Source organism: Micromys minutus (genome assembly GCF_963924665.1).
Source record: "Micromys minutus genome assembly, chromosome: 8".
Lineage (NCBI taxonomy): Eukaryota > Metazoa > Chordata > Mammalia > Rodentia > Muridae > Micromys > Micromys minutus.
Genome location: NC_137977.1, coordinates 8,133,376 through 8,205,464, shown reverse-complemented (window position 1 = coordinate 8,205,464; position 72,089 = coordinate 8,133,376). Strand labels below are relative to the sequence as shown.

General features: G+C 39.1%; 1 protein-coding gene across 2 annotated transcripts; it reads left to right on the top strand.

The window, feature by feature from the left end:
• Positions 1-22,705: 22,705 nt before the first annotated feature.
• On the top strand, positions 22,706-60,853 carry DSC3 (desmocollin 3; the record flags this gene model as incomplete). Of its 2 annotated transcripts, none has more annotated exons than XM_080920496.1 (16): positions 22,706-22,774; positions 33,593-33,677; positions 35,470-35,669; positions 36,571-36,690; positions 37,908-38,063; positions 39,239-39,383; positions 41,456-41,622; positions 44,765-44,899; positions 45,304-45,489; positions 50,025-50,284; positions 50,398-50,540; positions 52,763-52,987; positions 55,961-56,185; positions 57,943-58,064; positions 58,385-58,639; positions 60,656-60,853. In XM_080920496.1, 16 exons carry the CDS (start codon positions 22,706-22,708, stop codon positions 60,851-60,853), a joined length of 2,691 nt encoding a protein of 896 aa, XP_080776622.1. The 2 variants fall into 2 exon arrangements, with proteins under 2 accessions (XP_080776622.1, XP_080776623.1); XM_080920497.1 differs by lacking the exon at positions 60,656-60,853 and adding an exon at positions 60,534-60,560.
• Between the last annotated feature and the right edge of the window lie 11,236 nt (positions 60,854-72,089).

Here is a 72,089-nt window from a genome sequence, read left to right as displayed (position 1 = left end):
CGGATAACACACTCTCCTGTACTGTGTTGCTGAATTATTTGTTACTAAATCCCATTCTTCTTTCTTTCCCTTTTATTTTAAAGACTTATAAATTTATCTTATGTATGTGAGAACACAGTCACTGTCTTCGGACACATCAGAAGAGGACATCGGATCCCCCATTACAGATGGCTGTGAGCCACTAAGTGGTGCTGGGTTTGAACTCTGGACTTCTGGAAGAACCGTCAACGCTCTTAACTGCCATCTTCCTCAGACCCAGGCCTGTGGTCCTCTAGGACCACAATCTTTGACTCTTACAGTTTGGCCGTCTTTCTGTCCTTCAAGTCTCAGATAATCTTTCTGCTTCCCTGAGATGGCGGTTCTAAATCCTTCCTGTTTCCTGGGTTCTCTTGCGATGGAAATGTAAAGCTCTGCTCTGTCTTCCTGCTCAGCCATTGTCAACCAGCAACTTTTTTTTTTTTTTTTTTAAACCAATTCGAGTCAACTGGGGGCAGGAACCCGTGGCATCTTACATGCAGGAGTGTGAATTCCTGTGTAACTTGGGAAACCGATTAGCATAACATAAGCCATAAACCAAATCCACAACAGTTTCCTTTAATTGTTCTAATGTATGACTGTATCCAACACTTAGAAGGGCTTGGTGTGGAAAAACTTTTTTTTTCTATGTACTCAAACTCAAATAAACGTGTAACTCATTAAAACCTCTGTGCTCATGGGACTTCCCGTAGAAACCAGGAAACAGAGGTGGCATTTCTCATTTGGGAAGATAGAGACAGGAAAGAGCCCAGCACTCCAGGTAAATATATTAGCTAAACCAGATGATTCAGAGAAAGCAAAACATGACTCAATAAGCTACTAAGAACTTTCTAGAATACCCAGGTAGTTTGGGAGGCACTGCAGTCTTCTTTCACATGACAGGTAGCACTCAGTTCATTTCATTCAGTGACAGTCATAGAAGAATTAACATGAATGGGCACCTGGGCAGGGTTCTTTTGGGTCTTTTCTCTTGGGCATCACTATTCTGTTCACCACAGCAGGGATCCCAAAGGGCATGGAACTGGCTGGTCGTTTTCCAAGCTATTATTTTCCCTTTCTGCAAAAGGCATCTCCAGAGTGTAGTTAGTGATTTCAGGGTTGCTGATATAACTTTAATGAGACACCAAGTCCTTTAGTGGAACCCAAGCCAGCTCAAGGGCCAACCTAAATTTGGTGACAATCTGGAAAAAAAAACAAAAACAAAAACAAAAAACCAAAACAACAACAACAAAAACAAAAAACAAACAAAAAAAACTTATAAATCTAAATTCATGATGTTTTTCTTTAATTGATGACCTGGAATCACCTGAAACAGGGTCTTGGTAAGGCATTATCTACATTGTGTTTTCTTATTGAGAGAAGCCTGAATTAATTTAATTGATGTGGGAAGAACCCAGTGTGGACAGCACCAGTCCCTAGGCAGGGCATCCTGAAGTTTGTAAGAACAGAGAAACTAAGTTAAGTGCAAGAAAACAAGTGGTTATCTGTATATTTTCTTTCTGCTCCTTTCTTTCATGTTGTGACTGGCAGTTTAAAGTGTGTCTTGACTTTCTCACAGTGACGCACTGTGTATTATGAGCTGAAACAAACCTCTTTCTCTCCTAAGTTGCTTTTGTCAGAGTATTTTGATCACACTAACAGAAATTAAAGTAGAAAAAAAAACCACAAAAGTCCTGTGAACATGATGTAGCCATTGGATTTCAGACATCTCTAGCGGTGCATTGAGAGTATGAAGATTTCACTGCAAAGCCTCCTGGTGATGAATCTGCACCCTAGCAACAGAAGGAAATCCTGCTTTTGCAGGTAGAGAGTGGATTAGAGCCACACCCAGAGTCCAAAGGGTTGGTAGGTACTCAAACCACAAATGGTAAATGTTATTTTATAAGGAAGATAATGCTGGTTATTTCTTACTATAACCACATTTCTCATTTTTCTGCCTACACTCTTCTTTTCCTAGTAAAAGAGTATGAACTATGACATTATTTCTGAGAAAGTCTCATTGTATGGCCAAGGCCGGCCTTGAAATGATCTTCACACTCTAGGTGCCTGGATGCAGGGATGACAGGCTTGTACCATCATGCTTGTTTGGCTGAGCAATCATTTCTAACTCTATTGATATCTTATCTTTAAGCTCCTTGTTGCATAACACACTGTACACAAACTTTGTGGGGCCAGAGATCACAATTCTGATGCATCTGTGTAATACAAATATTGCTAAACTCTTTGTGTGGCTCAGTGATTTCTCATAAGCCTCCAAAATAACAGATTATAAGGACAATAAAAAAAGCTGGATAATTTCCTAAAGACAAGAGCCAGATTTGACTTGCAAGTATTGCTTCATTTTATACTATTATAATTTGGTATCCTGTTTCTCCCAAGAATGACATTAGTAATTTAAACTTTGCCAAGACCTTTCTAAAGTACAAATGAAGCAAACAATATTTTCACTTTAGTTTTGGTTGAAGGATTAATTTATGTTTTAGGAATCCTTTAAGAGACTAGAATAAAAATAATATTGTACATTTTATTATTATTGTAAATTTTAAATTGCTATAAATTTTAATAGAATATTTACTCATTTTTCTTAGAAAGATTAAGAGAAACTAAGAGAAATGAAGATAAAATAAGCTTTCCTAAAGAGGAGCAGTTCCATATTAAAACTCATAGTATTGACATGGGACAAGAGCCAGACATTTAGGCATCTGAATATAAAGATATTCAGTATTACAAAGTAATGTTTCAACAGTCCTATAGAGGTTTTGAAGATTTGAAACACACATTCATCCTGGAACTCTATTGGTCTACACATGCTAGGATTATATTTGACAGTGTAGATAAATGTGCATGCTCAAATTTCTCAAACAAGGAGACATACACAATTCTAAAACTAAAAGTAAGTTCTTTTATCCAAATATCTAGGAACAGTTACCATTAATCAATTTTTCTGTTTTCCTGGTTGATTGCTATATCAGTTTTTATGATCTCATTTAGCATGCCTTTTAATTGTTTATCTATACGTCTCTATTGTGTCAATATCAACAGATGAAAAGCAACATCTGGAATTGTAACACATGTCTATGAAATTCTATTTTACATAAAACAGATCAATACTCAGATAATTTGCATTCAGGGTAGGACATTCATGCAAAGGTGCCACTGAGCAAAAGACAGGGGAGAGGAAGAGGTTTTGAGGGGGACACACTGATATTTTCCTAAACTTGAGAATTATTTGTGTGCAGTTTATGGGAAGAACAGAAGGTCTACACTTCACACTTCATGTGTCTCTCAGAGGATTTGTTAGTTACTTTCCTCATTACTATGACCCAGTACTTGAGAAAAAGCAATTTAAGGAAGTCAAGGTGAACTTTGACTCACAATTTGGGAGTCCAGTTTATCAGGGTAACAACGGGGTAAATCTGATGGTCTAATTTAGGCAGATGAGACAGATAAAGGGGACTCTGGACACCAGACCTAGAGAAGACTTACTTTAAAAAATAATTTTTTAAAGATTGCAGCAATTCAAAACGTAATAAAGGTAATAATTTAGAAATGTGATAATTTAAAGCTAGACCTCAGAGATAGTCATTTATGGATTAGAGACAGGGTATGAAAGAGAAGTCACAAGGATGCTCACAATGGGCTTTGGACTAAGCAAGAGTTTGGGAAGAATGCAGAAATGGTCAAGTCAGGGAAAGAAAGTGGTTTCAATCAAAATATTAAGAACATCTAAAAGACTATGAAATTTGGGGTGTCTATCATATGTACAAGAAAAGCTGTGTCATTTAAAACTTTGAGAGCAAAAGAGAATCCTCCCAGATTCAGGAGCAGCAATGGCTTGTTCTAGACTAAGACCTAAGTGAAACCACCTATGAATGTGTGGTCCATAAGTTAGGGAAGCTAGATTGTGAAGCAGAAGGAAGCAATTAACTATTAGAATGGCGTTGGAGAAGTCAAGTAAGATTACGGATCAAAAAATCAAGTGTGATTTGGACATAAGTAGTAATTGGTGATGAGAAAGTCAGATTCATTGGGGCTGGTAATGGTAAAAACATAACAGTAGTGTATCAAAGACAGACCCAAAGAGGAAACAAGGGAATAGAGACAGATATTTTTTTTCTCAGGTCACTGCTTCCCATTAGTTCTTCAGAAAGATGAAGCAGAAACACGGATGTGAGTGAAACTGGTCTGAAGAGCCTTAGGCAGAGGAAGAGAAAGAGAAAATGTAAATGTTAACAGAGGGTGTGTTCCTGAGGTGATCAGTGCAGTGGGATTAACCTCAGCGGCTATGGTTGCTCCTCAAAGGTTAGTTTTGGTGGCCAACTTCATTGTAAGAAAGAACATCTAATGAGGGATAATTGATGAAGCATGCCATTGGGTGTGTCTCTAAGTGCATTTCTAGAGAGGATTAGTTGAAGCAAGAGGCACACTCCGAAGGTGTTTGCCTTCTCTAGGGCTGGATTTGGAGTAGGCTCCAGGGAGTCTACAAGCATGACTCCGGCTGAGACTATCAGTAGGGGATATAGAGCCAGAAGTGGCCTCCTTCTACAGCCAGACAGAACTCCCAGTGGAGGGAGAAGGACACCAACCCACCCACAAAACCCTCTACCTAAATTTGTCCTGACTACAAGAAATGCAGGGCCAAAGATGTCACAGGGCCTGAGGGAATGTCCAACCCATGACTGGCCCAATTTAAGAGCCATTCCATGGGCAATGATACTCTGTTATGCTTGCAAATAGGATCCTAGCATAACTGTCCTCTGAGAGGCTTCACCAAGCAGCTGACTGAAACAGATGTAAAGACACACAACCAAACATTACACATAGCTCAGTAAGTCTTGGGGAAGAAATAGGGGAAGAATTGAGGGACCTGGAAAGGACAAGTACTTCAGAAGACCAACATAACCAACTAACCTGGACCCCTGCGGGCTCCCAGAGAGTGGGCCAACAACCAAAGAGTACACGAGGGCTGGACCTAGACCTCCTGCACATACGTAGCTGATGTACAGCTTGGTCTTCACGGGGATTCCCCAACAACGGGATCAGGGGTTTATTCAGACTTTGTTGCCTGCCTGTGATTCTGCTCCCCTAACTGGGTTGTCTTGTCTGGCCTCAGTGTAAGAGGATGTATCTAGTCCTACAATGACTTGAGGTGCCAGGGTGGTTTTGTACCTAGGAGGATCTCTCTCTTCTTAGAGGAGAAGGAGAGGGGAATGGAGGGAGGAAACTTATGAGGGCTAGAAGAAAATGGGGAGGCTTCAATCAGCATGTAAAGTGAATAAATAAATTAATTAATGAAAAAATCTAAATCTAATCATGTCTCATATATTACAGTAAGAGTCTTCAGTAGGTTTTTGTGGGTGGAATTAAAGCCTACCCCCTTTGACATGTGCTGTGAGACTCTTGGTAAGTCTTTTTTTTTTTTTTTTTAAATCTCCAAGTCTTTCACCTCTTGTTACTACTATATCTCCATGCTCTGAGCAAATATAGCTTGTCCTGACTCAGGACTTCAACATCCACAGCTCTCTCAAGCTGAAATGCTTTCCTTCCCAATCACTAGTCACTTCTTGAATCTGAGTATTGAGCTAAAGTTCACATGTCAGTCCTTTATGGGAGACCTCTCTAAAATGCCACCCTTTTGTTCTATTTAAACCAGTGCTAAAAGATATAGCAGGAAAGTTGTGGTTTCCAGAGTCATGCAGTCATTACTGTCAGACGTCTGTCACCTAGAGCTCTTACCATTTCAGTTGAAAGTTGAAGAGTGAGATGAAAGGTAGAAAAAAGAAAGATAAATGGAGAGATTACAACAAAACTCATGCTTCCCAAGTGGAGATGAAAGAGTTCTTTCAAAAAGAAGCAGGATTTGCTTTTAGAACTGTCCTAAGCCCTTGATTAGTAAAGTACTGTACTTCAGTAGTTAGTATGAGACAGTGGAACCATATGTCTTTGTCCCGTATTTACTTATCTCCAGATGCTAAAAGCATTATTGAGGCTCTAGCTAGCCAAAAAGGAATAGAACGCTGGTATAATGTGGGAACTCTTTTCAGCAGCTTCAGACATCAAAGAGAACTGTAAGCATCATGTGTATTGTTAGTAGAAGGAATATTAAAAGGAATCATACAATACAGTGAGCACTGAGAATTAGAACAGATATTTTCCCCCTGGGTATAGAAAATAGAACCCCTGGTGGGCATTTCTCTGAGAATAAAAAACATCTGGATTCGAATGATGATGAGAGAGAAATCCTTCCTTAATACATATGTGTACTGGAGTTTGCCCAAATCAAAGAGGAGATCTTGAAAGTAAGAGAGGACAGGTAAAAGAAGGGCAGAAATAATAGCATGCTCAGTCCCATTCACCGGGAAAGGACCTGGTACTTCACAAAACATATTTAGATTTTTAAAATAAAAACACATATTAGATGAATAATAAAGGTTCTGTGAAGAGTGCCAAGGCTTGAATAATGGTGACACTACTTTAAATTCAAAGTAAAACTCATTTTACAAAAAAAGCTGTTTAAGAACCAATTTATACAATTCCATATAGTTCATCGGGGAAGTAAAATCAGTAAACCCTTCCAAACATGGCCAATCACTTTCTGAATTTGGTATCTCTATCTCCCTGTTTCTAGGTAAGCAAGGAGGTATCAGCTTTCTATGGATATTACTGAGTAAGGAGCCATAGTTTGAGGACTGTGTATCTAAAAGAAGAATCACATCCTCCAGCTGCACAGTAGAACATTCTTGGGAATCTTGACAAATAACAAAAAACAATACAAAATTCAATTGTTTCTCCAAGATGTTCATGTAATTGGACTGAGGTAGGGTTCTAGGTGGAGCTGGGTGCTGGTGTTTATTACAATCCCCCAAGAGATATGTAAACAGTCTGTACTCAGAACTACATTTCTTGGTGATGTTCCCTAAACTTATAGCTTTATTTGTGGGAGAAGCAGACTTTTGCGTTGGCTCAGCTGCAGCCCAAATTCCCACATGTTCTAGTCATATTCCGACCTAAATCCCTTTGTGATAATACATTTTATCTAGGTGGATAAAAAGTTTTAAAATTTTTATTTGCCTGGCTGGAATTTTTATTTGCAGGGCTGGAGAGATGGCTCAGTGGTTAAGAGCACTGACCGCTCTTACAGAGGTCCTGAGTTCAATTCTCAGCAATTACATGATGGCTCACAACCATCTATAACGGGATCTGATGCCCTCTTCTGGTGTGTCTGAAGACACCTACAGTGTACTTATATAAATAAAATAAATAAATCTTAAACATTTTTATTTTCATTTTTTGCTGAGTTATTCTGAAGCATACATGTTTTTATCATCCTGGGATCATCTCCTTCTGTCCAGCCTCCTCTTCTGGCAGGACTTTAATGCCTCCTCCAAACTATCTCCATATGTCATCAGCAACTAGCATATGCGTTAGTCTAACCGTTTTCTTATAAGTCCTGTGACATGTTTTGCATTTTTGCTTCACATTGTTCAATGGCCAGAGGATGTTCTACAAGTCCTTTAAGTTCATCACAAATCACTGCATTTCAAGCAAACATAACAGAAACTCAACTCGGGATTCTTTTTTTTTTTTCTCTTATCAACTCTGGTCTTCATGCTTTCACAGCAAGCCAAGTGGGATATAACCCCAACCTCCATCTAAAAAGAAACATTAAGATGATCCTTTAGTCCAAAGGTGTTTTTGTGTCTGTCTTCCTACCATAAACTTAACTATACAACAACAACAACAACAACAACAACAACAACAACAACAACAACAACAACAACAAAAGCAGTTCCTATGGAAAGAAAGAACTGGGTTAGGTTTACAACAAATAAACAAGAAGTCTAGTTAAAGATGTACACAATTTTAAATTTGTAACTAAACACTAACATATTTGGTGTCATTATTGTTGGGATTCTGTAAACCCCACCTCTCAGTTACCTAGCAACAGCCAGGTATACCCCACCCCTCAATTACCCAGCAGTAGCCAGTTATGCTCTGCCCCAGTGACCTGACACTATAAAAGGAGCTGCTTTACCCCTCCTCTTTCTCTTGCTCTTGTGCTCTTGCAGCCTTGCTCTCCCACTCCTACCCCTCCTCTTCCCTTTCCCTTCCCCCCACTCTCCCATGTGCTCATGGCCGGCCTCTACTTCTCTACTTCCCCCACTCCTCTCTCCCTCTCTCCCTCTCTCCTCTCTCTCTCTCTCTCTCTCTCTCTCTCTCTCTCTCTCTCTCTGCCTCTACTGCCCTCTTAACTCTTCCATGACCTGAATAAACTCTATTCTGTACTATACTGTTGTGTGGCTGGTCCCTCAGGGGGAAGGGATTCCCAACATGGACCCCTCAGAGGCATCTCCCTTGCCCCTAGGCCTTGCCGCACCTCCATGGGCCATATGCCCCCCACTCTCTTCATCCTTCCCATAACAATTATTATGTTGTTCATAATTTCATGTCATGTAACATTTGCCAAATAGAAACTTTATAAAACATTACCATACTGAAATGCAAGTCTATTGAACTTACAACTGATAAAGAAGCACATGAAATATTGCTCAACACTGCTAGTCATTATAGCAGTGGGTCTCAAACACATGTCTGAACAAGAGAAGACATGATCACCTGTGCCATGTGGCGGGAGGCTGGCCTCTACAATGGTGTTGGGTGGTTCTTGCCTCTTGGCATTTACAGGCTTGTGTAACTGTGGTGCTTACATGCTTTACTGGATGAAGAATTGCCTAATTATTACTAGTTAGTAAAAGTCATAGAAATGACAATCACTTCTGATACTAACACATTTCATATGTTGTTACTCTTCCCGGATTCCCCTCTAGAAACCTCCCATCCCATCCTCCCTTCCTCTGCTTCCAGGAGGGTGCTCCCCGACCCTCCCAGCCACTTACACACACACACACACACACACACACACACACACACACACACACACATCCGGCTGGCATGCCCCTACACTGGGGCATTGAGCATTCACAGGAACAAGGGCCTCTCTGCCCATTGATGTCCAGCAAGACCTTCCACTGCTACCCATGCAACTAGAGACATGGGTCTCTCCAAATACTCTTTGGTTGGTGTTTTAGTTCCTGGGATCTCCAAGGGGATCTGATTCATTGACATTGCTGTTGCTCCCATAGGTTATGAACCCTGTCAGTACCCTTTTCAATTTCTCTACTGGGGACCCCTGAACTCAGTCCAATGGTTGTCTGCAAGCATCTACCTCTGTATTTGTTAGGTTCTGGCAGAGCCTCTCAAGAGACAGCTATTTCAGGCTCTGTCAGCATGTACTTCTTGGCATCTACAATAGTGTCTGGATTTGGTGTCTCCACATGGGATGGATTCCCAGGTGGGGCAGTGTCTGAATAGCCTTTTGTTTAGTCTCTGTTCTACACTTTGTCTCTGTATTTTCTCTCTTGAGTATTTTGTACACTCTTTTAAGAAAAACTGAAGCATCCTCACTTTGGTTTTTCTTCCTTGGGGCCACATGGCTGAAGAAAAGAATAACTCATCATGTTGTTTTTCAGTGATGTTCAATGATGTTCTTATACACGTGTTCATGCATAAAACATATTTGTTCAATGTAATATTAAGAAAAGTAATACTGTTTGAAATGTGTGCATAACATAAACATAATATATAAAGAAATTATTAAAATATAATGTAATTATTAGTAGTAGATGTAAAATTTAAGATTTGTGGTTTGATGTAATTATATTTAGAGTTGAACATTAAGAAGATACATGCCACAAATCAGCATATATCTTGGTGCTTTTGGCAAAGAATTGCCCATCTATCTCCTAATATTTATTTCTGAGTCTAACCGTATGGAGTAGATATGTGCCTCACTACGACACCATAATTTACCAACCTCCTAAACTAAATGTCATATTGTCCTAAGTTCTGACCAATGAGAAGTGAAAAGACCATGCTTGAGACTTCTGGGTAAGAGTCTAAAGAGAACTGATGCAAATAAAAAAAACATTTTTCTTCCTTTCTTATTCTATTTGATATGTGACAAGATGACTGGCACCCAAACAACCATTTGTGAACATCAGATAAGAGGCTGTGCCATGAGAGTAGCAGAACTAAGGACTGAGAAAGATAAAAGCAAGAATGAGTGTGCATGCCTTTGATTCCAGCAGTCCGGAGGCAGAAGGGGTATTAGTTAGAGACAAGTCTGGGCTGCAAAAAGAGATGCTTTTTCTAAACAAACAAACAAACAAACATTAAGAGGAGTAGAAACAGATGGACAGGTGGATAAATGTAGATATACAAATAGATATATGGATGACATATAATATATATATATATACACACATATATAGACAGAGAGACAGAAAGACAGACAGACAGAAAGACAGACAGACACACAGAAAATAAAAGCTCCCTTGGTAGCTTTGTGGAGCTTCACACATGCTATTAAGTAAGTTAGTAGACTTCTGCCAATAACAGACATAAACTTCTAGGATTTTTTTTGTTATTATGTAGCTGATTCTAAGCTGCTACAAATAATAAAGATTGGTTCTAAATTTTTTTTTTTGCCTAAACTAGAACCAACATATTAAATTTTCTAGCTTCATTCTCTCTTTCCCCCTTCCCTCTCTTCCTTTCCCTCTCCTCCATCTCCTTCTTGTCTTTTTTCCTGGGTCTCATGTAGCCCAGGCTGTCTCGGAATTTGCTGTGTAACCCCAGATGACCTTGACTTCCCTTAACTTCCTTGTTGGTAAGATCAGAGGATTGAGGCCCATGTCTGCCAATAACTCATTTTAATTCAGAGTTTAAAACAATGAGAGCTGATAATATTTTAGGGTTCTTTTGACCAACCTGAAAGCTAAGTGTGGGGAGAGTTCCTCATTTACTGTAATAGGACCAGGGCAACAACAATATACAGCTAGAAGCTGCTCTCTTGCTGCCCCACTAAATCCAGAAGCCTGACTTTAGAGGACTTAGGGGACCTGGAGCTTTCTGGTGAGATTCTGTGTGGCTACTTTCAGGTCACTGGACCTCATTCATTTGACCTTTCAAGTTTTAAGAATAATTTTGTGGTTGATAAATCAACCACATTATCATGCTCTTGCATTCAAGGGACCATTGTGTTTGCTGCACTTTGGTCCTTTGCAACCAGGCCTAACAGGTTCACTTCTGTTCTCACTTTCTGTTCTGCTGAGGATGATATTGAATCTTTAATTGTTGCATGAAGTCAAAACTCCAAATGGGATGGAGACAACCTTTGTCAGTGTGCACTGGATAAAATGCAGTGTGTTGTTTTTGATGTGCTTTGTTCTCTGCTGTGAACATTTCCCTTGAATGACATGATACTGCTCTGATTGTCTTCTATCTGCCAGACTCAATACTGACTTGAAGTTTTATAGCCTGAGGCATGATTTTACTTTTCAGTTCACCAAAATTCTGTCTCCTGTGTACATTTCATTTTTTCTATATTAATATTTTTTAAACATTTTATAAGTTATCTTTTATTTGTATTTCAAATGTTATCTGTTTCCCCCTCCATATTCCTATCTCCTCTCCCTCTCCCTACTTCTATGAGGGTGTTCACCCTTCAACCCACACCCTCCTTCCTCCCCACCCTGACATTCCCCTACACAAGACATCCAGCCTTGGAAGGACCAAGGGTTTCTCCTCCCATTGATGCCCAACAAGGCAATTTTCTGCTACATATGCAGCTGGGGCCATGGGTCGGTCCATGTGTACTCTTTAAATAGTGGTTTAGTTTCTGGGAGCTCTGGTTGGTTGGTATTGTTGTTCTTATGGGGTTGCAAATCCCTTCAGCTACTTCAATTCTTTCTTTAACTCCTTCATTGGGGTCCCCATTCTCAGTTCAATGGTTTTCTGTGAGCATCAGCCTCTGTATTTGTCATGCGCTGGCAGAGCTTCTCAGGATACAGCTAGGTCTGGCTCCTGTCAGCATGCAAGTTTTGGCATCAACAATATTGTCTGGGATTTGTGGCTGTAAAGGGGTTGGGTTCTCAGGTGGGGCAGTCTATTGAAAGTTTTTCCTTCAGTCTCTGCTCCAAACTTTGTCTCTGTATTTTCTCCTGAGAATATTTCCGTTCCCCCTTCTAAGAAGGACTGAAGCAATTACTCTTTGGTCATCCTTCTTCAGCTTCATGTGGTCTATGAATTGTATCTCTGGTATTCTGAGCTTTTGGGCTAATATCTACTTACCAGTGAATGCATACAACGGGTGTTTTTTGCAATTAACACCTTATTCTGGATGGTATTTTCTAGATCCATTCATTTGCCTAAGAATTTTATGAAGTCATTGTTTTCAATAGCTGAGTAGTATTCCATTGTGTATATGTACCACATTTACTGTATCCATTCCTCTCTTGAAAGACATCTGGGTTCTTTACAGCTTCTGGATATTATAAACCAGGCTGCTATGAAAATAGTGGAGCATGTGTCTTTGTTGTATGTTAGAGCATTTTTTGGGTATATGCCCAGGAATGGTATAGCTGGGTCCTCAGTTATTACTAAGTCCAATTTTCTGAGGAACCATGAGACTGATTTCCAGAGCGGTTGTTCCAGCTTACAATTCCACCAACAACGGAGGAGTGTTCCTCTGTCTCCACATCCTTGCCAGCATCTGCTGTTACCTGAGTTTTTGGTCTTAGCCAAAGTTTGAGTATGTTGTGCCTTTATTTTCATTAAATCCTAAAATGCCTCTAATTTCTTTTTTCTTCGTTGACCAAGTTATCATTGACTAGAGTATTGTTCAGCTTTCATGTGTATGTGGGATGTTTTTTTTTTTTGTTTGTTTGTTTTGTTTTATTGAAGACCAGCCTTATTTTGTGGTGATTTGATAGAATGCATGGGAAAATTTCGATGTTCTTTTATCTTTGAGGCCTGTTTTGTGACTATCTGGTCAGTTTTGGAGAAGGTGCCACAAGGTGTTGAGAAGGTTTATTCTCAAGAAGGTTTTAGAATAAAATGTTCTGTAGAGTTATGTTAAATTCCATTTGATTCATAACTTCTGTTAGTTTCACTGTGTCACTGTTCAGTTTCTGTTTCTCTGATGAGAGTGGTGTGCTGTATATTCTCCCACTATTATTGTTTGAGGTGCAATGTGTGCTTTGATCTTTAATACAGTTTCTTTTATAAAAATGGGTTCCCTTTCATTTGGAGCATAGATGTTCAGAATTGAGAGTTTATGTTGGTAGATTTTTTTTCTTTGATGAGTGCGAAGTTTTCTTCCTCATATTATTTTGTAACTTCTAGTTGAAAGTTGATTGTATTAGATACTAGAATGGCTACTCCAGCTTGTTTCTTGAGACTATTTAATTGGAAAATATTTTTTCCAGCCTATTACTCTGAGATAGTGTCTGTCTTTGTCACTCATGTACATTTCCTGTATGCAGAAAAATGCTGTTTTTTTTTTTTTTTTATGTTTCCAGTCATTTAATCTATATCTTTTAATTGGAGGATCGAGTCCATTGATGTTAAAAGATATTACAAAAAGTGATTGTTGATTCCTGATACTTTTATTGTTAGAGGTAGAATTATGTTTGTGTGGGTATCTTATTTTGGGTTTGTTGAAAGAAGATTGATTACATTTGTGCTTTTTCCAGGGTATAGTTTCCTTCCATGTGTTGGAGTTTTCTATCTATTATCCTTTGTAGGGTTGGATTTGTGAAAAGATACTGTGTAAATTTGGTTTTTCCCTGGAATATCTTTGTTTCTCTATCTATGTTAATTGAGATTTCTGACTGGCATTTGTGTTCTTTTAGGATCTGTATGACATCTGCCCAAGACCTTCTGTTGCTTTTAGAGTATCTGGTTAGAAGTCTGGTGTAATTCTGGTAGGTCTGCCTTTATAGGTTACTTGACTGTTTTCCCTTATAGCTTTTACTATTCTTTCTTTGTTTTTTGCATTTGGTGTTTTGATTATTATATGAAGGGAGGAATTTCTTTTTTGGTCCAGTCTATTTGGAGTTCTGTAGGCTTCTTGTATGTTCATGGGCATCTCTTTCTTTAAGTTAGAAAGGTTTTTTTCTATAATTTTTATGAAGATATTTACTGGCCCTTTAAGTTGGGAATCTTCACTGTTTTCTATACCTATTATTATCTTGAGGTTTAATATTTTCTTTGTGTCCTGGATTTCCTTGATGTTTTGGGATAGGAGCTTTTTGCCTTTTGCAATTTCTTTGACTGTTGTATCAATGATTTTATGTATCTTCTGCCCCTGAGATTTTCTTTTCTATCTCTTGTATTCTGTTGGTGATGCTTGTCTGTATGACTTCTTATCACTTTCCTAGGTTTCCTATCTCTAGAGTTGTCTCCCTTGTGCATTTCTTCATTACTTCTATTTCCATTTTTAGATCCTAAATAGCTCTGTTAAATTTCTTCACCTGTTTGTTTGTGTTTTTCTGTAATTCTTTAAGAGATTCTTGTGTTTCCTTCTTGTGTTCTCTTGTACTTCTTGAGGGTGGTTATTTATGTTTTCCTTAAAGTCCTCTATCATCATCAGAAAATGTGATTTTTAAATCTGGATCTGGTTTTCTGATGTGTTGGGATATCCAGGACTTGGTGTAGTGGGAGAGCTGGGTTCTGATGATGCCAAGTAGCCTTGGTTTCTGTTGCTTATATTCTTGCAGTTTCTTCTTGCCAACTGGTTATCTATGGTGTTAGTTGGTTTTGCTGTTTCTGACTGGAGCCTGTTCCTTCTGTGAACCTGTGAGTCTGTGATCCTATATGTGTCAGCACTCCTGGGAGACCAGTGCTCTCCAGGTAGAATTTGGGTCATGAGAGCTATGCCATAGGGTTAACTCTGGGGTGCAGATAGAGAACAGAAGGATCCTGTTGTGTGTCTTTTCTTCCTTGCTTTTTCAGAATGAAGCCTTGTAGATGTTCTGATTACTGCCTCAGAAAGGCTCTCCATGAGCCATTCATGCTGATGACGCCTCTAATCCCAGAACTCAGGAGGCAGAATTAGGAAAATGAATTTTACACCAGCTTCATCTACTTATGAAGACTTTGTCTCAAACAAAGAAACACACACTAAGTCCACTAAATCTGCAACTGGTGATCATTAGGAACCCGAGGCCTACAAGTTTTACACTATTTAGTTTCAAGCCAGGATTACATTGAACCTTGAAATAATAGTGGCTCTAGCTAAACACTGACTAAATCCTTGGTGGTGGTCCCTATGCAGAGACAGATTCTTAAGCCATGCACTGGTTTCCTAGGATTTATGGGATGAGAAGCCCTTGTTAAAGGCACTAACCAATTTAGAAGTGATTTCCAACAAATAAAAACAGAAGCATTAATAGATCACAGCTGTGGAGTAGGGTTCCCTTTATGACAAACTCTAGGGAATGCATAATGGCTTTAGGTGAAGAAAGAAGATCGTTACCTCAGGATAGAGTTGGTGTTGGTAAGAAGAAAGAAACTATCACATTTATCATGTGAGTGGTGACCCAAGGTCATAGATTTGTCAAAATTGACTGAATCCTATATTTAGTGTCTGAATTTTGTTATATTCATTATAACTCATAAAAAAAATCAATGACCAGGAGAAAGATCAACTGATTGAGATAACTTTGAAACTAATTTGGATGTATTGATGACAATAATTGCATCAAATAGCAAAGAAAAAAATCTTTTCCAGAATTCCTTGTTCTTATAAAATGAAGCAGCTAGGGAATTGAACAAAAATAAATAAATAAATAAATAAATAAATAAATAAATAAATAAATAAAGTCTAGCTTAAGGCAACTGTGCCAAATGAGTCAACTGATGATTTAAAACGTCATTAAAGTAGATAAGCAGATAGGGCTTGGAAAGCCTCACAGTCCAGATACCTAAGATGCATGGTACTGGAGAAGCATTTCATTTTTAGTACTCTGTGACTGCTAAAACAGCACCTTTAGTTCTGTTCCAACAATGATTAAATACACAAAGGTACTGAGAACTTTAGAATGTTGTCCCCATTTTCTCAAAATTAGAAGTCATCTAGGGGAGGAATAGGCCAGAGGATCCTGGTGCCCATCTGGCTAACTGCCTTAACACAATTCTTCCTCTTGTGATAGAAGTGTTTGAGAAGCTGCTAGTGGGTCAGTTGCTGTCATAGGATGACAGTCCAGGAATTTGTTTACATTATAAGAAGGGAATGTGGAGGGGGAAAAGTACATTTAGCTTGCCACGATGTCTTAGCCCTTTCAAAAATCCTTCAGGAAAGAGAGAAAGCCCAAGTAAGAAAAGACGAGGTAGCAGGAGCTGAGACTGCATGGCACTGGTGTCTGTTATCCTCAGATGTAGTAGAAAGGTAGGTCATCACAAAGGATAAAAGAGGGATGGCCGTAGCCAGAGCACTCAGTTCATGTGAAGGTGGCTCGCACAGGTGACTGAAGCCATGAGAATAAGAGAGCACTTTCACACTGAGCTTCGGTCCCCGCATTGTCCACCATTCTAGCACTGAGGAGTAGGGTAGATGCAGGCAGAGCACAGCACGGAAGTGAGGCATCCATCCCCAGAGGACTGAGACTCTGTCCAGACACCATCTAATAAGAGCAGAGCTCTGTCCAGAGCTGACAGAAAGGCAGCTCTGAGTGATATCAGCTTCTGAGTTTGGGATCATTTATTGAGAGAATAGTAAATTACTATTGGAACAATGGAGAGCATAAATTAGTAAACTAATACTACTTCCTGATTAGAGACTCTTAATTTAAAAGTGAAACATAATTGAGTATGAGTCTTTTTTTTCTGATTAGCATCCACAGAGAAGTTGAAAATAGTGAGAAACATTCAATTCTGCTGAATATATCAAGGGCACTGAATTCTTACTGGAAAGGATGAATAAATATCTTTTCTGATTAATTCCTACACAACTACTATAAAAGATTTTTGGCTCATTTCCCGTATTTTGAAAACCATTATTTATGTGGTTCCTTTATGTATATGAGGGGTTGTCATGGTCACCAAGTTTGTACTTGATACCCACAGAAGCCAGAAGAGAGAGTTGAATCTTCATCTTAAGTTATAGTCATTTGTGGATGCTGAGAACCAAATCCCTATCCTCTTCAAGAAGAGTAAATAAATTTAACCACCGAGCCATCTCTGCAGTGCCTCCCCTCTTTAAATGTTCATATAGGACCACTGAGTTGGAATTGATGAGTGACTGGGACTCTGTGTATTATCACACATATGAGGTTGGGAGCAGAGCGTAGGGAGGGTTTCTGGAGAATCGGAGAGGAAGAGTGGGATGCAGACCTAAACACACATCTATGAAATTGTCAGACTACCCTAAAGTATTTTAAATCTCAACCAGTCTTGGTGGTATACGCCTGAAATTCTCGTATTTGGAAGGCTAAGGGAAGAGAATCTGTATGAGTTCAGTCATGAGACACACAATGAGTCCCAGGTCAGCCTGGGCTGCCTAGTAAGACTCTGCCTCTGAAGAAAACAAAGGTTAAAAAACCCAGAACAAATAGCGCAGCAGAAATAAGAACAAACAGAAAGGATTTAAAAGTAATGTATTTTAAAAATAAACCAACACACATTTTAAAAATAAAGTTATGCACAATTTATTTTTAGATAAATCTTATTCAAATTATTACTAAAGCAAAAAAAAAAAAAAAAATGAAGAGATGGATGTTAAACAAAAGCATAGACTTCACATAGGGAACTTTTGGGAAGCTTCTTTTTTACTCCAGACCTAGGTGACAAGCCTCTGAGCTGGGGACTGTGCTGCTGGCCTAGGTATGTTGAGGGATGGTTCTCAGGTTCTGGGAAACTTCAAGGCTGATGGGGCAATGATTCAAGCATGACGCCAGGATAATGACACATGAGACCTGGAAGTCAGCCTACTCACACCTTAATGTTCATGCTTGGGCAATACCCTATGTACAGGCTGTGAGCTCTGAAGGACACTGGAAGAACCAGAAAAAAACAAAACTGGAGTGTTAGCCAGTAACGGGATTCTTCCCCCTGAAAGAAATATAGCTGGAGACTTATATGGCAATTCAAATGAGATTTTTATATTCATTACATGAGCTGGAAAGATGTTTCAGCAAGCAAAAACACTTGCTGTGAAAACATGGGGACGTGAGTTCAATTCTCCATACTTATATAAAAATCCTTTTCATGCCTCTCTCTCTCTCTCTCTCTCTCTCTCTCTCTCTCTCTCTCTCTCTCTCTCTCTCTCTCTCTCTCTCTCTCTGTGTGTGTGTGTGTGTGTGTGTGTGTGTGTGTGTTTGGGATGATGGTGGGGTGGTCCAACTTCAGGTCCAGGTTTGGTGAGAGATTCTGTCTGTAGGGAATAAGGAAGAGAATTTGATAGAGTAGGACATCCAACATCTATCTCCTCTTCATCTTCGTCATTCACAGCAGTAAATACATGTATATACACCACACACTACAACACACACACACACACACACACATACACACACACACACACACACACACACACACACACGAACCATAGTCAGTTCCTCTGAATACAAGCTTTTGCTCAAGGCTGTAAGACATCATCGTTGACACAATGGGCTTTTGTTTTCTTAGTGGAAATTATTCTTCCTATCAGACTAGTGGGAAGTCACTAGGGCCACTGGTCTGACTCCTTAAAAGGATTGTTTGCTGAAGAGACTAATTGTGGAGAGTCTATAGACTCCAGAGGAAGGAAAGAAAGCCCTTGTACGAGTTCTTGACTCACATGTTAGTAAAGGGAGGCTGACAGAGTTCCAAGCTTGGCACACCCTACATGAATTCATGAATTGGACTTACTGTCATTATTCCTGAGACTGCCAGACTTCTGTGTGATGGTTGCTAACCCTACAGTGGACGGCCAGTACCCTTCACAGATGAGTTTTCTGTGGACAGCAGTGGATGATACTAATAACCACTCGGGGAAGAAAGGAATCCTAGGATAAAAAGTGTCACTTGAAGGTATCCATAGCAGATCTGAGAAAAGGAGAATCACCTCTATTCATAGGAAATATGGCCATTTGGGTCTAGATCTGAGGTTCCCTGGGCTGACTGGAACCCTTCTGTGGGACAGAATAAAATCTGGAAAATTAGGAAAGGCAGCAGAAATGGATCTGTGGATGGCTCTTACACTGGACAGACATTCTTGAATAGAGTTCCGTTTGGTACCAGCTTCTAACAGCCTTTTGATGGACCCCCCTCCCCCAAGTCAAGCTTGTTATTTGTATGTTATCCTGGAGATTTGCAGATGTCCTCTAGTGATGTTGCAGCTTGCTATCCCAAAAAGTGGCTGTAAGGTAAAATCCCACAGCAGAATTAATTTACTTTGTATCACTGGAATGATCATTCAAGGCCATCATCCGCCTACTCTTCACCAAAAACAGTGTTTCCATTTCTTGTTGGCAGGTTTCTTTCAGACATAATACTGCTCTGGTACAATATCACAGAAGTGTTTGAGGTGACCCACATTTGCTACATCCCTGACCACAGACACAGAGATTGAGTGGGTGTGCTAGACTGGCTGGATAAGTAGATGGGGTCAGCCTCTTCCTCCTAAGATTAGTTATCACCTGCCATTGCCAGAGATTCTTTCAAGGCCCAGGCATGTTACCAACTCTTTCTCATTCTTCACCCTCTTCCTCTCTCTGCTTTTAGCTTGAGATGCTAGGCTTTTGCTAAGTAGTCTGTTTGGAGCAGGAACTTACCACACAACCCATGGAAGTCTCAACGCCACAATCAGTATTCCTGTTACCATGCCTACGTGCTGAGAATCTGGGTGTAAATCACAGCGTTCAGTTTAGAGATTTCTCAGATTCTTCAGGTTTGCTTTCTGTGGACTGTACTCTAATCCATCTGGACTACTATAACTTTACATGCTCAACACTAACCTTTTCCCATTATTGATTTTTTTTGTTATTTTCCTTATATTTAAAACTCATACCAGAATGGGGGGGTAGTAATTCATTTTTCAGCTTGCTCATTATGCATTTAGTAGTAATTTCTAAGTGACTTCCTATTGTGCAGGTCAGAATACTAAGAGACACATTAGAACAGTGCTTCCTGCTTCCTCATGCCTCATGATAATTTAAAGTTGATTTTTATTACAGATAATACCCAATTCTAACTACATTCAAGCCAAAACTTATATTTTAAGCAGACATTCCAATTGTTTTAAAATAAAATTTATGTAAAAATATACACAGTTGAATGTATCTCCAGAGTGCTCTATGTTGCCATTATAAGTGATGGAAGGATGTTTCCCTAAATTACAGATGCACATTGCCTTTGGGTAGGAAGTAAGAGTAATGTATGCACAGAATGAGGATTGCCAAGTCAACTACTCCCGCTATGTTCTACCATCAGAATGTACTTAATAAGGTGCACATAAACTTTTATAACGCAGGTTGAATATATTGCTCACACACTTTCTTAACATTTATGAAATAGACTTGAACCAGTGCTATTTTTTAAGGAAAAAACTAAAAGCATTTGTCCTATCAGTAGGCTCATTAGACAACCCAACAGCCAACGGTACAACCTTGCTGAAGTTTTAGCCATTTGGGAGCTAGCCATAGCAGGAAAGACTCGAGTTAATCTAAGATCTAGTTGGGGTCATTAAAAATATAGGAACATTTACAATAGAGTGCATAAAAATACCTACCTATGTGTTTTTTATGCATATCCCATATGATTAAGGGAGAATCATATAAAGGAATAGTTTCGTGGATAATGGACCCAAAAGCTCTTTATAAGCCCTTTAGTAGTCCCTTTCCTATTTGCTGAAATTGAGTGAATTGTCATTTCTCGAGGACACACCTCCAAATGGCTTGTCATGAGACAGTTATCCTAGCCAGATTCTCAGCCACAGGCTTTCCCACCCAGCTGTCCGGAGCCAATAGCCCCATCCTGCCTCCATACGGAAGAACCTAGCTAAGTCTCTGACTGGAACACTCCTAACCCTCCACCTTTCTCTGTTCTTATCTCAAGCATCTTTGCTTCCTCATAGAACGGAGAGCCCGGCTCTAAACTTTCTTAACTAGTCATCCCTTCAGCCAGATGAAAAATCCTGAATGGGACACCCTGAGCTGGGCTGTCTTTGCCCCTCCTTGTACAGAAGAAAAGACAGTTCCATTCTGGATCCCCAAGTGATTGAGTTTGGGGAAAACAGCAAAGCTTTCCCTGAGGTTTTCCCAACTAAAGGAGATTTGAGAACAGGAGCTGTAAATCTCCAGAACGGAGAGACTGAAAGTGCTGTTTCTGAGATCAGAAGAATCTTCCACACAGACTTGAGCTCCTGGTGTCTTACACAGGTCAGAAAGGAGATCAAGGAGTTAAATTTAGGTATGTCTGAGTCTTGAGAGCTCAGGGAAGCCTCACACTTTGGTGGGGCATGTGGCTTAGACAAGGATGCTCTCAGATCTAATCAGGGGAGGGTGAATAAAAACAGTCACGTGCTTTCCACATTACTGTGCACCGACCCAGGGTTCTGACCAAGGATTTTGAATGGGTTTTGAAGATCAGGAACACATCTGACATTAATTCCTTCCTGAATTCTGCTAGCAGAGCTCCAAGAGTCCTTATTGTGACAAGCCAGTAGCCAAGGGTCTTCCCACCTAAACTTCGAATCACTTTGGGAAAAAAATTGGGTCTGTGTGAATCCTTTCTCTAGCCCTTAGTACTGATTACTTTGGACCTCATAAATGTCAGTTGAATGACAGTGAAACTGCAAACCCCATTTTTATAGCACACTTTGGGAGATTTTTCTGTGACCATACTTGAGAATTTTTATCTTAGTACAATCACATTGAAAAGAAAAAAAAGGAAAAAGAAAAAAAGAAAAAGAAAAATCCAATTGACCAATAAGTGAACATGAAAAAAAAAACAAGTTTCTCCCCACCCCCCTCTCTCTTCCCTCTTTTCCCTCTTTCCCTCTGTCCCTCCCTCCCTCTGTCCCTCCCTCCCTCACTTCCTCCCTCCCTCTCCTCTTCTCTTTCTCTCTCTCAAGGCCACAAATACTATTAGTAATTAAAGCACAAAAGTTTTTGCTTTGTGTGTGGTTTGGGTGTGGATAAATGTTCAGCTAAGCACTTCTTTTCTCTGATTTTAATATCTGGCACAGATAATTCATGGCATCCAGGACAATTTTCCTTCAGTGGTTTATTTTACAATGTTAATGAGGTTTGGAGCGACTACCTGGGTTTTGTTTCGACGTGTGCAGAGGTTGCCCAGATTTTGCACAGCAGTGGAACGGATGGGAGGATCCTATGATCAGATCAGGTGTGTGTTTCTGGCACCCAGAGGATAGTCAGAGCAGGCGGCTCTGGGTTTGGTAGTGGAGATGTTCAGCACAGTGTCAGCGAAAGGGACGCGGGTAGGGCTGGGCGGTAACCCCGCGGGGTTGAAAAGGGGTGTGGGAGAGCTGGCAAAGGGTGGACCCGGACCGCTTTCCCGGGGAGTGAGCTCCCTGGCGGCCGTGGGGAGCTCAGGGCAGGCTCAGGCAGCTCCAAGGCGGCCCCGGAGGTGATAAAACTTGAGAAATAACTAGGAGGGGCCACTCAGCGTCTCCTTAGTCCAATCCAGTTTCAGGCGAGAACACGCTCCTGGGCAAAGAAGCTTGAGAGAGGCCAGAACAACTTCTAGACAAGCTGCTGCGGAAAACCTCCTGCGCCCTGGCTCTTACTTGGTGCCCATTTGAGTCCTCCTGAGGCTGCACCGGGTGATGGCGGTCCCTGAGCTCTGGAGCCCGCAGTGCAGGGCACTATGCAGGAAGCTCCTACTGACCCTCTGGGTGAGCCTGGGACCGAAATGGGGAAAGGAAAAAGATGGATCTTCCCTGGTCTCTGTGGGGTGGGGGTGCTCAATAGGCGACGAGCAATGGATTGAGTGTCTCTTTTCATTTCTTACGTGGTTCAAGTTCGATATAGAGTAAGGATGGGCGAAAAGTTATTTGAGGCGATTTCTGAATTAGGAGTCGTCCTTTAGGTTCTGTGAGTTAAAAGCAAAGTAGCCCCCCCCCCCCTCTCTCTCTCTGTGTGTGTGTGTGTGTGTGTGTGTTTTGGGGGGAGTGTATTTAGGATTCTCAACTTAGAACAGGGTAGACGTGATGAAACGCCAGTGATTCTTTTCGCTGGATGTGTATTGAGCCCGGCGACCTTTGCGCAGGCACAAAGCTGTCCCTGGATGTTGTCCAGGGTTGTCTCTGAGAAAAGGTGTTCTCAGCTATGCCTCCCTTAGAAGATTACTCAAAGGGCTGGCCACGCTGCTATCCCCATGCCTGCTTGCTCACCTGTGCCCTGTGGGCCAGGGATCTTGGTGTGGGAAGGTACTGAAGGGTTGAAAAACTGGACGTCTGTGGGGAGACAATGGGCCTAGACTCTCAGAACTGATAGGCTGAGGGCGAGATGTGATTGGTGTTTTTAGTCGGGCCCGGTGGAGGCACTGCTCCTGTATAGAACATATCATAGGAAGACTAGATGTGGAAAATCAGGAATTCTGACCACATGGTAACCTGTAAAAGTTCAAACCTGTTCAAGTTAGCACGAATGACACACACAAAGTGACTGAGGACGTTACAACTCCAGTGCTCCAGAGACAGAAGAGGTTCAAGGAGCCAGAGGACCGCATCTGACTAGGGAGTTGGTCCTCTGCACCATTCAGAACTTTGTTTGAGAGTAGGTTAGACTGACTTTGAAGTAACTATGTAGCTAAGAATAGCTTTGACCTCCTGATCCTCTGGCCTTTACCTTCTTTGTGCTGACTTTACAGACAGGGACCAACTTAACTGGCTCTTGGCTAATTCTGGTAGATGATCTCAAGTTTCTTCCCTCCTTAAATCAGAAAGTTACAGACATCAGATTGATATTTATGATCTGGAAGACATTTGTGAGGCAGAGATATTATAAACATGCCATTAATCTGCCCCCAGAGCACTAAGAATTAGGGTTTTGAGTGACTGTAAATATGACCCCCTTAAATGCTGTATTCTTCTGGAATAGATGTGTTCAAATGAATTTCCAACATTTTCGTCTAAAAAAAAATGACATTGATATTTTACATTGTCATTGAGTAAGGAGTTAGGAACCGAGAAGAGACTGTGTGTTTTGTTCTCGGGAATTAGGTTATTAGATGGGAGGTCAAAGAAGGCAAGGCACTATAAGCCAGGGAACTGTGGATCAGGGTCGGCTGTATACAGGTTGGAAGGTGCTTGCAAGTCTAAACAAGCGAATAAACTCCTCTCCATGGCGTGTTCTCTCGGGTTTATTAAAACGGAATCTCAGGGGGCAAGGGGGTGTCACAGACACTGCCTGCTTTGGGAACTCCTGTCTTCTTACTGGGGTGCCTCCTTCAGCCTTGATTTGAGTCATATGTCTAGTCTTACTGTAACTCGTGCTGTGTTTGGTTGCGGACTGTAGGAGCCTGCTCTTTTCTGAAAAGAAACAGGAGTGAATTTAAGAAAGAAGTGAGGTGGGGCACCGGGACTGAGAGGAGAAGAGGAAGGGGAAACTGTGTTCACGTTGTAATATAGGAAAGGAAAGAAACAAAGAAACAAACTAACAAAGGAATTGCCCAGAGTTTCAACTCCAACTCTGAAATCAGAACCTGTACACAGATTGGTCGTTCGTCTCAACAGTACCTTCCAGCTTACACAACTGTTAAGTTTCATGACTGCACCTTTATTCTGTTCTGTTTTGTTTTGTTTGATTACTTTTGACTCAGAGGCCTTTGAGCACAATGTTACCAGAAGAATTTTAGAAACATCTTTAATTCTGTAAAGGGTAATCATGGAAACTTAATAACAGTGTGCCCTGCAAGGAGGAGACTTTTGAAATCAAATCTAGCACAAGTCAAAGACTCTGCACATCAACAGTCTGTCCCCCTGGCTGCTGGCAATCGGGGGGATCCTTCCAACTGGCAGGCTTATGTGTCCTCTCTTTCCCACCCTGATTCTGAATCACCACCTAGCACAGCCGGGGGAGGAGCAGGCAAATTAGGGAAACAAAATTAAGAGAAAACAAACATGTCATTATTAATAAAGGTTCTTCAGCATTACTTTTAGAGTCTCTTCCCTTTCTAATGTGACAGCAGCTCATCAGGAAACAACATCAGATGAACCAATCTCTACATGTCTCAGGTAATGGGAACATTAACATTCACACTTAGTGCTGTTCTCCACTTTGAGTCTGTGCTTGAAGCCTCATTAGCTTTTGTAATTGATATGGGTATGCGTGTGAACATAGTCCACCATTTTCCTAAAAAGTTTCCTTTTTTAACACTCCCCTCCGATTCTCTACTTTCCCTCCCTGGTGTGTAGAAATTTACTTGCAATGGATGTTGATAAACATGCATACCATCTTTTTTAGATTGTAATATTGACTTATGAATGAAAGATGATCGAAGCACATAAAATAAGTAAAGAAAAGCAGATTTCTTTTAAAGCCTCATTATACGAAAGCCAGAGGTATGCTAGACATGGTAGCATGTGCCTTTAATGACAGCACCCTCTAGGCAGACTTGAGAAGATTGATAAGTCTACTTAGCCTGGTCTACACAGCAAACTTTAGGCCAGTCAGCCTACATAGTCGGATTCATAGTCAGATAGATACAAGGCTATGTACATTTCCTGACCCTGTCAATGTCCTCATGCCCAGTGTCTTCCATTTAAGGCATCTCTGGAGACCTGTGGGAGTCACACTTCCCACTGAAGCTGAATTCCCTTCCTAAGATGAGTTTGGTTAGAAGAAACTGTCTCAGAATCGTTGAGCTACTGTGAGTGTAGGGTGGTGGACCCCAGTGTTGAGGCAGTAAGAACTGAATGCTAATGTCTCTATTCTGTAGGGATCATGTCCACAGGAGAAAGGAAAGGTTTACATTTTTGTGTCAATCACTTTGTGTCAATCAGGCAAGGCCCCTTTCCTTCTGTGTCTCTGGCTGGTGAGCCAAGGGCTCTGCCTGTGCTGGAACATAAGTTCTACAGCTGAGCCACACCCTCCCATTTAGTAGCTGGCTTTGCCTTTGGTGGACAAAGGTGTATTGAGGAAGTAAGTCTATTTCCTGTGTTGAACTCACAAAACTGAAACAATTACAGATATCTTCTTTAATTTCTCGCTCTCCATTTGACATTACATCTTTAAATCAGAATGTAATGGTATTCCTGAAAGCTGAGCAATCACATCACTAGTAAAATTTATATAGCATTGTTTAAAAGAAAACAAATTTGTTTTGTTTTAAGGCTATTTAAACTTTGTTCCTCCAAATCACATATTTGAAGTTACTCTTGAGAGTTCTTCTTTTAAAGGTTTTTCTTTAAATTCAAGTTGTCAATCGATCATTGATTTTGTAAAAATAGCTTTTTTTGGTATATTGATTTTTAAAATGTATTATCTTTCTTCTTTTCCTCCCTTTCTTCCTTCCTTTTTCCCTTTCCTTCCCTTCTCTTTCCTTCATTCTTTCCTTTCTTCCTTTCTTTTTTGCTTCCTTCCTTTTTTCCTTTCTTCCTTCCTTCCTTTTTCCTTCCTTCCTTCCTTTCTTCCCTTTCCTTCCCTTTTCTTTCCTTTATTCCTTCCTTTCTTTCTTTTTTGCTTCCTTCCTTATTTCCCTCCTTCCTTCCTTCCTTCCTTTTTTCCTTCCTTCCTTCCTTCCTTTTTTCCTTCCTTCCTTCCTTCCTTCCTTCCTTCCCTCCCTCCCTCCCTCCATCCCTCCCTCCTCCCCCCTTTCTCTGACACTGTGCATATTATGGTCGATGTGGAGAGGGTAGAGCACGTGTTGTAGGCATGTTCTCTCTTTCCACCAGGGTTAGAACCTAGATCTGTATGTAGAGATCTGGAGTGCCCTTCCACCGCACGTGCTCTGGAGTCTGAATTCAAGTAGTCCAGCTTGGAGGGAAGCCTAAACATTCTGTTCTCTGTTACTTTTAGCAGACTAATGAGGATCGAGTTCTCTCATAATTATACAGAATAGACGCAGAACAGAATTGTGAGGACAGAAATAAATGGACTCTTAACACTGCTAACGGGGACCCTGTGAAGTGAGAACATAGTCTGATATCATCATGGACATCATGTATGGGGAATGATGAAATACAGAGCAACCAGCAAAACCCACAGTGTATCTTAAAGCTATGTCTTAAGAAGGGTTGCCTCACCCTAGAAGGCATCCTTAAGTTATTTGAGATCTTTCTGACTGTTTTTAATATAGGTACTTACAGCTATTGATTTCTTTCCTATTATTGCTTTTATTGTATACAAAAGATATAGCAAGTTGTATTTTTATTTTCGTTTCATCTTAGAGATTTGAAATTTTCCTTCCTAATTCCTAAGATAGATAATTCATTGGTCAGTAGTATGTGGTCCAGTCTCCATAAATCTGTGTATGTTTCATGGATGTTCCATGTATGTTCTGCTAAGAAGAATGGGCATTCTGAAGTGCTTGGATAGGATGTTCTATGGATGTCTGTTAGGTTCGTTTAAGGTTATGCCATTTAACTCAGACATCTGTGGTTTTTTTTTTCCCAAGAGATGACCGTTCTGTGGTTATACAAGTATAAGATGCATGCTCATTTAGAAGAAGTCTTCTCTTCATAAACTTTATTTTTCTTAAAAAAAAAAAAAAGGGAATTGCCTCAGGAAAGGGAAAATCGATCATTGCTCTTTAACCAGGGTAATGATATGTTGTTAGCAGAATAAAACTGCAGTCCTTTCAAAATAAGCAGCCAATGCAAACTTATTGTTTAAAGGAATTCTTAACAATTTCATTACATGAGAATTGGCTTTTGTAATGAAATTATACTTAAGAAAAATGAACTGGTGTAGGAGAGCTAGCTCAGTGGTTAAGAGCATACACTGCTGTTGCAGAGAATCCTTCCAAATGTGGCTTCTAGTGACCATTTTTGCTGGTTTACAGTTACTGTCTAATTCTAGAAGATCTGATGACCTCTTCTGGACTCTATAGGAATGTCCACTCATACACACGTGCACTAACAAACACACACACACACACACACACACACACACACACACACACACACACTTATATAATCAATTTCTAAAAATTTCAAAAAAAATAACGAATGACTAACAGTAGTGAATAAAAGTAAAAAGTCATATTAATTACAGTAAAATGATGAACATTCTCTCTAGGCTCAGAAACAAAGATATTTGATTAATGGAGTTGTTTCTTTTGCATGTTTTACTGGAAACCCAAATATACATTAGACATATACAAATTGTAGAAAGGGGATGGGAAGGAAAAGGGAATAATTCCAAGGGACATTGTCACAGATACTGTGACCAGCTTTGTGGAAGATCAGGCAACCACACTACTATAACTAAACTAAAGTCAGCAAGTTCCTTTCATATAAGGTCAGCTTAAAATAATTTAAAAATTATTCCTTTAGGCTGTCAACAGACAGATAATGCAGACGAAGAAGAATCTTATTTTTGGTGGTAGTATCATTGATGTATTTAAAATTATCTGAGTTAGCTAAGGTGGTGGTACCCACCTGCAGTCCCAGGACACAGAGTATAGAGAGGGAAGATTATTCTTGGCTATAAAGTGGATTCAAGGCTAACTGGAGCAACAAGAAACTACATTTCAAAGGGCAAAAGGCAGTAAGTAAAAAAAGACTACAAATCCTGAAAACTCAAATCAGCAAACTCAGAATGTTTCTTCAAATGATGTAGTATAACTCACAGACTCGTGAGAACATTGTTCACTGTGGTTAGGAGTTTTACCATGGAAAAGTTTTTTAAAAATAAAAGTGAAGTTTCATTTAGAGTTTACGTAACATGGTCTGCTGATCCTAAAGATTCCTTGATAGATTTGGAGGCTAATAATTCTTTCTTTAAAGCAAGGTGATATAGGTACCGGGGCTATCCTCATAGACACCAAGGCTTGGTATGAAGCTGTATTGAGTAAAATGGTAGGGCATTGGAGGAGAGATGGTTGTATGTGAATACAACCCTGCAGAATGCCTAGAAGGGTCTACATGTGGGTTAGTTCATAGTTGGCTTATTGTCCTGTAAGACTATGAGCTAAGATGGAGAGAATTATTGTAGAAGCACCATCTGCACTGGTCTTTGCAGCAGGAGATAAAAACATACTCCACATAGACAGAGGCTCATAAGTTAGAAGTGGTGTTTACAATATTAGAGGAAAATATGGTATATAGGCTTATGACAGATTAGGAGCTATTAGGTCATATTAAACCTAAACCAGAAGGAATTATTAATGCAATTGTTTACACATGCAAAAGAAATAGCAACATTGTTTACTTTAAAACTGTAATCATTTATATAAAAAATGCCACAAATTGTGTAAAATAGTACCCTTGCAACTGAGAAACCCCACAATTAAAAAATACTAAACCAAGCTGAGTGTATTATCACATGACTTTAGTGCCAGCATTATGGAAGCAGAGGTAGGTCCATCTCTGCGAGTGTGAAGAGAACCTCATCACCATAGTGACTTCCAGGGCTACAGAGTAAATGCAGTGAGCACTGTTGAGGAGGAGGACTGAGTGCTACAATAGAAGGCAAATGGCACCCTAGGTGAAAACTATGCTGTCTAAAGTAAAGTGCAAATGAGACAGTCGTCGGATTAATACGTTATAAAGGAACCAAAACGATTGTAAGAGAGTCTGAGAGGTATAAGTCAGTGTTCCAGCTGCACAGACACTAAGACCTGGAAAGAATTTAGCAGTGGCCAGTAAGATGTAAGAGTGTTCTAAGAGCATATCCCTTTGTATGGCAGGTTCATGTTACATGTTTTAATCCCTCACTCCTTTAATGGATGCTCAATTTCTTATCTTAGAATGGAATTAAAACACTATAAAGACCCATGAATACAGAGGAATGATAAAACTATATAAAATTGTCAATGTTAGAATAAGGCTCTTGATCTTTATGTTTGCATACACTGTTACATTACCACGAGTTAACTGTTAAAATCTGTGTACATGACACACGAGAGTAGATCAGGGCTGAAATCCTTCTTCATGGTTATTACAGTATTTTCTTGAGATTATATATATGAGTTTGTAGATCTGAAAGAGGTAGAGATGGATGTGTAGAAAGATGTTAGGAATCATGTTCTTGTTCAGGATATACCTTATTTTATTTCTAGCAGACTTGCCATGGTGGTCTTGTCTAAAACAAAATTATGTTCTCTGAAGCTCACAATTTGGTGAGTTTCTGGAAATTTAGAGTTTACAGTGATGACCAGGCTCTAACTTTGGATCATTTCCACAGCTTTGCCAAGAAGCCTCGATCTCATTGCTAGTCACTTCCTCGCTCTTCCCTCAGTGTAGGCAATCAGCACCCTCTTCTGTCTCTACACTGTTTCCTGTAGGGAATACTGGTGAGAATGAAATCATATATAAACAGTTTCTACTGTATCTGAAGGGTTTATCTGTGTTTTAAGTCAGATCTAGTCTGTGTTTAAATAGCAGAGGTGAAGAATCTCTGTGATCAGCACAGCATGTTACACAAACTTTCAGTGAAACCTCACTTACTGCAAGTCTTTATGACATTTTGTTGATCTGTTCGCAAGCATGTGGATGTGTAAAAACTTCTTTGTCCTTATCAGGACTGTATTACGACTATACCCGAAAACGGTGCTGTGGAAACAGCTTTGAGAACAGCACAGAACGTGTTCGATACACAGTTCTCTTAGAAACTGCAACTATATCTATGTGACAGTAAAACCTTTTCCCACGGACAACACCAAAGGGTTCTAGTTTGCTGGCATTCTCAACAGCAGCTTCTCATTTTCTGTTCTGTTTATTTTAGCTCTTGTTGCTGGCATGTCATGGATCAGATGCACATTTCTCTGGTGCGCCATACTGTTGGGCATTGTTTCATCTTCTTAACCATCATTGCTGCATCTTTGAATACCCTCTATGGAAATGCTTTACTGATTTTTTTTATTACTTACCATCCTGTTATGAAGCTAAATTTTGTATTATTTAATATTTTGTGCAGCTAAAATGTATATTATTATGGATAAGCCACTAATTGTTCTCTCATTTGAAAGTAACATCTCCCATCCTGTGCCTCTCGCTTTTCTTCCTCTATTATGGCGGTTGAAGCACAGAGGTTTTAAATATCAAACTGGTCCTGCCCATCCCTGTTCCTTATTGCTCGCGATTAGATTGTGTAGCTAAGAATCATTGTCCAACATGATTGAGACATTTTCTTTTCAATAGATCTCATCCTTATCCTTAGGGCTGGAGTCTGCTCTGAGGTAGTTTCTGCGTGTGGCGTTACTTAGGATTCATTTCCACTTTTGTGCAGAAGCAAATTTTAGACATCTCAGCACCATTTAGTAAGGAAATTTCTGTCCCTTAAACTCTTCAGAGGAGATCCAGAAGTGAACCTTATTTCTAGGCTGTGATTTCTATTCTGTTGTTGGGACATTTTTCTTTCATTAGGGTAGCCTTGAGCAACCCTATTCAAAACTGGGTAATGTCAGACTTACAATATCTTTCTTTTGGTGGTGTTCATGTGGGGTGGTTGGGAGGGGGAAGGGGATGGCTCTTACAATTCCTTAAGGATTAGTGCCTCTTTTTCTTTTCTTCTTTTATTTTCTTGTTTGTTTGTTGTTTGAGACAGGGTTTCTTTGTGTACTCCTGGCTGTCCTGGAAATCACTATGTAGCCCTGGCTGTCCTTGAACAAGAGATTAGTTTAACTCTTCCTCCATAGTGTTGGGATTTAAGGTATGCATTGTCACATCTGGCCAAATTTCTTTAAAAAAAAAATCTGAGATTCTAGAAATTGAGTTTGTAGACTTTGTCCTTAGATCCAAGGAGAGAGGGAAATTTGGAATGACTTGGGTCTTTTAAAACCTCTCTCACACTGTTTTATTGTTTTCAGAGCATGACCTTGTACCTTTTTTTTTTTTTTTTCCTGCAAAGAGTTTAATAGTAGGAACCTGGGGACCTTGTTGATCAAATCCTCTTTTAACATTACCAAGGCACCATAAAAATTAACAGTAGTAGATATGATGGTTGTTGCAGTAAATACTAAAAACAGAATAGCTTATCTCTTTATCAGCCTTGCGGTCTTACTCCATTTGCAGGACTCCATTCCCTGGTGGTTTACTCTGCCTGCCTCACTGCCTCCCGGGGTGCTTCTTTACCCCAAATCCCAATACAAACACAACTCTAAGACCCAATTAGCTTTTCATACAGGTTTATATATGAAATTGTCAGTCCACAAACCCTCTACACAAGATTATATCAAATAGACAAGGATACAAACTGCCCTTCTATATGAGATATTAAACCTATAAAATCCTTAAATGTTCATAGCTACCTAACACCAATTAAGCCCACCTAGATCAAATTCACCATTCTTGACCTCCATCTTGGAGCTTCTCTGCAGGTCCTTCCCTGTCCTCTGACCTCTGACCCTTCCTCCACCTCCCTTACCCTGCCCTTACCAATCACCCACTCTCGCCTTTATTCTACTAATTAAAATGGGAAGGTATGTGACTAGGCAGTCCTTCTTGGAGAAGTAAAATTAACATCAAAATACAAGCTACAGGATAATCTACACTGGCAAATGAGCTTGGCTAGATTCCTTCCAACCAGACCTGTGGTCATCAACCTTCCCAATGCTGTGACTTTTTAATACAGTTCTTCATGTTGTGGTGACACCAGCCATAAAATCATTATTCTTGTTACTTCATAACAGTAATTTTGTTACTGCTACTAATTGTAATGTAAATATCTGTGTTTTCTTATGGTTTTATGTGACCTCTGTGAAAGGGTCATTCAACCCTCCAAAGGAGTCTGATCTTGTACTTCTTTGAAAAATGTATTCCAACGTGTTTTAGGATCTTCCTTCCTTCCTTCCTTCCTTCCTTCCTTCCTTCCTTCCTTCCTTCATTTCTTTCTTTCTTTCTTTCTTATTGTTAGTTTATAGGAACGCAACCTATTTACAATATTTATTTGGTGTGTGTGTGTGTGTGTGTGTGTGTGTGTACCATGGTATGTTTGTGAAGGTTAAAGGAACTATTGATGGGTGTCAGTTCTCGAATCTCCCCAAGTTGTTGTGGATATTGAATTTAGGCCATCAGCCTTGGTGGCATGCATGCTAGTGGCTCATGGACCCACTGAGCTGTCTTGGTGGCCCAAACAACCCACTTTTGCATGTACATTTTATTTTCTACATTCTTTCTAAACTCTTTTATTTGTTTTGTTGGTAATGCAAAAAATGTGGAATCCTTGCTTTTGTGTAGTATCTCTGGATACAGTTTGTTTCTTCTTTACAATCAATTTGTATATCTACATCCATGAATTTTCTTGTGTAAGTGCCCAGGTTGGAAGCTGTAATATAATGTCTCACATAGTGGCAGGGGCAGGTATGATTGTTTCACTTCCAATAACGGAAAAGGACATTCAGTCTTTCTCATTTAAGATGAACTTAGTTGTCAGATGAACACAGACACTCTTTGTTAAGCACATGCTAATCTGTCCCCAAACTGTTGAGGCCGTTTTTATAAACTGCAGATAAAGCTTGTCAATTGCATGTTTTTCATTTACTGAAATGGTTATGTAATTTCTTTCTTATTCTGAAATGAATTAATTGGACGTTTAAAATTTTTTAGGTCTTCAGTTTTGTCGGTGAAGCCTGTAAAAAGGTAACATTTCATGTGCCTGCAACGCTAGAGGCAGACAAGATCATTGGAAGAGGTGAGAGCTTTCTGAACAGCCTCTTTGAAACAGACTTATAATGTTTTTGGTCTGCCTGGAGTGTGTGGTGTCTGTGCATTCTGGAGCTGGTCTATATTGACCTAGAAATAGAGACAATTCAGTATTATTTCAAATATGCATTTTTGCTTTGTAGCTGTTGAAATAGGTGGTTAATTCTACTGTGCATTTTAAAACTATCATTTTGACTATCATTTTAAACTATCATTAATCTTTCAGTGGCTTAAAATATCATATCTTTAATACTCTGGAGTTTGGGTATTGCAAAAGTATAGATGTGTATTAAAGAAATACACATTAATGTTCTTATATTTTATACCTAGATTGAGTTTGTGTTTGTGTGTTTGCACACATGTGCTGTGGTGTGTGTGAGTTTGTGTGTGTGTGCATGCATGTAAATTAGAAGACAACATGTAGGATTTTGTTATTTCATTTTACTCAGTGAGCACCAGGGATCAAATTCATGATGTCAGGCTTGGCTGAAAGCATCTTCATTTACTAAGCCATCTTGACTGCCCTGAGAAAGTATTCCACCATTATTGAGAAGCAAAGCAATGCCTTCTTAGAACTTGATATAGTCAGCCATTTTAAAATGGAAACCTGAGGACATGACTCAATTTTACTTTCTTCCAGCAGCTGGATAGCTTTTTCCTGTGTGTGTGTGTGTGTGTGTGTGTGTGTGTGTGTGTGTGTGTGTGTATGTGTGTGTGTGTGTGTTTGTGTGTATGTGTGTGTGTGTTTGTGTGTATGTGTGTGTGTGTGTGTGTTGTAGAGAAATTGTAGAAAACTACAATAACTTTTTTTAAAAAAGAGAAATACTTGTCCAAAATATATAAAATTGCCTTTTCAATAATATGTGAAATTTCTGACAAAACTGTCTTAGCTGATTTCATCAAATTAATTTCACCTTTCCTACTGTGGGAAATAAGAAAATAAAGAGATAAGGAAAGATATGGTGTTCCTGGAAAGATAAGCCAGAAGGAATTAGCTAAAAATTTAGCTAAAAATATAAAAAGGAGAGAAATACATTGTTAGAGTTCTTAAAATGTTCACTGCCATTTGGTAAAACCTTAATCATTTTGTTAAGTCCACCTATAACAGATTTGGGCTAAAGCAAAGGTATGCTGAAAGCAAAGGAGCCCTTAGGTGAGGTCATTGTTTGGTCAGCATCAGTTTGGTTTCCATAGAAACAAATGGCGACTGGGATGAGAAACAGTTGAGTTTTGATACTTAAATAGCATTTCCTTTTATTAAAAGGCATAATTCCCAGATAGGGAAGATGCCCTATGATGCTCCTGTAGAGGGCTACAGAAGTTGTGTTTGTGGGGATGGAATGTTAAAAAAGTTCTATGGGAAAAATTTGGAGGCAGGTTTTTCTTACTTGACTCTCATCTTGTGTGCTCCTTTGTGTATCTTCTGACTGAAGGCAGGTGCATCTTGAGACATTCTCAGTGTATTGTTGAGGGAAATTTCACTGTGTTTGTTCAGGTGCATGTGAGGGCGTGTGTCTCACCTTTGTCCTGAGAGTCACGAGTCCACCTCTTTAGTAGAAGGTCAATTATATAAGCCTACAATAAGCAAGCTAATTCTTAAAACAACTTGTTCAATAGAAATATACAGTCAAGAACAATTTTAATTAAAATAAAATTACTATTTTTTTAAGAATAAAAGCAGACTATTAAGACATTCCACAAGTACTTGGTTTTTAAATAATACATCTGTATTTCTTTATTCATATATCTCCACCTTGCAACTGGGAAATTTCTGCTGGCAGTTAGTTTGAAAGAGTGTCTCAGCTCGGCTGATCACATCATGCCAAGTGATCCTGATTTCAGAGTTCTAGATGACGGGTCAGTTTACCCCACCAGAGCTGTTGTGTTGTCTGATAAGAAAAGATCGTTTACTATTCAGCTTTCTGATTCAAAGATGCAGACACAGAAAGAGATCACTGTAATCCTGGAGCACCATAAGAAGGTATGTAAAGCACCCTGGATATGCTCAAGCATGGGGAGTCTTTCCAGTAAAATTGTTTTCTAAAGAATAGCAAAGTGGAACAATACTGAAGTAGGATCTCTTCCCTCTCTCTCCTCCCCTCCCCTCAGTCCCCTTGCCTCACCTCCCCTCCTTTCCTTTTCTTCTCTCTTGTCTTGTCTTGTTCCTTTTATTTTCCTCTCCTTCTCCCTCAATTTTCTTGCTTCATTTTGTCTTTTCATTTCTCAATCTTCTCAATAGCACTCAGAAGCTAACTTTGGTTTCTCTGGTGTTAAATGTGAATGATCGCCCCTGTCTGTGGAACTTTTGTCTGCTCTGGTTTGTAGGGAATGACAGTTGCGTTCCTGTATGGAACCTATTTATTACAGCCTTTAGAATGTCTTATTGGTGTAAACACATACTCATGAGAAACAGCACTGTGAATGTCGTCACAAAATGGTGGGAGATTTCAATTGGCCTACACCTAATCTATGCAAATGACTTCTTGGCACTTTATTTAATATTTAATAAAATAATTATTCATTAATAATGGCCATGAAAATAAGTGTTTCTGTTTGCTACAACATGAAGTAAAATAATCACTTCTAGAACATCTGGTGGAACTTTGTGCAGTAATAGAAATGTTCTAGAATGTTCTGTAATCTCTGGTACACAAATGCAATATTAATGGCTACTGATGTTTAGCACATAATGAGTGCAATATAAGGATAGATGTTTCTATTTAAATTAATTTTAGTTAACATAAAAGATCATATGCCTGGTGGCAGGCAGTGGCTACTGTATAGGACAGAGCATGAACTTGGAACAGCGAGGGATGTGCATTTTCTTCTGTGGTTCACATGACTGCATTGTTTCTGATATTTATTTTCTCCTTTAAATTCAGGTACTTAAGAAAAGAAACACTAAGGAAACTGTTCTCAGGAGAGCCAAGAGAAGATGGGCACCCATTCCATGTTCAATGCAAGAAAATTCCTTGGGACCCTTCCCATTGTTTCTTCAACAGGTAAGTTTTTTTTCCCATGTGATTGTGGTTCTTCTGAGTGGAGAGTCTGTTTTATTCAGGTTTAGTAAATATTTAAGCATTAAAAAAATAAAAATGACTAAGGTTATTCATGAAATATAAGCAAATAAAATAGAAAGACAATGACTGAGTGCTAATGGTGTAAGACAACTCCTGGCTTTACATCCATCCATCATTTATCTGGGAGATGGTCACTGGATATCTATGTCATCTACACATGGTGAGGTACACAGTGCCATATGCAGATAGAAGAAATCCAGTCCTGTTTCGAGGTACGGCTACAATTTACTGAAATTCTAGAAAGTACCAGCTTTAGCAAGGGAGATGCTGAGTCTTGGTCTATAAAAGCATACTCTAGAAAAGCAGGTCTAGTGTGGGAAGACAGCACCAAGAGCTCAAGGGTTATGAGGTCTCAATATGTAGCCCAGGCTGGCCTCAATCACATGATCCTCCTCCCTGAGTTTGACATATGTTTGCACTACTGGCTTAGCTTGACCACCTTTGTATAGTGATAATGGCGTATTTCTATGTTCAAAGTGTGAATGTGTGCTTCAGCTTCTAGAGCACAGTCTACATCTTCATGGATATTGATTATTTTGTTTACATAATGTATTACAACATAATTATTTATGCTATTACTATACTAGTATATTTGATTATTATATTATTTTGATTACATATTATATATATTTGATTATTATATTATAATATATTGTTCATATTATTTTTGTGTATATCCCATTGACTGGACCTTATGTAGCCATACCTAGCTGCAAGTAAGACACATCTGCACCCTTCTTCCCAGCATTTGTGAGCTCAGCCATAAAAAAAAAAAATGGCAGGATAGGGTCTGTAAGATGGATCAGTGGTAAAGGTGCTAAGCACAAACAAAGCCTGATGCTTGAGTCCTATCCCGGGACTCACATTGTAAAAGGAATAAAACAACTTCTGTATGTTATAACCTAGCTTCCATATGTGTTCCATGGCCTTACTCTTACCAACTTTAAGTTAAATTTTTCATTTCTACTGAAATATTGTTAAGATGAAACATATGTAAAATACATACAAACATACATGCATCCATCCATCCATGCACACACGTACGTACATGATACATACATACATACATATACATATGTATGTATGTATGTATGTATATATATAACATTAAATGTATACCTCTGTGTGTTTTTCTTCAGGTTCAGTCTGATGCAGCTCAGAACTACACTATCTTCTACTCAATAAGTGGGCGTGGAGTTGACCAAGAACCACTAAATTTGTTTTTCATTGAGAGAGACACTGGAAATCTTTATTGTACTCGGCCTGTGGATCGTGAAGAATATGATGTTTTTGATGTAGGCGTTTTGTTGATAAATATGGCTCTATGTTCATGAGATGTCTGTCTTCTGCCTCCCGTTTTCTTCCTGCATTCTGTTCTTAGTGGGCATCTTAAAGTCTAAGGAGAATAGCATGCACTGTGTGTTGGAATGCTTGACAAGGTCACCTTCGGGTAGGCAATCCTGAAATGAGGCAAAGAGGTTTGGTTGTATTTGAACATAAAACACAGTGTAGGTTTAGGAGTTTGGTTAACTTGCCAGACACTTTCTCTGGCCACCACACACTTACAGTTCTTCAGGACGGGTCCATAGCTGATCTTCTGCTCCTCAGTTAGCCTTTTTTGTCTTTTTTCCAAACATGTCATTCTCTGATCGTGTCTGATAACTAGATAAGTCAATAATCGTGGAAAACCAAGTCCACATAAAAGTTAACAGGTCAGCTTTCTGATAGGAATGAGTGCACAGTCGGTGGGGGCAGGCTTAGATGGTTCTCATTATAGAAGAGCGTGAGCTCACTGTCATGAGCCAACTTTGAGGCTCGGCCAGGAGACTCTTCACTGGAAAGGAGGAGTCTGCTTCTAGAAGACGAAAGAGGTGCTGAAGATCCAACCTGAGTGGTGTCCTCATGTGGCCTGGCCTCTGTGCCTTTGGTTAAAAATTGTTCAACTTTGTATAACTATATACTGAACAGAAATAAACTCTATTTGAGGTTACACTTTCATGGATTAATGAGGAAGGAGGGTATTAGTAAGTGTGTTTGGTAATAAGAACTATTTAAATGCACAATCTAGGAAGCATGCACTAAGAATCCAAAAGAACTCATCAAGACTGGGAGGTTTTACTTTATATATTATATAGAAGGATTTTTGCCTATGGCCTTGAGATGACCATTCATCTTCCCCATGAAACTTACTGATGTCAGAGATACTGCAGACTGTAATCTGAGTCCCAAGAACAACCAATGACCCCCAATAATGCATATAAAACTTCATCTCCAACTTCTCCACATTTTGACCTGTTCATAGAGCTCTTTTTCCCCATACTGATTACCAGGTGCTGTAAGTATCTCAAGGTGGAGCAGTGATGAGGTAGCTTACTGCTGGAAGAACTCGCAGGGAAGGTTACGGGGCATCCCATCTCCCCTATGCTGTGCTGTTGACTGGCTGCTGATGTTGCTTTTCTCTCTCCCACAGTTGATCGCCTATGCATCTACTGCAGATGGCTATTCAGCAGATTTACCTCTCCCACTGCCCATCAAAATAGAGGATGAAAATGACAACTACCCTCTTTTTACAGAAACAGTTTATAATTTTGAAGTCCCAGAAAGCAGTAGACTTGGTAAGATTGCTTCTATGTGAAACATGTTTGTGAATAATTTGGAGACACTGGAATTGAATTTTTATTGATTTTTGTTGGTATTCATGTGTGTGTGTGTGTGTTCACATGCAAGTATGTGTGTAGACTTGAGCACAATGTCCAATGCCATCTTCAAGTCTCAAGACTCTTTTTTAACAAACCTATCTCCCTAGTTGGGTATTTTATGTTCATGGCCAATCAATTATGGGGTAACACAGATCTAGGATTTGCTTATGAGAAGACACTAATCTACTCCCATCAATTGGAATCAACAATCCTCTTACAAGGGACTATATGAATTTCTGCCATGTTTAGTATGACACCAATCATTCATCATGGGATGTAGCTATTATTCAGGATTTGTACTCTGTTTGTAATATGCATTTTATTTTCTTTTCTCATTGTATGGCTTTACCATATCATGTCTCTCTAGAGACAACTCACAGGCACAAATACTCACTAAAAACAAATGTGGTTTAGGTATTTCAATGGGCTGTGGAGAATTGTTACGTGACGCAAACTAAAGATACAGCTTTTAAGTTATTTCAAATTTGTTTTCTTGAACTACTTCACTACATACAATTTAGCATAAACATTACAATAATTTGAGTGACAGATCACACAGGCTCCATCATAAGCACCCCCCTTATTGTGGAAAGCAAATCATTTATTTATTTATTTATTGGTTCTGAGAATTGCATTATAAAGAATAAACACACACACACACACACACACACACACACACACACACACACACACACACACATATATATATATACACACACACACCGAGGGGGTAGATGGGGTTCTGGCATAAAGCATAGCTAATTTATTTTTCTGCTAAGATTCCTGGTCATTGCTTATATCCCTGGTGCACTGTCCCTGCATTCCCACACACTACCTTCCTTACGAGGGCTCTGAGAAGGGCAGTGCCACTCGCTTCGTGTTCTCTCACTTGTCAATAGCTTGTCAGAGGAACCATTTGGTTCTCAGCTTCATGATTGTATGGCCCCATTACTGTTTTCTGGTTTCTAGGAGGGGTCATGGGTTTGAGCTTTCCCTTGAGAATCAAGAGGAAACACTCAGATTTTCATTAACCTCGGTTATTTGAAGCACACCTTACAATTGGGTTCATATCTATTAATGTTGTGAGACTCTTAAAGGAAAATAAATCAAAATGGGTGAAATCAGAGTAGACATGGCAAGAAAGTACTCAGGAAAGAGACAAAAAGAAGAGGGAACTAAAAAAATATCATCTTGAGGGCATAAGATAAAGCTCAGTAGCTGAAGGAGCTTGCCACTAAGCCTGATAACCTGAGTTGATTTCCAGGATCCATGTGGTAGAGGAACAGATCTGATTCCTAAAAACCATCCCCTAGCTTCTACATATGTTCCTTGACATGTCCATAAATAAATGAATAAGCCAAAATTTAAAAATCAACTTGGTCAGTTACATAACTATATTGAGTATATAGTAATTAAACATCTAATAAAAATTGATTAGTTTAAGAGTCATAGTTTATGCCTCTGGTTGGTTTATTATTGCCATATATAAGAATACATATATGTACGCATATTATACTCTTTCTCTCTATATATAGATAGATATATATTCTAATATTCTAAGATATTCTAATATATATCTATCTATATCTATATCTATCTATCTATCTATCTATCTATCTATCTATCTATCTATTCTAACTTTGTTTGTTTTTTAGGTGGGTCTTGCTGTATAGCCTAAGTTGATCTAAATACTTAGTCCTCCTGCCTCAATCTTTCTAGTGTTGGGAATACAAGCTCAGCTCACATGCTCTTCTGAAATTACTATTGATTGACATTTAGTATTTTTATAATTTACTATCAAATATTTTAATATGTGACTCTCAATGCCAGAATGTTCAGATTCTCCATAGAAGTCTTCCTGAGTCCAGTCAAAAGTTGTGATTTATTTGGCAAGAATCACATTTTAAATTAGGTTCTGAATGTCATGTGGCAAGTTGAAAATTATATATACCGAATACATTATGCTGTTTTGCTTTTTAAACACATAGGTACTGTAGTGGGAACGGTTTGTGCCACGGATAAGGATGAGCCTGACACGATGCACACACGCCTCAAGTACAGCATCTTGGAGCAGATACCACCATCTCCTGGGCTCTTCTCTGTGCACCCCGACACCGGAGTTATCACCACCGTCTCTCACTACATGGACAGAGAGGTAGTGTTCATACTGGAGAAAGTCATTCTGCTGTGGGTTAACCCCCTTTCCCACTTACTATCATTTGCTTTTCTCTTATTTTACTTGAATGAGAATTCATGGGGTGTTTCTTGGTTTTCAAACATTTCTATTTTGGATGGAAGAAACCCTACAGAATAGGAATATGGTTTAATTGGTGCTTGTAAGGAAGGGTTCAATGTATTTCTTAGGAAAATGACTGTGTATTCATTCATATCCTTTAGTGTGTAAGGCTAGTTGGTTACAGGGTAGTAAAGGCTCAATCATTCAGGACAATGTTTAACCTTTTGTTCTTTCTTATACCTATTCAGTTAGTCTAGTGTGCAGTTAGTTGGGATAAAATTAAATTAATTAGTAATAGTATATCGTTATGTGTGTGGTTATTGTATTCAGTTTCTTTATGTGAATATTACTCAGTGTTTAAAGTTATTTCCTCCATTGGTTAGGAAGGTTTAATACATTTCCAATCTGTATGTGAGAAGTATGATGGTTAGAGAAATGTATTGACTGGCCCAGGTCAATTTATTTTAAGAAGTGTATGGTTTTTTGTTATTAATTTTTTGTTTGTTTTGTCAGCCTATTTAACTCAGGGTCAAGTGTTATTAACTGGAGAAGATGATCCCCATGTAAAAAGTAACTTTATTGGGACACTTTCACTGCCCCCACTACAGCTAGAAAAAATGTACTAAGAATAATTGCTATGACAAGGACAAATGCTATGGGAAACCGATTAGTGGAGTGTGACTCCAAAGAGAAGAGAAAAGAATGTGGGAATCTACAGAAAGGACTACAAACTAGTAGAGAAGTTTTAGTTACTATTATTAAATTTTTTTTGAGCATTGGTAAAACATGGACAATAGTAACAGCATTAGTTGCTTTTCTATTCTTGTAACAAAATACCTGATAAAACCAGGGTAAGTAATGAAGAGTGTATTCAAGGGTGTAGTCCGTCAAGACAGGGACAATATGGTGGCAGGCCCACAGGCAGATGGTCACAGCTATGCTCTCTGCAGGAAGAGAGGAAGATTTTACCTGCTCAGTTTATCTCCTTGTTGTAAATCCCAGAACCTGGCCCGTAGAGCTGTGCTGCCCACACTTAGGTTCAGTCTTTTCATCTCAGTTATAGTAAGATCCCTCACACACCGACCCACCTGAACGTCTGTTTCCATGGTGACTCTAAGTCCCTTCAGTTTGACAATGGAGATTAATCATCACAGCCACAAATTGCAAAGTGAAAGACATAATATGGATATTTTTATATCTTTCTAGTATATAAAATATAGTAATTAATTGAAAACAAGGTTCTCCTCCATTATGCAGATTAAAATAGATGATGCTAACAAATGTGAAATAATTAAGGATTACTAGATGTGATTTTTCCCTTCCTTCCTTCTTTCCTTCCTTCCTTCCTTCCTTCCTTCCTTCCTTCCTTCCTTCCTTCCTTCCTTCCTTCCTACCTTCTTCCCTCCCTCCTTTTTTCCCTTCCTCCCTCCCTTCTTTTCCTTTTTTTTTTTTTTTTTTTGTTTTTACATTTCTTTTGATTTTGTTGTTTTGTAAGACAAGTGTTTCTGTGTGAAACCTGGCTGTTCTGGAACTCACTCTGTAGACCCAGGCTGTCTTGAACTCAGAAATCTGCCTGCCTCTTACTCCTGAGTGCTGGGATTAAAGGCTTGTGCCATGACCACCCAGAGATTATTACACTTTTAAAGGTTCACACCTTATCTGACTTCAGGCTGAAAACAAACATGGAATGGGACTTGGTGTGAACAGATACTCTGTGCAGAGCAGCAGAAGGAGTAAAGACAGGAGTGAGTAGAGGAAATGGTGAACTATTGAAGTCAGACAGAGAGTACAGGGTGCCAGGGTCTTGACTAAGCAGGAGCCCGTTGGAGTGAGGATGGTGATACCAGTGCAAAAGGGAGCACATGTGAACAGAAGAATGAAGAATGAGAGGAAGACTCCAGAAATGACAATAACCAACAGCAGGGGCAGTTTAAGAAGAGTAAAACAAAAGAAAGGGAACAATAATGATAGTGCACATTGGATTGATTTCTTCGCCCTCTGGCCACTATTACCTTGGCCAACATCAGTACCCATCTTGTCTGTATGCCTGGCATATATTAAAGACTTTTTTTTTTTACATTGGATTTATGATTCTCATCATGCTTCTTCAGTTTCCTTTTAAAATCCTCTCTGTTTAGCTGTCTTCTTTCCCCTAGGCTGGAAAAGGATGTCACACATTATGTCTCAGGTCGGCTCATCATGCCATCTTCTGCATGATTCTAACCACCTGTGGTGCTGCACGTTCTTGTTTATTAGACTTTCATTAGGCAAATACAATTCTATTGTGTGCAGAACAAAACTCAGTCTCTCAGTCTTTCTTGCCTTCCTCTGTAACATTGCTGCCATTAGAGAGCTGTCTCATTCTGGACTTCCTATGATAGCCTGGTCTACCTGCCTGTAAATTGTCCCTGCATATCATATTCAACCATATCTTACTTTCTTAAGTGGATAGTTGGTTATCAAGTCCTACCCTACTCTCATTCCCAAGTACATTTCATCTCCATTTCTCTTTCTTTTGTTTCTGCTCCTTAGGCTTGAATCACTTGTCTAGTGTAGGGGCTCACAACCTGTTAACCATGATGCCAGCTTTGCTTATTCTTGACCAGTGGTTCTCAACCTGTGGGTTGTAACCCCATTGACATACCTCGATCTCCAAAATTATTTATATAACAACTTATAACAGTAGCAAAATTACAGTTATGAAGTAGCAATGAAAATAATTTAATTTTTGGGAGTCACCACAACATGATGAGCCATATTAAAGAGTCACAACCTTAAGAAGGTTGAGAACCACTAATCTAGACAATGCTTCCATTTCGTCAAGAGTATTATAAAACTTAAATGTCATTACTTTGTAGTCCATCTCTGCCTTTCCTGTTTTCTGTTAAGACATGTCTACATTCTCAGTATTTCTTCTCCAAATTACCATTCCCTACAAAATTTTAAGAGCATACCTGAATATATAAATCAAATCAATACAAGAAAAGGAATGTAAAAACCAGGTTTCATTTATGAATCTAAACAAGTGTCTGAGTAAATTAAATCATTGTTTTACTTTCAGGTTGTAGACAAGTACAAGCTGATAGTGAAGGTCCAGGACATGAATGGCCAGTTTTTTGGACTAATCAGTACATCAACTTGTATGATAACAGTGCAGGACTCCAATGACAATGCACCCACATTCAGACAAAACTCTGTAAGTATAGAAAACCCAAATCTATCTTTGTTTTGGATATTTCTACTTATTAATTTGGGCTTCCAAATGTTTTGGTATACTTTGAGGCATATACTCATTTATGAATAAGACTGCAGTTCAAATATATAGTATACACACCTACACATAGACTTTGTTTCCTGATTTTAGTATTTATGTGATTTACCTCTTGTTGAAGGGTAATAACATTAGTCTACATTTATAGAAAATATTTTTTATCTTAAATTCTCATGAAAAAAGACTATCTGTGATCATGCCTTTAGGTAATGTATGTAAAACCTATGAAAACAGGCTCTTTTGGAAATTAAGAAACATTTTACTTTGTGAAAAGGTTTCTATTACGTTTTTTTAAGTTGAATTTTTAAGTGACTTTCTTTTTCTTCCAGTATGAAACATCTGTGGAGGAAAACACATATAATGTCGAAATCTTGCGTATACCCGTAGATGATAAGGACATGATTAACAGTGTCAACTGGAAGGCGAATTTCACCATCTTAAAAGGAAATGAAAATGGGTGGTTCAAAATCACAACAGACCCAGCAACAAATGAGGGTGTTCTGTGTGTCGCAAAGGTAAATGAATAATGAGTGAGAACTACATGCCACATAGTGGCTTCATCAGCTTGATAGCTTCTTCGGAATTCTATAGTAGCCAGTAAGAAAGAGAACAGGCGCATGGCTGCTGTCTTTCTTGTCTCCTAGTGTACGACAGAATACCGGTAAGCCATGATGATCTCTGTATCTCCAGTGATGTCCCTCCCAAACTTAGTGAACTCTATTTAAATTCTTAGTATGATTCTGCACAAGTAACTGTCTTTGCAGCCTACATTCCTGAGCCGGGGTCTATGCTTACAAGAGATACATATTTTAATGCTGCTGTGTCCATTTGAGACTTAACTTCTCCAGGGGCTTTTCCCAATGTAAATGTTTCTTGTTCTCTGTTGGTGACATACCTGTTTGAATTTTATCCCTAACAGACAGTACCTAGGGTGGATACAGCATTGTATAAGATATCTCTGAATAGAGATATTTTTGTTGTTCATATGGCTATTTGACTGTATGCTATATTCTTGGTCTCAAGTGTTAAGGGCAGGGAGGTCTTCACTTGATAAGAACATTTGCTTTTATATTTCCATCCTAGAATAAAAAGATAATAGTGTCTTATGGGCAGGTCGTATGTCTCCTCACTGAGTAAGAGCCACTTACCTATTAATGAGAATATAGTAGTAACCCTTACCGGTTTTAGTTGCTTTCTTATGTGAGAGCTCTAAGAGACTGGATGTCAAGGCCTAGAAAGTTCTGTCCAAATGTGGGTAGTCAGATGTGCAATCTCAGTCCCAGACACCTTTTTCAGCATGTTCCTGCTTCACTGGCTCACTTTCACTGAATTTCAGATACATAGACTAATACAATCTTCTCCCCAGCATACCTTGAAACATATTTATTTCCATTGTCTATAACATGTCAATTTCACTTATGTTTTAATTATGCATGCAAATTAATAGTTTTGCATTTAACATATTTTATATTCCCACATATAGTATATACATTTAGTATTTAAAATAATCATTAGGTATGAACTGTTATATACACATACATAACATATCTATATTCATACAGATAGTGAGTACATTTATTATTTAAAATTAATCAGTAGTTATGAGCTGTGCATATTGTATATGGCAGGCAATGGAAGAGATTGTATATAACTTAACCTGAGATGCTTCTTTCCTTTAGGATAAAGTATTAATAACCCCTAACTTATAGTGATCATAATAAATTATGATAGTAATAAGCAGATTAATGGTGATCGAGAAAAATCAGTTCCTGAAGGGCCAAAAGCAATTATCTGTCTTGGAAATCCAGATGGTTACTTCTAACTTCACTTCCAGTTTTTTTAAATAAGAAGAGCAACTCAAAGAGAAGTAACATGCTGTTGCTTGTGCTAGGATGGAGCTGCAGCTGAATGTCTATCCTTCCTTCCCAGGACAGGAAGCCCCGGCCTTTCAGCCAGAGTGCTTACCACTGATGCAATGCCTTTCCTATCACACACTGCTCTTCCAGTGTCATGGCATATGGCCATGTTCTTTTAAAATTGACGTATCTGGCTTGATAAAGTATATTTTCATTGACATGAAAAGTTCTTTTCTTACTGGAATTTTTATTAGGTTCTACTTTTCTGGATTCACATTCTAAAGCAGCTTGTTTTTTAATTAACATTTATTCTAACATTTTTTAATCAATGTAATTTGTATCTGCCATGTTGCATTCTATCATATATATATATATATGAATATAGGATATATATTCACAAAATCTTAGAAAATTAAATCTATCACGCATTCTTACAACAGTTGACACTCATCCTGAAAGGTGAATCTTTCTAGGAAAGAATTCATCTTGTGTATCTCTATTCTTAGGTACCTTTTAAACTCATAATAAGTGGTCTTTCTTTCATAAATTAAATGCACTAAGCATAGCATTTGAAATTCACCTAGACAATGTCTCACAAGAGTAGCCTTTATTAAAAGTTAAAGATGTTGAGTTTTTGTTTGTTTCTTTGTTTGATTCTGATATGTTTGTTTGGATGTTCATTTTCTAAAGAAAAAAGACATGGAGTCATACAGGTGGGGAGGTAGGGAGGATCTGGGGGGAATTAGGGAATGGAAAACAGTGATTATAATCTATTGTGTGATCAAAGATTACTGTGTATTAGGTACATATTAAGCACACATACACATATGTATTTACTCCTACTCAAAATAAAAAAGTAGAACGAGGTAGGTGAGTTTGATTACTCTAACGGAATCCTTCATTTCTAATAGCTTGGTTCTTCATTGTTAGTCAGGACTATGTCCTAGAGAAGAGTGTCTTTTAGTTCTTCCTTTATGCATGGAAGAATTGAATAATCTCCAGACTGAGTCAAAAATTACTTGGGTCTATTTCTCTTAGATGTCTAGAACTTGCCAATTTGTCTTGGTGCTAATGGAAAAAGTACAGCTCTTTGCCATTTTTACATAGAAGGACCTAGAGTCTCTCTCTAGGATTTTTATGAAAATTGTTAAAACTTCCATGCAGATGTGAGATATATTGGCTAATTTTTTAAATTAATGAAAGAAATTTATAACTTAGTATAGAGAGAACTTGCATTCTTTGCAACATTGACTGTGCCTAGAGAACTGGTAGGAAGATGCTATGAGGTTTTAGGAAGCTGCCCTGGATCATGCAGCTGAACTCAGTGAGAGCCTTCAGAGTTATCTGGAAGCACTCCTGACCTCCTCATTGTTCAGTATTGTCTGAGTCTCTGTGTGGCTGCTTCGTGAGATGGTCCTCAGTAGCATCTAACAAACGGATCTTCATATTCTTGCTCCTTGCTTCCTAATTCTGGAATAGTAATAAGAATAGCTTCATATGAGTGCCATAGGTTTTAAGATTTAGCCAACATTTTTACTTTTTAGAGGTAATTAACCCATTAATATTTGGGTGTGAGGACAGTATAAAATATTTTTATTTATCACTTATTTTTAAATTACATGTATAAATTATACAGGTATGTATGTATGTATGTATGTATGTATGTATATTTTAATGTATGCAGTGCCCTTGGAAGCTAGAAGAGGCTGTCAAATCCCCTCTACAGTTATAGGCAGCTATATGTGAACTGACTAACAAGGATTCTAGGAGCAAAATTCTGATCCTCTGGGACAGAAGCAAGCACTGCTTACCCCTGAGACATCTCTCTAATCCCTCATATATCTTTTTGGATTTTGTTCAAAATTCAGCCAGTGACTGTTTTGATATGTATAAATATGACCAGAGAAAACATCCTGTGATTACCTTCACAGTAGAGCAGAAAATAATGCTTTATGGATTTTTCTAGATTGTTTTGTTTAAAAAAATTACTTATAACTATGGCATTTAAATGTTTCTGGAAGCTTATGAGCCAAATTAATTGATTTAATGATGTGTAGAGATTAAAATGTGCCCATTAAAGAAATGGTTTGAGGCCATGATATCTATCTTCAAACTCTTGCCCAAATGAAACCTTTTGACTTTAGAGACTTTCTCTTTCTCTTTTCTGCACTGCTGCTTGCGTAGAATGAGGTAAGAATAGGCATTGCTGTGCATATGGGTGTGTGGATCTAGTGAATTTATACTCACTGCTTAAAGCAGTGTTGTATGTCAGCAGTGACCACCATGGAGTTCATCAAGTTGATAGTCTTCTGGATTTCAGTTGTGAGAAGTCCATGTGGTAAATGACAGACAATGCCAAAGTGCCATTTTTAAATTGCCAAGAATATACTTTGTGTAACAGAAGGCAGCATTACATAATTCAGGAAGGAATCATCAAAAAACAAAATGGATTCCTAAGGAGAAATGAGATCCTTGGTAGATTTTGTTTAGAGGAAACACAGACTATAGATGGCTCACTTAGATGTCTCATAAAAGGATACGTAAAACAGATATTTGGGAGCCGAGTAAGTACACTCCAGTAATCCCAACACTCGCAAGGCTGAGAAAGGAGGATCATCCTAGATTTAAGCCAACTTGGATGATACAGTGAGTTTTGCACAGTAAGAATCAGTTTTAATTGCACAAATATGAAAATACACAAATGACTGCAACAAAAACCAAACCAAGCAGATTCTCAAAGCCCCACAAACACAACAAACAGACATTTACAATACCCACGAGTCTGAAAGTAAATAAAATCTTTTCACCTTCTAGAAACATCCAACTTTACAACATTTCTCAAATACCAGAGTTAGACCCTTAAACCCAGTCTATTAGACACTGACATAATTCTATAATATTCCCAAATTCAGAATAATTTTCCTTAAAAGGATGAAACTGAACAAACCAAAAACTAGTTAAGAGATTTCTTTGCCACAGCTATGTAAAGCTATCTTTGGAGATTTTGGAGGTGAGCCCTGGCCAAAGTTGGTTTGCACAGGATCTCAGCTCCAGCAAGGGAGGGAAGTCATTGTTAATGAAGTGTGAGTGTGAATTTATTATGCAGTCCTGTTCATACTGATTCATGGGACTGGTTACTTGAACTGAGAAATGTACTGTGTCATGAGCTGACATGTATGTTCTCTATTTTAAAGCCACTGGACTATGAAGAAAATCGTCAAGTGACCCTAGAGATTGGGGTGAACAATGAAGCTCCATTCATTAGAGATGTTGCAAGCCGAATACCCACCATGAATCGGGCCATGGTTACAGTCCATGTGAGGGATCAGAATGAGGGGCCAGAATGCAAGCCCCCTGAGCAGTATGTGCGGATCAAAGAGAACTCGGCAGTTGGGTCTAAGATCAACGGCTACAAGGCCTTTGACCCTGAAACCAAGAATAGCAATGGTTTAAGGTACACAAATCTCTGCAGTCATGTGCTAGTGCGGTTGTCATGATTGAAGCAGGTAACTTGATTTGAGGTGTGTTATGACACCGAAGACTTATAAATTTTCATTTTATTAATAGGTACAAAAAATTGCAGGATCCTAAAGACTGGGTCAGCATTGATGAAATTTCGGGGTTACTCACCATCTCAAAAACCCTAGACAGAGAAATCATGGCTCCAAGAAATGACTTATACAATATTACAGTCATGGCAATTGACCAAGGTAATTAGTATAAAGTATTAATTTTGTATGTTATAATAGAATGGAAGAATAAATTGTAATTATTTTTATGGCAAATTCGTATTATGGTAAATATACACAATTCTTGAAAATGATCTCAAGATTAGTATCTCTTTTGTTGTCTGAGGAGATGATTTTGGTGAGAAGATACCAATTATTTCTGGTTTTGTTTGTTTTGTCTTATTGCTTTGTTTTGTTTGTAAAGCTAAAGCTGCTTTTACATTTACTATATAGCTAAGGATGAACTTTATCATTCCTGACCCCACTGCCTCAGCATACTGAGTGCTACAGGGTTTTTGTTGTTGATACAGAGTGTTATTCTGCAGCCCAAGATGACTCAAGCCCACTCTATAACTCAGGCTGGTCTTCAAGTTGTGGCAATTCTCCTGTCTTAGCTTTCCCTGTGTTGGGTTTATAAGTGTGAGCCTTCATGTCCAGCTAAATAGCACATCTCCTTTTTATCTTTATATTCTATCTACAGAAACTTAGTTCATGCATAGCTTTGTGGTACAGGACAATGATCAAACTTAACCACGAGACTAGATGCACTGTTCTCCTCATACTCTTCATAAATCTTTGTGTCCTTTATGTGGCGGCTCCCCCCATTAATGAATTTTCAACCATGAAATTAATTTATATTAATTAATTAACTTTTACTTAATTAATTTTTACTTATTTTACCTTACATGGTGATCACAGCTTCCCCTCCCTCATCTCCTCCTTGTCCCTACCTCTGACTTCCCCTCCACCCCATCATTTCTCCTTTCCTCAGAGAAGGGGTGGCTTCCCCAGGATATAAACCTGTCTTGGTATATCAAGTTGCAGTGGAACTAGGCAAAACACTGCAGCACACTTAGGGGAAAAGGACCCAAAGGCAGATAAGAATTGTTAGGTGTCCCACATCAAGACCAAGCTGCACATCTGTAACATATATGTAGAGGGACTAGATCTGTTCCATAAATGCTCTTTGGTTGGTTGTTCAGCTTCGGTGAGCTTCTGTGAGCCCAGGGCAGTTCATTTCAGTGACTTTCTTGTGGTGTCTTTGACACCTCTGGCTCCTTCAGTATTGTCTCCTTCTCTTCCCAGAGTTCTGCCTAATATTTGGCTGTGGTCTCTGCATCTGTCTTTATCAGCTGCTGAGTAAATCCTGTCAGAGGACAGTTATGTTAGGCTCCTGTCTGCAAGTAAATCAGAATACCAAATAGTGTCAAGGGTTGACTCTATCTCATGGGATGAGTCTCAAGCTGGGTCCGTCATTGGTTGGTCGTTCCCTCAATTTCTGCTTCACTTTTATTCCTGCCCATCTTGTAGGCAGGAAAAGTTTTAGGTGGGAGGTTTTGTGAGTAGGTTAGTATCCCCATCTTTTTTTTACTCATTGAGCTGATTATCAAATCCTTCTGAACTTGAATTCTAGTTTTTAAAGTAAATTTTCTTTCCCCAGTCTTTATTTTAAGTTACAATAATCTCAATGTATTATATAACCTTATACTCATTGAATTAGAATCTTTGGTTTTGAAGCATTTATGTAATATGTTAAAACCTCCCTATGGGTTTGAATCCAATTTTGGGGTAGAATATTTCTATAACCACTTCATTATGACTCATTAACATCCATTAGCACAAGGAAAGAGAACATTAAATTTAGCATTTATTTCTACAATTTATAGTAATTCTAGCAAAGGGCTTATTGAAACTTGTATCTGATATTATCATTAACAGCAACCATCTTAGACAACCTTTAGCTTTTACTCATTTATATTCTTATTTCCCATTCATCTAATAACCAAAGATCAGGAAATATTGATTTTCAGGAAATATTGATTCTATCTGTACCACTCAGCAACCTGTACCTCCATGTGACATGCTGCTGTAGTCACAAAAGCTGGGAAAAGGAACTAGCTTAGGTGGCCATCATGGATAAAGAAACCATGCTACCTATACATAATGGGATTTCATGTCTCTGTAAAGAAAAATAAATAGTGACATTTGCAGGAAATGTGCACAAATGGAGTTAATTACATTGAGAGATAAAAGCTAGATTCAGAAAGACAAATACCACATACTTTCTTTCATGTGTAGGATCTAGATTTAAAATTATGTAGTTATGTGTATATAGAAATAGAGATTAAGACTTTTTTGCTTTGGGGAGACTCTAAAACAAGAATCTGAGACCAGCACTGAGCCTTGTGTCTTTCCCTTCTCAGAGGGTAAATCATGCACAGGGACACTTGCAGTGAACATTGAGGATGTGAATGACAACGCACCAGAGATAAGTCAAGAATATATTGTCATCTGCAAGCCAAAGATGGGGTATACAGACATTTCAGCTGTGGATCCTGATGAACCTGTTCATGGCCCTCCCTTTCACTTCACCTTGGCAAGCCCTTCTCCAGAAGTCAACAGAATCTGGACCCTCAGCCAAGTTAATGGTATTCCAGCAAGATAACGATTTATGTGATCTAAACAGCAAAACCATTGGAGGGTTTACATATTAATTTCCACAAAGTATGATGCAAAAGTTTAGGATGTTAAATTAGCTATTTTCAAATGCATGCATTTGTGTGTATGTGTGTGTAAGTGTATGTGCATGTTTATGCATCTCTCTGTAAATGTCTGTTTGCCTGTGTGTATGTGTATGTGCATGTTCATAGATGCTAGTAGAGGGTGTCATATTCCCCAGAACTGAAATTAAAGGCAGTTATGAATTGTCAAATATGGGTGTTGGGAACTGAACCCTGGTCCTCAGGAAGAACAATGTTTTCAACAACAGAGCTATCTCCCCAGCTCTTAATACCATGTTCTTTCATTCTACAAAATTTTATGAATGCTGTCCTTTCTGCCAAAAAAAATTACCTCCACTGTGTCTTAGTTTCGTGCTAACATGAAATATATGTGTTGTTTACAACTGGTCAAAGCTGCACACCCTGGATATCTGCATAGGGATGAGACAGACAGGCAGCACCTCAGCCCAGATGCTTAGCCTCACACCTTGTCTGACTGAGGTTTTCTAGCTGTCCTTTCACTGTCAGCACTGAACCCAGTACATGGCACACAATAACTACTTAAAAAGTTATTTCATCATCAATGCTTTGATGAAAGAATATTTATTAAGTGAAAAGATCACAGTAGGCCCACAGTGATTGGGTATCATCAGAGTTTGAAGGTTTTCTTAGGAGTGCTGAGTACTTGGGTATAAGGAAGGGTGAAGTTAGGTGGTGAGGACTATGTCCTAAGCTGAGGAGACTGATGTCTGTACTGTAGGTGACAGTGATGTATGCACTGGGACTGTGGAAAGGAGGCCATGTTGCATCTGGATGTATGTCTTATATAGATGACAGTAGTGTCAGAAGATAACTGGGAGAGGGCCAGGCTGAATAATAAGGAAAATCCAAGCTTGTTGAACTATTACAAGGATATGGCATGGCTTTAGCTTGTTCAGTTGTCTTGAAAAAGGTCAGTGATTTGCATAATCTTTTCTTAGATACTGGTGTTGCTAAGTGCTCCAGTATAATCCAAGAACCATGCATAATTTTCTAGCAAGCTTTCAGGTGCAAGGTCTAGCCAAACCCCAACAGTTCTAACAGACTTCCAGGACCTTTTTGGGCTGTATTCTATGGTGCCATGACATCTTATTAGTTCTAGTATTAAAACCCAAGGAAGTCTGTAGAACTTTGATTAATTGATATTAACATCATTCAAATAAGCTACCAAGACAATTGTAGACAGTTGATTATCATAGCTGATTAAAAAAACCAAAGTTTTCTGATGTAAATGGTCATTTTTTTGTGTATTGAGAAGTAGTATCATTAGTTCTACATGCAGATTATGTCTACATGTAGATATTGTATGTAGATTATGTCTACATGCAAGGCATTCCTCATACAGGAAGTACTATGCTTTCTGAAACATTGTCTTTTGCAGAGGGTTAAAGTAAAAAGTAAATGGCATAGTGCTGCATGTATCTTTAAAAAGCACGCATCCCCTTGTCTGGTTTCCTTGTCTAGTGCCGCAGTCCCTCACGACTTAGCTCCAAGATCACACTGCCGCTGGCCCCACTTCCATCTGCTCCTCCTGAGAACGCACACTTGTATTACACTGGCCATCCACCCCCATGGCTGATCTCCATTTGCTGGTTGCCCCTGTCCTAATGGTTTCATCCGACTCCCTTTACCCCTGAGAACCAAAAACACTGGAAACTTTTATATTTTAAAACTCACCAGATAACTCAAAGGCTGGGCAAAGAATATCTTGCCCCATCCTTCTTGGCATCTCCAGGCAGAACTGCGGAGGGCACAGTCTGTCAGTGCTATGAGAAACCTACATGTTTGCTGTCTCTCATCCACCTGCTGCTTGGTCTGACTCCCAGTTCTCTCCTTCTTTCTCTTCCTGTCATGCCCAGAAATCCCACCTTCTCTTTCACCCAGGAATTAGCTTTTGCCATCTTTATTTAGCCAATCAACAATTCGGGAAGCAATTAGGGCAATTCGCCCTACACCATAGAGCATAAAAACTGGTAACATTCTCTGTGTGTCTGCAAGTATTGATTCTTTAACAGCATATGAGCTGGAATTATAGAAAAAAATGGCCTTGACATTAAGAGCTAATTCTTATTCTGTTATAGATCACGGGAAATAAAATATTGTTAGAATGATACTAGGTCATTTCAATACCAGATTAGTACTGTTTATTACTATTATTATTATTTTGGCCTTTTGAAATAAGGTCTCATTAAGTAGCTCAGGCTAGCTCCAAATTCACTGTTCTACAGCTTCCCCTTAGTCTCAAGTACTAGGATCTCAGGTGTACGTTCCTTACCTGGATTCAAATTTATTTTTTAAGACTTTCTTTCAGAGAATTACAAGGGGAACCATGTCTAAAGAAATGTGACTTTCTGGAAAGGGTTAAAGGCATCAAAGGCAACTCCCCCCCCCCCCCTTTGCAGTTTTTGAATTCGGTCGTTTTGTTTGTTTGTTTGTTTGCTTGCTTGCTTTTCCTAGCAAGAGTCTCGGAATAGCCTCAGAAGAAGTAATAATAACCAGGCATTATAAATAGCATTATGGACTAGGGAGAGCTCAGTCGGTAAAGTGCTGTCTGTGGAAGCATGAAGACCTGAACAGTCCTAAAACCCACATGAAAACCTCAGGATAGTGCAGGACCTGTTGTCATTCTAGTACTGGTGGCGGGCAGGAGTCGGGTGGATCGCTGGGTGGATTGCCTGGTGTGGCCAGCTAGCTTAATCTTCAGGTGCTAGGCAATGAGAGATCCAAAACTTAAGGTGGTCAGTTCCTGGGGAATGATATCTGAGGTTCTTATGGAATCTCCATATTTAAGCACACGTATGTGTACACATATCCACACAAAAATCAATCCATCAAAATAAAACCTTTTTATTTTCTTCAAAGATACTGCTGCCCGCCTGTCCTATCAGAAAACTGCGGATGTTCAAGTATACAACATTCCTGTTACTGTAGAAGATAGAGCCGGTCAATCTGCAACCAAAATCCTGAAAGTTAACCTATGCGATTGTACTCATCCCAGCCAGTGTCTGCTCAGATCCAGGAGCGCGGGGGTCACCCTGGGGAAGTGGGCCATCCTTGCCATCTTGCTGGGCATCGCCCTGCTGTTTTGTAAGTACTGTCATTCACTTGAAGATACAGTGAGAAATAGACAGAGTATCAACAAGGATCTTGGGAAGTGAACACAGACAAGCACCCATCAGCAGTGAGAGACTTTTGCAGGTCACCGCTGTATTCTGTGGCAGCTGAGTTCTACGTGAATAGTTGCTGTATGAGAGAACATAATCCTCTCTGAGACAGGTTGCATGCTTGGACAGAATTGTTTCAAAAGTCTCTAATTTACTTACTTCTGCTTTCTTTCTTTTTTCTATTTACAGAGACAGCTTAGTCTTTTGGGGTACAGCTGACATAATTGTGTGAAATTCTTAGACTAGTACATTCTAAGTTTCTAACACTCTTCTCATTCTTCACCAACCCCACAAAACACATATATCTTTAACACCTACTGAAGTTCAGAAAACAGTGCCAGGTAGGATTCATTGTAGAATAAAATACAGAGATTATAAACAAAAACCCATTGAAACAAACATCAAGACACTCAACAACAACTCAAAGAAAGTCAACAGTCACCAAAATGCTTTTTTTTTTTTTTTTGATGGGAGGAGAAAGTAGAGTGACAATGTTGCTGTGCATGTGATCAGCATTGGCCACACATTTCAACACATGGCTCGATCACTAAGTTATTTCTACACAACATGATTTGGGAGTCAGCCACGTGGCATACCCAAGGAGATGTGTTTTCAAAACTGTATGATAAGACTAGGTCTGAGGAAGCCAAACAATGGTGTTCAGACACCTCTGTCTTGACAGAAATGATTGAAGGGAGAAGGGTCAAAAAATGAAGCCAGAAGGTGAGGGGAGGGGAAGCACCGCGGTCCTTCAGAGGACAGGCAGTGTGTCTGTCAGAGCCTTTTGGAAGGTCTGAAGTCTGAGACATCTGTAACAGGGCCATCACTGAGCAATTCTGAATGAGAGGCATAGCGGCATTGTCTCAGCTTGTCATATCTGCAGGCTAAATGCTGAATGCCGGGCATTCTTTATTCTTGTTTTTCTGATTGTTTGTTTGGTTTGGTTGTTGCTTTGTTTTTTTGAGACAAAGTCACACTGTCTCTGGCTGTTCTAGAATTTGCTGTGTAGACCAGGACCAAGCTGTAATTTTCATATCATGAATTATTAATAATTATTTTCTTTTTTAACAATGCAAGGGCTTAGAAATCTTAGGTCATTCCATACAAAAACATGTGGTGGGCTGGAATTGTAACCATGGGGTTTGTCTGGGCCACTGTAAATAGCTTTGATTACTATTGGTTGAGTGATTGTATTATCTTAAATCTTCTATTATGATGTAGGATGGAAATCTAGATAAGATACAAAATCTGCTTAATTTTTTTTCTTTATCGAAAGCAATCTGATCTAAGAAAAAAGGGGCTTTTAAAAATTTACTTATTTTTTATTTTCCAGTTGGCAAACTGATCTTTGGAGATCAGTAAATACTATTAATATTTGACTTAAATAAATACTAGTGATTTTTAAGACCTACAATTGAACTTGTGATAATAAACACTTTCACATGAAGTGTTTAGTTCTTCTATTAGAAATATTGTCAAAATACACTGTGATTACGGCACATTTCAATTTGTGCCTGTGAGTTTTCAAACCAGGATAATCCAAGGGTAGCCACAGTTAAGGTTCTTATTTTCCTTCTTTGGCCTAAGGAATAAGTAATAACGAATCGGTTTATTGTATGTTTGGTAAATGAAGTATGATCTTTTTACAGTGTATTTCTTCTTGTTGTTATTCTTATTTAGCGGTACTGCTAACTTTAGTATGTGGGGTTGTTACTTCCCGGAAAGGAAAACATTTTCCTGAAGATTTAGCACAGCAAAACTTAATTATATCAAATACCGAAGCACCTGGGGATGACAGAGTGGTAAGTCATTTTTTTGGTAGATTATTATCTCTATAGTTTAAAAATTTATCCCTATGAAGTTATGAGAAGCTAATTTATATCTTAAAGGGTTGGAATCTTATAAATTGCAAGTCTTCAGTCGGCCAGTGTTCCAGAGCACTTACCGACTTCCTAAAACAAATTCACTTTTCGGGTCTAATGTTTCTGCATTTTTGGTAGCATTAATTCAATCTTAGTCTTTTGCTGTAAATTTTTTTTTGCAGCACTAATCAGTCTGATTGCTTTCTGCAGTGTGTGAGATTCTTTGACCCCGACCGATGTCTTATTTTGTTTTAATGCAGTGCTCTGCCAACGGATTCACCACCCACACTGCCAACAACTCCAGCCAAGGCTTCTGTGGCACCATGGGGTCGGGAATGAGGAATGGTGGCCAGGAGACCATCGAGATGATGAAAGGCCACCAGACCCTGGACTCCTGCCGTGTGACCGGGCATCAGCACACCCTGGACTCCTGCAGGGGAGGACACATCGAGACCGACAACTGCAGATACGCATACTCGGAGTGGCACAGTTTCACGAAGCCCCGGCTCGGTGAAGTAAGTTGGCTTCCTTAGGTCTTTAACTCTGAAGGAGAGGACAATCAGACACTGATATTAAAGTACATTCCAGAAGCTGCTCTACCACAGTGTTTTATGTGTCTTCTCTTGGAAGTCATTTAAAAGATGCTTTGGCTTGGTTACATCTTTAATTTTTAAGTCATTCGATTCCTCTGTCACATTAGTTCAGTTTCTAGACCCTTACAAGATCCAGAGGTTTCTAACATCTGCCCCTGAATGGCCATTGTTAGGTGTGTGTCTCTCTCATATAAACTCCTTTGATAAGAAAAGAATGTGAAAAAAAGTCTATAGTTCCTCACAAATATGCATTTCCAAAATCAAATTTATATGATGCTATGAAAACATAAATCTCTGAATGTAGCTCTAGGTTAAACCCTGGCACACTTTACTGAATGCAGCTTTACTTAAGCCATACATTCATTTGTTTACTTAGTTTAATTTCCTGCTTTCTCCTTTAAGGGGATGAGTTGTTTTTCACATATTTATAGGGTGTGATGAGGGATCGCCTGTGTATGCAACGTAGAATAACAAAATGACCCAGTTCACGAGGACATTTGAAATTTATTCTTAGTAATTTTGAAATATACAACACACCATCATATAAATTGTTTTCAATACTCTACACAGACATAAAGGATCTCAACTAGAGAGAGGCAACGCTATGGAAGGAAGGGTTAAGTAAGCGGGCATTAGTCTAAATCAACAGTTTTGGAAAGTTTTAAAATACAAATGCCTTTGTTTCATTCTAGAAGTCTCTAATTCCACTGATGTGTGTGTGTGTGTGTGTGTGTGTGTGTGTGTGTGTGTGTGAACAAAATCTCACTTGGGATTTGCATATTAGGCAAGGTAGGGGTCCTGTTTAAACATTCTTGCTCAGTGATTCATGTGTGAATCAGAGGGAACTGATGTGCTTCTAGCAAATCTTGGACCAGGCAAGGTTAGTTCCGTTATGGGCAGAACATGGGTAATAGTCTAGAAGAGGCTCTTAGTCACTGCGTGCTCATAGTCTTATTGTTTTTTTATATATCGCGACACTCAAGTGTTTACCTGTTTTATGTTGAAGATGGCATTCGTGTGACATTATGAGAATTACTGGTGCTCTGGACACTCACCTAGGAATGCCCTTCAGTGTCATAGCTGGTAATGGGAGGAGAAATTAGCAAGGTCACAGTTCAAACAGCTGGTAGCATGTGGCCGTGAGCTGAGGGTTAGGAAAAGACTGTGCAGCTTGGCATAGGGAACCTTGAAGACTGGAAGACAGACCAGTGAGACATCGTACTGAGGGTAAGGAAGACATGACAGCAGGACATAGCACTGGGCGAAAGGCAGAAGAGGCTTCAGAGCACAGGTATAGTTTCAGCATTGTGAATTAAATGGATAATTTTAATTTTATTGATTTCTTGGGAGCTGTATCTCCAGCTTTTGGCTACGTTGGAATGCAGTATTTTTTATGTACTTCATAGATGCACACAATAGAGGTTTAATTCATGGACAATATCCCCTTACGAATAATGGTCATAAGAAGTATACTTTCACACATTGCTCTTCCCATCATCAGTTTCCCGAAATAAAGTAATATTGGAGGAGAAGTTGACTTAAAGTACCACAAGTTAGTGACCTAAAGTAACTTTGAACCAGGACCATTTGGTATCTGCCTACAAATTCCAACCACTTGGCATATTGTCTTCATTTTGTGAACTGACCTCAACTATAGACAAAACATTTGGGAATAAATATTTAATGATGACTTAAATGTACTTCAATATAACATTTATAGACTTATTTTATTTTGATGAATTATTAAAAATGCAAACTATATTGATTTATGATATGGCTGTAATATAGACCAATCATGTGCATTTTTTGTGTGTAGGACTCCATTAGAGGACACACTGGTTAAAAATTAAACATAAAAGGTAAATAAAATAAATTTTCTGTTCATATGTTGAAGTTGTTTTAAAAAAATAATACAATCCTCTTTTTTGGACTTTACAGAAATTGCATGTGTGTAATCAGAACGAAGACCACATCCCATCCCAAGACTATATCCTCACCTATAACTACGAAGGCAGGGGATCTCCCGCCGGCTCTGTGGGTTGCTGCAGTGAAAAGCAGGAAGAAGAGGGACTCGATTTTTTAAACAACTTGGAGCCCAAATTTCTTACATTGGCAGAAACATGCACAAAGAGATAATGCCACCAGGTTGCCATCAGACACGGCCTTAAGAGACGATCCAGCAGTTAGAAACAACGACGCTGTAAAACAGACTCACAATTTGCACAAAAATGCCCTTGTGTTATGCTGGCTTGACATGTGATATTCTGACTGCAGTCTCGTGTGAAATTGTCACAGAATTAGGGGAAACCATTTGTGAAACTCTGATCTTTTCCGGGGATGGTGTGCTACGTGTAACTGTCCTGCAAAGCGGGGCAGGAGCACGGTGTTTCAGTTCCTAGTCTGTCACAGGGTCGTGACACTTGCAGTGTGCAAGGCATGTATCCTTCAGTGCTGCTGAGGTACACCCACATTGTGTGTCCAGGAACTAGTGCACATATAACAAACTTTTCTCCCTTTTGCAGCCTTCCCCCTACCAACTTGCATTGTTAAAACAATTTGTTGCTGACCACTTTTCAAAGAGTTCAGTGTTAAAAGAGAGGACCAGAAGAGCTCAAAGTGTAGTACTGGAGTCAACTGAGGTCTGTAAAGGATGCTCCCTGCCTTGAAGATACTTTCCTAACAACTGACTGGTGGAAACTCTTAGTTAAGTTGTACCAACATCACATCCTCCTAAGGATGGTTTAAGAAACAGGAAAACACTAAGAAAGAACGTTTCAGAACAGAACAAACTTATGATAAGTTATATTAAAACTTTGGCAAAGCCGAAGATCTAGGACATGCCTCCTTCTGATTTCAGTATCAAACACTCTATTGGGCTTTGGGAACAAAATTTTGCAAGCTAGCCTAATGTGTAGCAATTTTCTGTCTGAAGTGTTTATTTGTAACCAATTTACACATCAGAGTGACCTTTAAAATGAGATGGAAACAAAGAGGGATATGACAAGGATTGCAAATAAGACTGAGCATGGCTCATTTTGCAGCAGGAAATCAGGATCTTAAAGGAGCAGGTTACTGTAGGTCTGGTAAAAGCTACACATGTCAGCTTGAGTAATTTGTTTAGATTTAGAAACGTATTTTGTAGTTTTTGTGGAGGAAGAAAGAGACAGGCACATGGAAGAGTAGATTCACTTTGCAGGATATGTAAAGATTTGTACATCTAAACACTAGAAGTGAACTCTACCTGCTACACTGCCGGGGTCTACAACTTCCTGGCCTGCAGTCTACAGAAAGGATGTGGTTTTCTTGTGACCTCATGTTGACAGCCACTGAAATTACTGATCAATTGCTTTTTTCTCCTACTGTTTTTTTTTCTCTTCTTCCCCTTTCCCATTTCTTTTATTTTATTTTGGGGGATTGGATTACCTCTGCATACACAGCATCTTCCATTGCAGTCTAGGTATAAGACGCATAGACAGATGCCACCGTTCTTGCTTCTGAAGTAGTCTTGTACTTTAAGTTTGGATCCTTCGTGGTGCTGGGAGATAGTGGGGAAAATGTTGCTTTGACTCAGAATTGTACTGTGTCTCCAGAACCCTCTCACACTTTATGAGAAAATAGCTCTGGTGGCCTGGAAATCCAGCCCCCCTTTTCTCGGCTGCCAAAGCTGCCCGAAAGCCCTGCAACAGATTCACTGAGCTGGCAAGCCTTCCAGAAACTCAATTGTCCTTCAGTGTGACTTTATTTTCATTTCTATCAGTTTTCTTTGTTAGCTGGGATTTATCATGACAGAAGAGATAGAGATTTTGGATCTATGAAAGCAAGACATTTTTCAGACTTCTTATTTGGAATAGGAAATCAAGAGAGGGGGTTGCAATAGGAAATGACATTTAGCCTGGAATAGACAAAAAGAAAGTTCTGCATAAAACAGGCATTGTGGCAACATGTTTGTAGCCCCAGTTTAGGTAACATGTGGTGAGTCTTTGGATGGGTCAGAACTATTGTACTAGACAAACTACATGTGTATCTAAGATTCTGATTCAATTTTTAATTTTTTCCTGTTTTTATTTTATCCTGAGGCATAGTTTCTTGATAGACTTTTTTCAAATTGTCATTTTTTTTTTCTTTTTAGTTCACAGCATCATTTAACATTAATCTCTTCTCACATATATAGGTGAAAAAGAGTGCTATTTTAGTGTATAAGAAAAACAACTCTTCTTTTTTTTTTTTAAACACTTTTCTTCCCTCCCCTTGGTTTTTATATAAATGTACAGACCATCTTTTTCTTGCATTTATAAGGAAGCAGTTAACTGTCTAAAGAACAACTGGAGTTTGCTTTTTACTGTTATAAACAACTTTCATTTGACAATTAAATTGTTTTTGAAACTTGTCAAATAAAGATAAACAGACAGTGAGTGTGTGAAGCAGCCTTTCTTGGTGAGGAGTGTGACACATCGGTGCTGAGTTGCTAAGTCCTTGCTGAGTGGAAAGAAAAGGATCAGAGGTGAGAACTCTACAGACTTGAAACACTGAATTCCAGGCTAGCTCAGAGACTGAAATAATCCACAGTGCCTTTGTTGTACAAAGGTGACTATGCTATAGAACGGTCCCTGGACAATTGTCAATGCTATCAGTATATACTGGGACCAGGAATTTGTAAGGCAAGCTGTCCAGATGAGGACAGCCTAGAAAAACTCATAATGTGGTCTGATTGCAGTGATGACTGATAAAATACCTGAACTTGTTGATGAGCGATTGTTCTTAATGGCTGAGCCATAGCTCCAGCCCCCTTTATCTCTGTTGTAGGAATTTACTAATAGGAAAAGAAAGGGGCTGCATTTTTGGTACATCAAATGCACTCGTATTCTTCCTACTCCACACAAAGAAACCATTAGGAATGTGAGCGGTAAGCTGCTTCCCTGTGTCTTTTCTGGTTTGCTTTCAGATGAGCCAAGTTCCTCTTGCATTCTTCAGTCAAGAGAGGCTGCTGTGCTGTCTTTACTTGGCTCCCTCTTTCCCACAGCTTCTTTACAAGTATCTGCAAGGGAGTGTGGGACACACCTTTCAATGATTCAGACCTCTCCTAGTTTCAAGAACCAGACAGGATGAGCACATTGAGTCACTCACACACTGGTGTGGTTTACACAAACCTCCCCAAGTAGTAGCGCATACCTCTACTTTGGGACCCCAAATGTTGAACTACAGCAGAAAAACCTTCATTTTTTTTTCTCATTTAAAAATCCTCGTCTCCTGTGAGAAACACAACCCTTGTGGGGAGAAAGCATTTCCATGTATGATTTACTGTGTGTGTGTGTGTGTGTGTGTGTGTGTGTGTGTGTGTGTGGTGTGTACACTCACCTAAATATGGATGCTTTCAGAGGGGAACATCCTATCCCTGGAGCTGGAGTGAGTAGTGAAGTGGTCATGAGCCACCCAACATGGATACTGGGAACTGAACTCTGGTCCTCTGTAAGAACTGCAAACACTCTCATCTACTGAGCCATCTCTCTAGACCTAGAAGAAAGCATCTTTCAGTTCTCTTAGGCAGTATTTTCACTAGCCAGTGTTCCACAGGGAACATTTTGTTTTTAGATTCTGATGCTTTTTGTGTAGATGTGTTACTACTTTTCTTTCATAGTGCTTTATGCTAAATGTGCTGTGTGATATAAGGACATGCACATTAATTTTGTTAAAAGATAGATTTCAATTTCACCCTTAATGATTCAGAGACCTTTGTGTTTGCAGTCTATAACTCACTGGTGATGCTGAATCACTGGTTAGAGAGCTATGTTATAGCTAAAATTCTGCTGGTGAATCATGCAGACTTTCTGATATGATTCGATGTGCTGGAAGCTGAAGACAGTCTTACAGGCTGCTCCCATTCTACTGGATTTGTTTCTTTTTTAAATGGATCATCATAGACAAGTTAAAACAGACATATAATAATGGAAGTTTGCTTGAGGAAATGCCAAGCATAAAAGGCCCAAGGAAGAGAGAGCACAGACACTAAAACAATGATACATTTTTTTCCTGTTTCAGTAAAATTTCTGCCTTGTGATTGTAACTTAGTGAAGTGCACAATGCATCTGAGGCAAAGCCAGAACCGTGTCTGGGGAGTTGAATGTGAGTATGCTTAAGTTCAGATGGTCAAATGCCATGTTTCCTCTCCAAAAGAGAACCTTGTCTGTTTGGCCTTGTCAAACCTGCAAAGTTTTGTTATGCCAAATATCTGGGTTTTATTTTATTTATCTTAAAATTATTTTATTTTCTCTTATCTGTATTTGAGCCTGAGTGTATTTTCTGTGTGCCACATGCATGCAGGAGTCTACAGGAACCAGGAGAGGGCACCAGATCCCTGGGAACTGGAGTTGTAGATGGTTATGAGCCCCTGTGTGGGTGCTGAGAACAGAGCCAGGGTCCTCTGGGAGAGCAGAGAATACTTACGGAGCACTCTCTCCAGCCTCAGGACTGAGATCTCATAGGCTAACCCGGGCTTCAAGTCATGTCCCCAGTGACAAGCCATGATGTCAAACACGCCTTCAGTTTCCTCATGAACTTACTTTGTCCCTATACTCAAAAATACTTGGGCAAAAATGAAATAGGAGCATAATCCCATCACAGTAAATTGGTGGACTTATATTTTTGAGAGTGCACACTTCCACACAATCAGATTAACTTTTACTTCTGCCACTATCCATCCAATACTTTAACTGGTTTTGTTTCTATAGAGGAATTTCTAACCTCTCTGGGCGGAATGCATACAGATATGCCTTTAGTACACACCTTTAATGTGAAACAATGGAGGTAAGTTGACTTTGCAGAAGGAGCAGTGTTTGATAGTGGTGATTGATTGAGGGGCAGACAAAGTGACAAGTCACATGACTCAGAGATAAGACGCATCCACCTCTCATGGGAACAGTTTTGAAAGAGAGGCTTCTGGAGAGCAGCCAAGGTTGAGAGGAGTGTTGGGGTCGAGTCCGCTGTGAGTCAGTGCGGTGAGTACAGTGCAGTGGAGTTTGTTCCTGAGCTCATGTGGTTCAGTGCAGGTCAGCAGAGGCAGGTGAAGCCAGAGAATAAGACGGAGCCAATTAGAACAGATGACCTGAGTTAGTTTGAGGCCAAGCAGAATAGTTCAGTGACAGGCTACATTGAATCAGTCAGCTTGGAGAAGAGTTTGAGCCAGAACAGCTGAGTTGAACCAGCCAGCCAGAGTTCAGAAAGAACTAGAAAGAGTGAGCTTATTCAGCAGGAAGCCTCCAAAATGACAATTACACCAGGCAAAGAAAAGTAACTTTTTCAAATTTTTACTCATTTTACAAATGCTTAAAAGTTGAATCTGCAATCAACTTCTATTCATATTTTTAAAAACACAATTAAACCAATTTTTTATTTCTAACTGCTGATTGAATTAATTTTCAATCTTTATACAAACATGCATAGTAATCACGTAAGAACAGGTTAAAGCCACTGTCTATAGAAGACTTTAAGGCAGCATAAGAACAAAGACCCAGAGAGAGGGACAAAACACAGACACACAGATATACCTGTAAGGGGCTGGAGAAAAGACAGAGTGGTTAAGAACACTTTGTGCTTTTATAAAGGACCTGAATTTAGTTTGCCAACCCCCTAGTGGGTACCTCATAATAGCCTATTGCTTCAGAACCAGTGTTTTATGTATTCTTGTGTGCTGCACAGCATTTGTATGTATATATAAAAACACAAATAAAAAATAAACATTGACACATGCGTAGTGTGTGTGTGTATGTGTGTGCATGTATGTGTATGTGTGTGTGTGTGCACACTTAGACCAAACCAAAAGCAAGATTCAAGTTTAAGTGCAAATAGTGTTTAGATTTTTTGTCTCCATGTGTGAAAACATTTTATAACTTGTCAGGTAACCTATATAAGTACCAGATCTATCTATGCAGTCTCTTGTTTAAAACACGGTTATTAATTAATTAATTTATTTGGGTATGGTAATTCCTAGTCAGTTACCACATGCTAAGGATAGTTTTAAGTGATAAAGATGTAGCTAAAGCCAGTTTTAGATTTTAAGATGCATTTCTGGAAGGGACTGGCAATGCTTTGCTTGCTATGTCCCTATTTCTAACCAAAGGCAGCATATGTGAGCTGGAATGGGTGGGGGTTTCTACTGGGATGTCTGGGCTTGTGTCCTGTGGCCACACAGTGTCTGGGATCTTGCTTTGGTTAAGTAAGAGGTGCCTGGTTTCTTGTATTCTCTCCCTCCATTCTTTCTTTTCTTCCTCCTGCCTCCCGATCTTCTCAGTTTTTTCTTTAGTTCCGTGACCTAATGCATTTCTTCTAGTGTTCTTTCTGCTCCTTCTCTTGTCTTATGTTCTCTACTTTCTTGAGCTAGAGCTGAGCTTGCAGCTGGGCTTTGATGAGTGACAAAGGTCTTTATGTGCATGTCACAGGGACCCTCCTTTGGAACCAACTACACCGGAAGGCATGTGCCTGCAAGTGTGTTAGAGAACCTCACTGCCAGTACCAACATTTGGCATCTTGCTGTTCTTCCAACCACAGGGCTCTAGCTTGTCTTCAATATGACTCTACAGCCTGGATCTGTAGAGCCCTCTACCATCCAGCTGGCCTACGTTACCTTTCAGTGTTTTGTCTCTGCCCTGAGCCAATGTCTTACTTAACACTTGGAGCCCCTCTCTGGAAGCAAAGACCACCTGTTTATTCTCATTTTATGTTCTAGAACTCGGTGCACCTCTGAATCCATAGCTCTACAGTCTTGTCTGTGGTAAAAAAACATAAGAGATAAAAGTACTTGTGTTTGCAGTAATTTTCCAGTCACATTCGTTAACCATAGGAGTCCAAGAAGGCAGAAGCTTGCAGCTTATGAGACTGTTCTCTAGTTAAAATTCCTCATGCTTGTATGGGTGACATTTATTACAAAGAGTGATGATGATGATGTTGTGTGTTCATTGTTTTCTAATCAGAGAAGGTGGCCAGAATATTATGAGATTATTAGGTCAGTTTATTTGTTGATTACGTTGGCTGCTCCTTAGTTCACAGTTAATATAGTTAACCCTTCTTTATTTAACCAAGGGCCTTGCTCACATGCCAGGAAATCTCAGTGTGATCTGTGTGTGATAAATGACCCTTCACACATGAACTCCTTAAGTTCTACATAGCAGACGTAGGCTTTCACTGAAGGAAAATCTTTGTGTTGTCACACTCTGAGGTCTCCCATCAGCTCTAGTGACTTAAAGTATCTCTTGTTATTTCGTCATTTCTGTTACATATCTTTGTGTAAATTGTATTATCTGAGGAGGAATCCTCTAGGAATCCTTTTCTCTTGATGTCTTACAAATGACAAAGGAACTTTATGGATTTAAGAAGCCCAGGTTTATAATCAGGATTCTATTTTTAAAAAGTGCAGCTGCTCCTTTGTCAGGGATACCAGGAAGCTGCCATGCAAGACTCAACTGCACTGCGCTCTCACCTGGAGGAGCTACAGGAGGTAAAATGGAGGAGCTACAGTAGGTAAAGCAATCAGCCATGTGAAAGTAGCCATTTCCCAGATTGGGCCTAGAGTATGGGACAGAGGCTTAGAACTGCCCAGCCTTTGAGTAGCCAAAGCATTGGAAAAATAAGCTAGTGTGTGTGTATGTGTGTGTGTGTTTCATTTGTGGATCCAAAGAGTTCGTGAACGGGTGGCTGTAAGCAGGAGACTGCTGGGAGTACAAAGCGGTGTAGCAAAAACTCACCACTACAGTCATCACAGCATCTCCCTCTGTTTCAAAGAACAGGCAGCGTTAGCAGCTTGGTTCTCCTTGTGCTCAGCTGAATCATGTGCTAACACACGAGTGTTCCTCCACTAAGCTACATGCCCTGCCCCTGCTTGCTCAGTTTATTTATTTTAAAGTTCTTAAGGCAGAAAAGGAGAGAAAAATTCTGACCTTTTGTATATAAGATCTATCATAGAAACTTGAGTAATTTACTGAGACAGTTACTGTTTGCTTCAGCTATATAATACATCTATAATTATAATTTTTATCATGTTCATGTTCTTTATCTAAGGGAGACCACACAAAAATGGAGTCTAGTTGCTTGGAACATGAAAGGCAGATGGAAATCCAGCATTATTGGGTACATGTTGGATAGTTAATTATTGACTTCTCCCGTATATTGTATATGTGTTTATTTTTTAGATTAAAATTTGGCTGCTTAGAGGTAAGGAGTGGGCACTGAGTGAGGGTGGGCAGAAGAAATCCTATACTAGACCTCAATCTACCTCCCTAGCAAATTTCTTCAATTTTCACTATAATACTTCTGTTCAATGAGGAAGTTACCATTCATCAATAAACAATGGGTATATAAAGCCTGCAAGTCAGCGAGGTTAATAGTCACTATTATAATGGTATTTTCTGAAGTTGCTCTAGGAAGTAGTTTTACACAGACCCCTACATTTAATTTGGCCAATTAAGTTGTTCAAACATTAGGCTTTCTTACTAAATATTTTGCTTCCTCTATCACACACAGGTAAAGAGAAAGAAAATGGGATATTTGTTCTCACAAGAAAAGCCACAATAGCACAAAATTCTGCCATCTGCTGATAGAATTAGATATTGCTGTATTAAGTGAAAAAGGCCAGGCTGATCTCACAGAATTATAAAACCCAAGAAATCAAACTTGTGGAAGAAAAGACGCTGGTTTCCAAGGACTTGGGAGGGCAAGTTAGCAGAAAGAAGGTCAACCAGAAGTTTGGGAGGAATCACCTTCAGTTCCTGCTTTGCAAACACAGTTGGCTGTTGGCTGTTGGCTGTTGGTTACTATAGTCCATGCTGAGATGTTTTCAGCCCCTCCATTCCTCACAGCACATCAAGATGGCTGGTAGAGAGGAGCAGAAGTGCTTAGCAGCTTCGTTTTGTTGCTGCTAATTATGTTCCTGTGCTGAGGTACCAGAAATGAATGAGAAAAAAAGAAAAAGAAAAGAAAAGAAAAACTCCATACTGATTATAAATTTGCCATCTCAAATTTTGTAAATTTCAAACAAATTTGGAATTTTCTTATCTTTGCTTTCATTTGAAAATTTTCTTTTCATGATATCTCTTTGTGTAGAATGTTTTTATATTAAATTCTTATTTGTTTGATAACACCAGATTTCCTTTGCTGAATGTTTGTGTGGTACCCTTCTTTCCTTTTATCACAGCCATCTCTTGCACAGAACATGTGGTTAAATTATAAACATTCAGACACACCATCTTCCCTCAGAGAGCTGAGGACTCAGAAGTGCCTTTACTCCTAAGCCCACAGATGAGACCCCACTTTCTCTCTACTGATTTTCCAAAGAGAGACCCACCAGGAACTCACAGGGCACAGGAATTACAGGGCTGCTTGGAACCAGACCCTACTGTTCTTCATCTGAACCCAGAGCTAAGGCCACCCCACTGCCATCAGGACCCATAACCAACCCGAAGAGAGATTAACACCCAGGAGTGCTCTCACTCCTAGGCCCACAGGCCCAAAAAAAGAACAAGCTCCAGTCAGAGACAACAAGAACAACTAGCATCATAGAAAACAAGATAGCAAGAGGCAGGCAAAAGAACCTAAGCAACAGAAGCCAAGACAACCTGGCAACATCAGAACCCAGTTATTTCACCACAGCAAGTAGTGGATATCGCAACACATCAGAAAAACACGATTTGAACTTAAAATAAAACCTCATGATTATGATAGAGGAATTCGAGAAGCACATGAATAACTCCCTTAAAGAAATGCAGGAGAACTCGGGTAGACAAGTAGAAGCTCTTAAAGAGAAAACACAAAAAGTCACTTAAAGATCTACAGGATAACATAACCAAAAAGATGAATGAATTGAACAAAACCATTCAGGATCTAAAAATTGAAATAGAAGCCATAAAATAATCACAAAAAGACACAACCCTGGAGATAGAATACCTTGGAAAGAGATCAGGAGTCACAGATGCAAGCTTCAACAACAGAACACAAGAGATAAAAGAGAAAATCTCAGGTGCAGAAGATATCACAGAAAATATTGACACAATAGTAAAAAAAATGCAAAGAGAAAGAAGCTCCTAACCCAAAACAACCAGGAAATCCAGGACAAAATGAGGAGATCAAACCTAAGGATAATAGGTATAGAAGAGAGTGAAGATTCTCAACGTAAAGGGCCAGTAAATATCTTCAACAAAATTATAGGAGAAAACTTCCTTAATCTAAAGAAAGAGATGTCCAAACATACAAGAAGACTCCAAATAGATAGGACCAGAGAAAAAATTCCTCCAGCCACATCACAGTCAAAATACCAAATGTTCAGAACAAAGAAAGAATATCAAAGCAGTAAGGAAAAAGGGCCAAGTAACACACAGAGGCAGACTTATCAGATTTATATCAGACTTCTTAACAGAAACTATGAAAGCTAGAAGATCTTGGACAAATGTCATATAGACAGACACCAAGAGAACACAAAGGCTATCTCAGGTTGTTATATCCAGCAAAAATCTCAATTATTATAAATGGAGAAACCAAGATATTCCATGACAAAACTAAATCTACACAATATCTTTTCATAAATCCACCCCTACAAAGGATAATAGATGGAAAAGTCCAATACAAGGAGAGAAACTATGCCCCAGGAAAAACATAAAAGTAATCTTCTTGCAACAAATCCAAAAGATAGCCACACAAACATATTTTTACCTATAACAAGAAAAATAACAGAAATCAATAATCACTATTCCTTAATACCCCTTAACATCAATGGATTAAATTCTCTAATAAAAAGGCATAGATTAACAGACTGGATACAGAAACAGGACCAAGCATTTTACTGCATACAGGTAACTCATCTGAGTAACAAAGACAGACACTACCACAGAGTAAAAAGCTGGGAAAAAGTTTTACAAGCAAATAATCCCAAGAAACAAGTTGGACTAACCATTCTAATATCAAATAAAATAGACTTTTAACCAAAAGTTATCAAAAAGGTAATAAAGAACACTTTTTTACTATTCCAAAAAAAATCTATCAATCTTAAACATCAATGGTTCAAATGCAAGGGCACCCTTGTTCATAAAGAAACTTTACATTGTACCTTCACAATAGAGGCAGAGAGCAAACAGCAAGTGAGACCAGGTTATAAGATATCAAAGTCTTTGAGCTTTCTCTGTCATCTCTTCAAACATCACCCACAGTTGGGGACTGAATATTTAAATACAAGAGTATATGGGGGCCTTTTATACTCAAACCAAAACAGTAGCACACATTCATCAACTGCTTGGACAGAGATTTTTCTGGATGGCCTGAATTCAGACAGACAGACAGAAGCGCGCTCATGCACACACACACACACGCACGCACACACACACACACACACACACAC